This window comes from Sorex fumeus, unplaced genomic scaffold (genome assembly GCF_029834395.1).
Source record: "Sorex fumeus unplaced genomic scaffold, SorFum_2.1 ptg000029l, whole genome shotgun sequence".
Lineage (NCBI taxonomy): Eukaryota > Metazoa > Chordata > Mammalia > Eulipotyphla > Soricidae > Sorex > Sorex fumeus.
The window spans coordinates 16,364,344-16,432,486 of NW_026606086.1; the positions used below are offsets into that span (position 1 = coordinate 16,364,344).

The following is a 68,143-nucleotide window of genomic DNA, read 5'->3' on the forward strand; positions in this document are numbered from 1 at the left end:
GATTGAAGCCAGGGGCGAGGCGGGAGAAGGTGATCATTACCGCGGGGGGCGCGGCCGGTTCCCAGCTCCCCCGGACAGAAACAAAGGGAGACGCGGGGCGCCCGCAGCGCACACACCCGGCGACCTTCCTGGCCGGGAGTGCGGCGGGCGGGGGGTGGCGGGCGGGCCTTCCTGCAGCGCTGGGGACCCCGTGCGCGCGGGGGTGGGGGGGGTCCACCGAGCAGACCCCTCCCAGGCGGGGGGCGGCGGGCGGGCCTTCCTGCAGCGCTGGGGACCCCGTGCGCGCGGGGCTGGGGGTCCACCGAGCAGACCCCTCCCAACTGGGGGTGCACGCTGGTGAGGGCTGTGGCTCCCAGCAGCCACTGCCCTTCAGGTTTCTGGGGGCTCCGGGAGCCAGGCGTGCCCCCTGGCGCGGATCCCAGACCCCCCCCTCCCCCCCGCCCAGAGCACAATGCGGACCTGGCTAATCTGGGGTGCAGAGTGCCAGCTCCGCGCAGAACAATCCCGGGGCGTGCCTCGCCTGGCCAGGTGCTGTTACCAAAACACGGGGGTACAATGCAGACCAGGCCGGACCAGGTCGCCGAGCCCCTCCCCCTCCCCGGGCCGGTTCGGGGGGGGGGGGGGGCGGCAGGAGGGACTGGCCGGGCCTGACACTGGGGGCCAGCGAGGGTGGGTTCGGGGAGGCCGGGGCGTGTGCGCGCGCGCGGGATGTCTGTGGCTTTGCGCCCCCCGCTCCACAAACACCCGGCGTTGAAAATAGTTCAAAACATCCAAAGCATGAGCGGGGAGTGCCTCGCCGGCTCGGCTTAAAAGGGGCCGGCCCGTCCGCTGCGCAGAGCGGCGCGCGCGGACCCCCTGGCCCCCCGCTCGCGCGCGCTCAGGACTGGGGGCTGGGGCCCGGGACGAGCCGGGGGCCCCCTGCCCGCTCACCCGCCGGGCCCCCGGGAGCCCCGGGGCAGAAGGTCAGGGGCAGGAAGGCAGGGGGAGGGCGCAGGGGGCCCGCCCCCTGCCCAGCCTGGGGTCCCGCGGGGAGCGCTGGCGGGGTGCGGGCCGGCGGCCGCTCGCCGTCCTCCCTGGGGACTCCGGGAGCCCGAGGGGTCCCCTGGGCTCGGCGGCAGCCCCTGCCCGGGGTGGGGTGGGGGTGGGGGTGGGGAGGCGGCCCAAGTGCTGCGTCAGCGCCGCCCGGCCGGGCCGGCCCAGGGCGCGGGGTGGGTGGGGCCGCGGTGCCCCCTGGGCGGCGCGGCGGGCGGGCCGGGCGCGTGCGGGCGCCGAGCGCGGGAAGGCGGCGGCGGCGAACTTTGTTTGGCGGCGCCCGTGCGCCCCCGCGGCCCGCCCCGCGCCGGCCCCTCGTCCGCCCACATCTGGCGCGGCCGGGGGCGGGGCCGGCCGGCGGCGGCGGCGGCGGCGGCGGCGTCCCGGGGCCGGGCCGGGCCGTGCGGGAACCCGATCGCGGGCGCGGCGCCGCCTCCCCCATTCATTCGGCCGCGCCGGGGCCGAGGGGCGCGCGCGGGGCTGCGGCGGCGGGAGCGCGCGGGGCCCGGCCGGCGGGGGCGCGCCTCGCGGCCCACCCGCCACCATGTCCGACCCCGCGGTCAACGCGCAGCTGGACGGGATCATTTCGGACTTCGAAGGTGGGTGCGGGCGGCCGGGCCGCCCCCCGAGCCCCCGCCCGCCGCGGCCGCGACCCTCCCCGTCGGCGCGCGGCGCCCCCCGCCCGTCGCCCGGCCCGGCCGCGCGCGCGGGCCGCCCCCAGGCCCAGGGGCTCGGGCCCCCGCCGGCCTCCCGGGGCCGCGCGGGCGCGGGGCGGGGGCGTCGTGGCCCCCCGCCCGCCCGGGCGGCGCGTCCTGCGTGCGCCGAGGGGAAACGCACACAATGGTCGCGGCCGGGCGGGCCCGGGGGGCGGGCCGGGACGCAGCCCCCGCCCGGGCACACCGTCGGGGGCCGGGGAGCCCCAGGCCGCCCCAGAGACCCCAGGGGTGGGTCGACCCCGTCCGCGGGGCCGCCAGAGCCCCCGCCCGCCCCCGGCTGGGTGTGCGGGGCCGGGCGGGGCTAGCAGGAGCCCGGCTGGGTGGGGGGAGAGGTGGGGGCGCGGCCCGGGCCTGGGGGCTCCCCCAGGGGCGTTCCGGGAGGGCAGGCCCGTCTGGACCTCGGGGGGCTCCGTCTGCTAGGGTCGGGGCTGGCCCCCCGTGCCTCCGAGTGGCCGTCGAGGGAGGGAGGTGGGCGCCTGCCCCCTGCCGGCCGGTCGTCGTCCGCACCCCAGGCCCCCGGACTTGGGGGGAAGAACGGGGTGCGGGGAGGGGGCCGGATGGGGAGGCCGAGATTGGGGGTCACGTGGTGTCTCCGCCGCTGTCACTACTTTTGGTGGGGCCCCCGGCTCTTCCATCTCCTGGGGTGACGCTCTGAGCCTGGGGGTGCCCTCTGGCTCCCTGGGCTCTGCACAGCCTGGGCTATGCCCCGGAAATTTCCAGAGCTCCCTTGTTCCCGCGTGGGGCGACCCAGAGCAGGGTGGGGACCCGCAGTACCCGGGGAGTAAAGGGACGTCGGATGAGGGGTTGGCTTTGGGGGGTACCTAGCTGTGCCTGGTGCTTAGTTTTGTTTGGGGCGACAGGTCAGCTCCGTGCAAGGCAGACCCCTTCTCGGTCCCACTCAGGGCAGACTCTGGGCTCAGTGCTCAGGCATCACGCCCGTGGCGGGTGCTAGGGGGGATCTCCGTGTGGCTCCTGGGATGGAGCTGGAGTTGGCTGTGAGCGGGGTCAGCGCCTCCTCGGGCCCCGGAGGGGAGAGGAGCCTGCCCTGGTGACCGAGGTCACCCAGGCTGGCCCGTGGTCACAGGGAGGTCAGTGGCGCGGAGAAGGCCTTGAGCCGAGTTGCAATTTGGTTGCCACTGGAAGGGACGGCAGGGAGCTGGCTCTTGAGGGGCCGGGGGGTGAGGAGAGGCCAGCTCGCCGGAAGGTCAGCCGGGGCACCCGGAGGCTGGGCAGTGCTGACCTGTCTCTCTGCCACCTGGCTGGCGTCTCTGCGGGCACCCGAGGAGGGCGGCGCCTTGCCCGAGGCCTTTGGTGCCCATGGCCCGGGCTGGCAGTGGACTTAGACCGTCTCAGGCGCAGGTGGGCGAGTGCAGGGGTGACGGGGCTTGGACTCCGGCCCTGGGCCGAAGGCTATGGCAGTGCCCAGGTGCTGGGGGGACTGGTCTGTGGGTGGGGAGCGGGCTCGGGGTGGGGCCTGGGGACCCCCTCCCCACCAGGGTGGGGACCACCCTTCCTGCTCTTTTCAGTTCCTCAGTTTTGTTCTGGGGTGATTTTTCCCAGGGCGGAGGGCTGTGCCTGGCGGTGCTCAGAGCTTGCTCCTGGCTCTGTGCTCAGGGGTCACTCCTGGAAGGAACCTTGTGGGATGCCAGTTGGCCACTTGCAAGGCCAGAAGCCTCCCTGCTGTCCTGTGGCTCCAGCCCCTGTCCTGCCCTTTGGCACCCCGCCCTGACCCTGTGGGTCCTGCAGGAGTGGCCTCAAGGCTCTGAGGATCCTCGGGCAAGGAGCGCCTCACCCTGGTACTGGGGCTGCCCACGCCGGCCGGCCGCATCCCAGGCCTGTCTGACGCCGATCCTCCTGATGGGCAGCTGTCGGCTGACCCCCTTGTCTGTCGTGTCCTGGGGGAGGCCCACCCGATAGCGTCCCTTGCGGTCCCTGACGCCGAGCTTTGCGCCTGGGCGCTCCAGCGACCCGCCAGGACTCGGCTCTGCTGCCCCTCGCCGCCAGCCCACGGGGCAGCTCAGGCCTGGCTCTGGGGTCCCCACCAGGGGGGGCGGCACCCTGGGAAAGGGCACGGCTGTGGCCGAGTGCCCAGCTGGAGTGGCTGGGGCATCAGGCACCCGCGGGCAGCGCTGGCACGGACGGGCAGTTAGGGTGTCCGAGCCGCGGGGGCTCGGTCCCCCTCTGTTGTGGGACTCTAAACACCTTGCTTTCGGGTGTCGGAGCTGAGGGCAGGGGTCTGGGAGTCAGAAGGTGCTAGGAGCACAGGGGAGCCTCTCTGCCCCCTACCCGTGTTTGGGGGGCTCCCTGCTGGGCCCTGGGTGTCGAGGTGCTGACGGCTTCCCGGGTGCTGAGGGCACCCCCAGTCTGGCCAGGACTAGTCTGACTGGGGTGCTGGCCCCGAGCGAGGTGGGAGGGAGAGCCCTCGGCCCCGGGAGAGCGGGAGGATCGGGGGTACAGGGGGACCCCTGTGGCCCAGCAGGTGACGGGTCACCAGCCCAGGCCTTATTTGTGGGGGATCGGCCCTGGGGAGTCCCTGGCACATGTGCCCGTCCCAGCCGAGCCTCCCACCCTGGTGACCAGCCTCAGCCGTTCCGTTGGGCAGTGTCCAAGCGGGATGGTGACCCCCCTCCCCAATCTTCCGTGCCAGGGTCAGGGGGGCACATTCGATTAAAACAGTAGCACTGGGCCAGAGCGATAGGCCAGCAGGGTGGGCGCTTGCCTCGTATGTGGCCAAGCCGGGTTCGATCCCCGGCATCCCACAAGGTCCCCTGAGCACCACCAGGAGTGAGTCCTGAGTGCAGAGTCGGGAGTAACCCTGAGCATCTCTGGGTGTGGCCCAAAAAGCCAAAAAATAAAAAGAAAACAGCAGAACCGTCCCGCCCAGATGCCGGCATGCAGGATGCTGGAGCCGCACCCCCTCCCCGGGGACTCAGGGGCACAGACCCCGGACGTGGTGCCCTGGGCAGTCACAGGGGCCCGTTGGTGGTGGCGTCTTGGGCGTGCAGCCACAAGACCCATCCCGGTCAGCGGGTTCCTGCCGCAGCCTCTGGCCGTGCGGGCGGCGAGGACGGGCGTTGGCCCCCAGCTTTCTTGCAGCTTTTCCCAAATTTGGAGGCTCCGTGTCGCCCTGACAGTGGCTCTGGAACACGGCCCTGGAGTCTGCGGCCGGGTACGCCGCACACAGACTGACACGCCCCCCAGTCGCCCCTGACCCCCCGGGACGCCCCTGGCGCCTGGGCATTGGGGGTTCGGCTGTTTGGGCTGCATCAGCTCCCCCGGCTCGACCCCGATGCGCTAGAATTTTCCAGTTTGTTGTCAGTTTTGGAAGTGCCAGGGCTCAGGAATGCAGAGAAGGAGCAGGGGCAGACCACAGTCTCCTGGGATATAAACACCCCCAGGGCGGCCGGGCCACAGGGAGCACTGCTTGGCTCCTTCTCTGCCCCGGGGACCCCCCCCAGCCCCTTAGGGAGAGAGACGCCCCTGCCCCCCCCCCCCCACCTGCCAGAGCCCTGGGGAGCCTCTAGCTTCCCCTGGTCGAGAATCCGGAAAATCCAAGCCACGGGCCCGCCCCGCGCCCAGCGAGGTCGCCCTGGACCGCCCAGCACAGGAACGGGAACTCGTTTCTGGGTTTGAAGGGGCAGGACACCCCGGCTTACAGGACGTGGGGGGCTCCTGGCGTCCATCTCCCCTCCTCCCCCATGCTGCCCCCCCCAGCCCCAGGAGTCCGGGTGTGCTGCTGCCTCTGCAGTTGCTGTCCTCGGGGTGGGGTCTCCCAGGAATGAGGAACCCTGCGGACAGCACCCAGCACCGAGAGTTTGGGGGCTGACTGCTGGGGTCCTCCACGGTACGGGAGTTGCCGTGGTCTGCCCCCTGTCCAGTGCTCCCTGCGTGGATCTGCAGGAAGTCAGCCCTGGCGGGCAGCAGGCCTGGGGTCACCTCCCGCTGGCCAGGGGCTCGGCCTTCCTTCTTTCTCCGCCTCTGTGGCAGCTCACCGTGAGGGCTGGGGACCCCCAGGGCTGCCCCTGTGGGGGGCTTCAGGGTGCACCCTGGGCTGTGTGAGGGACCTGGTGTGCTGTCCTCCTGGACCCATGGGGAGGGTTGTGGGGGGCTGCCGGAGGGAGGCACTTGGTGCTCGAGTGTTTATTTAGCAGCTGTCTGTGGGAGCCAGCTAAGCTCTCTTTGGGGTCCAGGGGGTGGTATCCAGCCATAAGTCAAGGCAGCATCATTCCAGGAGGGCGCCCTGGAGGAAGGAGTACACAGGGTGGGAGTTTATTAGCTTCTCTTGCAGCTGTGCTGCTTTGTAGTTTATTGGAAGAGTGGGCGCCACGGCGGCTCCTGGCACCCAAGGGAGGTGAGGGGTCGGGAGGGCTTGCAGGTCACCTCCTGCCTCAAGGCGAAGGGGTGGGTGGGGTGGGGATGTGGGTGGCTGATCCAGGTGGGAGGGGCTTCAGGGGCATTTGGAGGATTGGGCCCTGGTCCCCAAGCCTGAGCTAAAGCACAGCTGACCTTGGCTGACCTTGGCCGACCTGCTGCATTGGGACGGGGTGGGGATGGGGTTAGGGCTTTGGGGCCTTTGAGATGAACGGGGGAGGGGGAGGGGGAGGCGGAGCTGGTGAGGGCCCCAGCCCGGCCCTGGCCTTCCCCTACTGCTGCGAAGAGCTGCAAGCCCCGCGCCCCGCCCCCAGCCCTCTCCCCGCCCCTCCCCGCCCCATCCCCCACCACCGCGCCCCGCCCCCAGCCCTCGCCCCGCCCCGCCCCTGTCCCCGCCAGCTGTTCCCGGCCTGCAGCTTCCTCTGGCCTTGCCCCTTGGTCCGCACAGCCGGTTCCCCGGGGGAGGGGCGCAGCTGTGTGGGGGGGGTGGCAGCGGCGGGCCCTGAGCCCCGGTGGTCTTGGCTGGAGGGAGCCCGGCCCCACTTCCCCGCCCCTCCTGCCCCCCAAGTCCTGGGTTGGCTGTGGGGGCCGCCGGCCGGTCCTGGGGGGGGGGAGGGAACTGCCAGCTGGGCCCCTGCCAGCAGCACCCACCCCAAGGGGCAGGGGGCGACCGTCTGGGCTGTGCTGGGGGGTGCGTCCAGCCCGCGGTCCTGCACTTGAGGGGTCTTGGTGATGGGGGGCGGAGAGGCCAGAGTCCCGCGTGGACACGCCGTGTGGAGGCCCGTGGGTGTACGGTGTGGGATGGAGCGTGGACGTGCCTGTGGTCTCCAGGGGGACCCTGGCGTAGACCCATGGCACGTGGACATGCAGAGGGCAGTTCCTGGGCCGGGTCCAGGGGCAGGTGGGCCCCCCCACGTCTGTCCTTGGTGTTCGCGGGCCTTCCCGGGAGCGGCCAGCAGGACCGGTACCCGGGGGAGGCACTGCCGAGGGGAGGGACCACCGGGGGGAGGGACCGCGTACAGGCTCGCCTGGCAGATGTCAGCCCTGGTTTGTGCCCTTGAGCATCTGGGGTAGTGCCTAGAACTGTGGGGTTCTGGAATGTTCTGGAAGGTCAGTGAATGCTGACCTCGTGGGTGCGGGGTGGGGAGGGGAGAGACCTTGGGGGTCACAGGCGTGGGAACTGGCACGTTCTTTACGGCCACCTCCGGAAACTGAGGCATGGGGAGCTAAGGACCCTGCTGGCCACTCCAGTGGCTCCTGCCAGCAGCGCCGGGACCCAGGGGGCCGCGGGGATCCCTTCCTCGCCCAGCACTCGGCTGGAACCCCTTCCAGAACCTTCCCGTGCCGGCTCTGCACCCTCCAGCAGAGCCTGCGCTGGGGCCAAGCCTGCGGATCACGTGGTTCTGAGGCCCCCGCCCCAGAGGTTGTGGAGCAGCTGGACTCGGGGGCGCTGCCCTCACTGGCTGACCTCTGCTGCCCACTCACTCTGCCCTGTAATTAGGCCGCAGCTCCTACCGGCCTGGGCCAAGCCTTCACCTGGGCCTGGAGCCCCGTGGCCCCGCCCCCTGCCCCCCTGTGATTGATGGGCGGCGCCACCGCCCCTCCCCCACGCTCTGCTTGCTGTTCTGACCTGCGCCCCCTGGCAGCCCTTGTGTGCGTGCGTGCCCTTGTGTGCGTGCGTGCCCGTGTGTGCATGCTCACATGCATTTGTGCACACACCTAGGTACACGTGAGTGCATGTGTGGCTTGCGTGTGAGTCATCATCACATGAGACGTGCGTGCTCGTGAGTGCCGGTGTTCACAGACGTGACATGTGGGGCCGACCAGTGCAGAGGCACATGACGAGTACAGGTGCGCATGAAGGTGGTATGCACGCACATACGTAACGAATATTGTGTGCACTTGGCGAGAGTACACATGCTCTGTGTAGCACGCACACGCATCTATGCATGTGTGCACATGTGTGTACTTGCGTCAGCCCTGAGGCTCTTCCGGAGAGGCAGCTCCCTGCTTGAGCCCCCCCACCCCACCAGGGCGCCCCTCTCTGCTGAGAGGGAAGTTGGTCCAGCTGGCCCGGATGAGGGGTACACGGCCCTGGGGCTGTGTGCCTGGAGGGCTCTAGGGCTCCTGGTAGGGCACATTAAAGGGTCCCTTGGCCTTGCTGCCAGTGATCGGGGAAACTTTGACCCCCAAGAGACCAGAAAGAGTGGCTGGCGTCCTTCCCCCCCCCCCCCCCCACAGGCAGGCCGGAAATTCTTGCCTTATCTCGGCATCTCCTGCTGGCCCTGCCCTCCCCTCTCCTCCTGGAGCCACAGCTGGCCTGGGGCTGGGCCCCCCACGTGTCCCCTCACCCTCCCACAAGAAGGGCTGGAGAGATGGTTCCGGGCATCCGTACCCCGGGAGCGATTCCTGAGTGAGGGCCAGGAGTCAGCCCATCTACTGCCAGGGGTGGCTCAAAAGCAAAGGGCAGAAAGGAGGTCAGTGGCTCAGGGTGCTGTGACCCCCCTGGGGTAGACGCTGCTGTCCCCGAGCACCCGAGCAGAGGTGCTGTGGCCTCCTGGCGGGGAACCCCTCCTCAGCACCCCAGAACCTCCTGTGAGTCACCCCGTGACGGGTTTGTCTGTGTGGCCCCTGTGAGCTTTGTCCAGTCCCATGTCCCCACTTCTGCTCAGACGCGAGCTGTGGAGGGGGGACCCCAAACCCAGAGGCATCTCACCTGCCCGCCCTCCATAGCTGCAGGGCCCTTTACTGGAATGAGGTGGGGAGACGGTGCAGACAGACACACAGACGCAGGGAGGGTGTCTCAGGTGGGACGGGGCGAGACCTGGAGTCCCCTGTTTTTGACCCACACCTGGTGGTGACATCAATCCTGGTGGGCTCAGGGACGATATGGGAACCAAGCCTGGCTCAGCTGTGTGCAAGGCAATTGCTCTACCCACTGTGCCATCTCTCTGGCCCAAACCCCCATCTCTGAGCCCCCCCCAATGCCTCCCCGGGGGGAAGGGCTCGTGCTGGGGCTCTGTTTGGGGTCACGCATGCTCACACCCAGCAGCACACCCCGAGGTGGCGCCCGCCCCACTGTCTGTCTTACAGACTCGGCCCTGGTGTGGACCCTGGCCAACAGCGCCCTCACCCTGCTGTGGCTTTGCCCCCATGCCGGGAGAGGGTCTCTGGGTGGGGGGGTCGGCGCCAAGGACCTCCAGGCAGCCAGCCGTGGACCCTGAGAAAGTGCTGGCGTCAGGGCTGCTCGTGGCTTAGGGCCTGGACCCGTTGCCCACGTGTGCCAGCCTTCACCCGCCGTCCGCGGAGGGCGGGAAGGATGGAGTTCCTAGGGCCCGCTGGGGGGCATGGTGTGGGGGCTGAGGGGCTGGAGCCGGGGGGTTGGTTTCCTGCCATCTTCAGAGCAGGGAGTTCTCAGCTGTGTGGAGACAGCGGGCTGGTGGCTGCCTGGGCGGGAGTGGGAGTGGCCAGTGTCCTCCAGGGCACCGGCTCTCCCTGGAACCGGGCCTTGGTGTTCTCCACGCTGTTGCCACGGGGCGCACACTGGGGTCTCCGGTTCCTGCTGTGTGCAGGGGGTGATGTGCCGAGCCACCAGAGCAATGGGGGGAGAGACAGGGGGAGACGGACAGAGCCCACACGCACTGTGGGGAGGGGGTCGGTCGCAGTGTCTCAGCAGGAAAGACCCCCCAGGTCCCTGCACCCGCCCCCACGGGCCTCCCCGGCCCCGGATGTGTGTCCCATGCACTGGCCCCTTGGCTCTCTGGGTGGTGAAGGTGCCTGTGTTCTGCCGGCCGCTGCTCACCCCTTTCCCTGTCTCTTGCAGCCCTGAAAAGGTCCTTCGAGGTGGAGGAGGCAGAGCCGCCCAGCGCCACGCCGCCCCGGCGCGTGCAGACCCCCCTGCTGCGGTCCACGGTCGCCAGCTCCACCCAGAAGTTCCAGGACCTGGGCGCGAAGGGCGGCGAGCTGGCCGGGCGCCACGCGGACCCCCTGAGCCAGCGCTCCCCCAAGGCCACCCTGCGCCGCGTGGAGCTGCCGGGGCCCCGGGCCGAGCCCGCGCCACGCCGCTCCGAGCTGTCCATCGACATCTCGTCCAAGCAGGTGGACGGCGCCGGGGCCGCACGCTTCGGCCTGAAGCGGACCGAGGTGCTGGGCCACCGGACGCCTGAGCCCGGCCCGCGCAGGACCGAGCTGACCCTCGTCAAGCCCCAGGAGACGCCGCACCGCAGGATGGAGACCCCTGCGGACGCGGCCCCCAAGAGGGTGGAGATCCAGGTGGCCAAGCCGGCGGAGGCGCCCCCCTCCCCCATCCCGCCCCACGGCCTGGAGGACCCGGAGCCCCCTGTCCTGCCCAAGGCGCAGCCCCCTCCGGAGGTGCCGGCAAGGAGCGTGGAAGGTGAGCGTGGAAGGACCCCGGTGGGGGGTGGGCACCCCAGGACCCCGGGGCTGGTGGTTTCGCTGTGCGGGCTGCGTTGCACAGAGCAGCAGCCGTGCTGGGCTGGGCCAGCAGTTGGATTTGTTTGGGGAAGGCAGGATGGTGACTGGCCCGGGGTGGGTCACTTTCCAGTGCTCGCTGGACTGAGGAGGGTTTACAGGGGTCCCTCAGCAGCCTCAAGGTATGCCCCAGCCTCCCTCCCCACCCCCCCAGGGAAGGAGCCCAGAAGCACAGCTCTGGGCCGTGTCCACGCCCCAAGGGGGTTGGCGAGAGGCAGGGCCAGCTGTGGGTGTCAGTGCAGGTGGAGGCAGCTGCTGGACTCCAGGGCGCATCACCGACGGCCCGTGGACTTGGCAGCAGAATGTTCTGGACTTTCCGTCTGCCTCGTAAGCGGTTTCACATTGAGTTGGGGCAGGATTGCCTCGTTCCAGCCGTTTCCTAGGGCGTACTTTGGGGCGCCGGCACCTGGCCCCGAACCCCTGCTCCCCCGCCATCGCCTCTGCTTCCTGCCCCTGTCCCCGCACGGCGGCCACCTCGCCTTGTCCCCACATCTGTGGTGTTCCTCGGCCTTGGCCTTAAGTCACTGCCGTGGAGACCCTGCCTGCATGTCTGTCCTTCCTTCCCGCCCATGGCATGGACAAGCCATCTCTGCACTTGTCCTCCGTGATGGACCCTGGGCACTGGCCCTGCCGGGACATCAGTGAATGCCCTGGGCTTCTCCGTCTGTCCCCACGCAGGCCGGGCTGTGCCCACACTGCCGTGTCCTTGGTCCTGCCCGCTCAGCTGTGCCAGGCAGGACTTGGCCGGGAGAGGGGGTCCTGGCTCTGAGGGCCTGTGGCGATGGTCACATAACCCTGGCCCTCCCGGTGCTACCCCGTGTGGGAGCCGTCCCGGCCCGCGCTCTCTCCCCTGCTGCAGCCGGGCCTGTGTGTCCACCGGGCTGCCCTGCAGCTGCGACGTGAACACCCTTCCCCCCGAGGGATAGTTGGCCATGGGAGAAGGCCTAGGGTCATTGCTGGACCAGACCCGGGACCACCCCTGGGCTGTGGCCTCCTGGGCAGGACACAGTCCCCAAGTCCCTGTGGAGCTGCCGGCACAGGGCGTTCCTCCCCCCAGGGTTCCCTCCCGCCCGCCAGCCTCTCTGTCTGGTCCGGTATTCCCGTGTTCCCCTGGTCACCTCGCCTCACCCTGACTGTGCTTTTTTTTCCTCTTTTTTTCTTTTTGGGTCACACCTGGCTCTGCACTCAGGAGTTACTCCTGGTGGTGCTCAGGGGACCATATGGGATGCTGGGAATCGAACCTGGGTCGTCCACGTGCAAGGCAAACGCCCTACCCTCTGTGCTATCTCTCCAGCCCCCTGCTCTTTAGTCACAGCACTAGTTTAGCTCCGATGCATCCTCCAAAGCCCCACTCTGCAGAACCTCTTCCATGCAGCCCTCCCTGAGTGGCAGGCTGTTATCTGATTCCCATGCTTTTTTTTTTTTTTTGCTCCTGGCCATGGGTTGTGGGGATCAACCCCAGGTCTGCTGTGTGTTAGGCAAACGCCTTCCCACCGTGCTGTTGCTTCTATTTTGCTTTTTTTCTTGTGTGTACTATTTTGTGTTTGGCTTGAGACCAGTCATCGGTGTGTGATTCTTCTCTTCCTCTTTTCCTTGTTTTTTTAATGGGAAATTCTCTTTTCAGCATCTTTTTTTTTTCTTTATGAAAATGGGGCCCGGGGCGGGAGGGGAGCCCCATTTCCGGGAGCTCGAGGCCCCAAGTTCGAGCCCTGCTTGGCGTGTCGCAGCTTCTTCAGTCCTGCCAGGAGGGGCACCCAGCCCCAGAAGCGCCTTATTCCAGGGCCAGTCGTCGTGTGGCCCATGCCTGGCGTTTTGAGGGGCAACTCAGTGCCCTCCCTGCGGCTCAGATCCTCCCTCCTCCCAGCAGGCTCCCAGGCACCACGAAACTTCCCCCCACCCCCCGTCGTGCGGTCACTGTGGGGGCTCGTCCACGTCAGCTGGAGACTTTTTTTTTCTGTTGTCGGGGATGGGGGGTTACTCCTGGCTCTGCGCTCCTGAGGGTACTCGGGCAACACAGGGGAGGCCGGGATCAAACCCAGGTGGGCTGCATGCAAGACGGGTGCCCTCCCCGGGGGACTATGGCTCCGGCCCTGATGCTTTGTTTTTGGGCTTGCCAGTGTACCCAGGACCTCACGCGTGTCATGACTTTGTTTGAAGCCCGTGACTGGGCCTGGGGGTGCTCCCTGGCGCTCGGGCAGGACCCACCAGGCGGTACCAGGAACTTCCCCGAGTCCGCGGGCCTGTGGGGCTGTGGGGTCATCCTGGTGATGCTGGAGCATCTTCAGGCTGGGGTAAAAGGCCACGGAGGGGACAGCCTGCCCTGCTCTGGCCACTGGACCCTGAGACCCTAGCCCCAACCACACCCGGACCCCGACCCTGCCCTCCCCCACCCCAGCCCCCCTCACCCGGCCCCCAGCCCCGACCTCACCCTCACCTGACCCCGGCCCCGACCATACCCGGACCCCAGCCCCTACCTCACCCGACCCCAGCCCCAACCACACCCGAACCCCAGCCCTGACCACCCCAAGCCCCCTGACTGGTCCCCCCAACCTCTGCTCCTAGGCTGTGAGTGACTGTACCCCCTCTCTTCCCCTGCCTGGGTGTTGAGCACGGCGGGTCCAGGACCCACAGACACAGGGGGTGGATGCGGGCTCAGCCTAGCGCCCTCCCTCCCCTGCTGCCTCTGGCCGGGCTGTCCTGAGGGGTCCGGGGCTGGGGGTCTGGGGCTGCGCAGCAGAGGTGAGTAGCTGGCCCGGGGAACCATGTTCCAAGGCATCAGCCCCTCCCTGGCCTCCATGTCCTCACACCAGGAGCCATGGGGGGCTGCTGGCCAGGGTGGACGGTCTGAGCTTTCCGGGTGCAGCCGCACATGTCTGACCCGACCCTGCCTCTCCCCCCCCAGTCCGTGGGGCTCCCAGGTCACGTGGCCGAGAGGGGGACAGTGAGTGTCTCAGAAACCCTCTAGAGTGTCCCTGGCCATGGGGGCACGGGGATGGGCCTGGACGTGGTTGGGTGTGGGGTTGCTGCCAGCTCAGGGACCCGGGGGACCAGGCTGGGGTAGGGGCTCAGGCACCCCATCTCACGGGGCGCCCCCTCCCTTCTGAGCCAGCCCCGGCCATATACAGCCTGAGGGTCGGACCCGCCTGCTCTGCTGAAGGCCAAGTGGACGGGATGGGGTGGGGTGCGCGGGTAACCTCCCACCTCACTCTGCCCCGACCCTCAGCCTGTAGGATCGTCTTCCGGAGGGGGTGACTGCTTTATTCCTGGGGAACAGGCCTGCCCGCTGCAGGACGCATTCGGGAAGGCCTCTCAGCGCCAGGCTGTCCCCTTGGTGGGGCTGGGGTGTCCTGCTCTTCCCCGGCCTCCGGGGCAGACGTCCCCTCCCTAGAGGGGGACGCGGGGGGACAGCAGGCTGGTCCCTGGCCCGTCTCCTGCCCAGCTGTCGGCGGCCCAGACTGCTTGGGTTTGGTGCACCCGGAAATGCCGGGGGCAGCTGCGGCACCTTAAATAGAGCTGGGCACAGCTGTCGGGGGCACCCAGGCGGGCCCAGGGGCTCAGGGCGAGATCTCGGGCACCACCCACCAGATGGGAGCCGCTGAGGAGCCGCCTGTGGTCAGGCCCGGGACAGCTGCCGGGAAGCCTCGGCCACACAATGGGGCTCTGTCCCGGGGCACCGGGCCGCCCCACCCCCATAGGCCCCGGGGTGCCACGTGGGACCCCGCGAGCAGGCTGTGGGGCTGGCAACTCGCTGCCCCGCTGACTTTATGGTCTTCCTGGCCGGACCCTCCCGTGGCCTCCTGGGACCTTCTGTGGGTATTTCGGCGTACCCTGGGCTTCGGGGTGCTCAGAGCCCCGGTCTGGGCCTGAGGTGTGGCCAGCAGGTGTGGCCACGGGGCCTGGCTCCAGCCTCTGGGTCTGTCCAGGGAGGCTGCACCGGGCCGTCCTGGCGGAAGAGACTCAGTGTTTATTTACTGTGTGTTGGTTTGGGGGCCACAACTGGCAGGGCCAGGACTCCTCGGATCGAACCCAGCTGGTCGTGTGCCAGCCAGATGCCCTCCCCGCCGTACTGTTACTCCTGGCTCTGCACTCAGGAATTACTCCTGGCGGTGCTCAGGGAACCCTATGGGATGCCGGGAATCGAACCCGGGTCAACCACGTGCAAGGTTAACGCCCTCCCCGCTGTGCTATTGCTCCAGCCCCAACTTTGCTCTTTTAAAACATCGAGTTTAGCTTCTCCTTCCTCGGCTGTTGGCTGTGGTGCTTCGTGCTCACGTGGGGGCAGCATCCGACTCTCGCCAGAGGCCCTCAGACCCGGGGGGCGCAGGTGAGGGTCAGCTCTGGCTGCTGCCTGAGGTGGGCTCCGAGTCTGTTCAGCCCCCGGGGAGCGATGGCTCCGTTCCCGCTGCGGCCTCTGCAGGAAACTTTCCCGCGGCCGCCGGCCTCCGCTATTCGCTCCCGGCCCTTCTTCCTGCCCACGGCTGCAGCCTGTAACCTCAGCCTGTAACCTAGGCTGGCCTTGGAAGTGGACGTGACCCATTCTCAGTTTTGGGGGTCCCTGCCGGGAGGCCGCCGAATACTCTGTGTACGCTCAGCCGGGTGCCGGGCCCCCCGCCCACCCACCTCTTGCTGTCCGCCCGGCCTTGGCTGCTGCCCCCGGGCCCCCGCCCCTCAGTTTTGGTTCTTGTTTTTTTGGAGTCTCTGGATACCTCCACGGCAGCTGGTGCAAGACACGTCCCCAGCTTTTGCATTTATTTATAGCGTGTCTTCGCGGGCAGAGATTGAGCCCAGCTGCCAGGCTTATTCTGCTGCCTTCTCCCTGGGGGTCTCCGCGCGGCCGGAACCCCGGGACACGCAGCCTGCTTGCTGCTCGTGCCCTGGACGTGGCACGTGGGGGGCTGAGGCACGGTGCGCAGGGTGTGATGGGGGCACCTCGGGGTGGGGGGCTGACGGAGCTATTTCCGTCCTCTCTGGTGCCACTGTGGGGCGTCTTCAAGAAAGGAATCCGGCTGTGTTTCTTCTCCAGAGCTTCAGACAGCAGCATCTGCCAAAGCCTTTTGTGTTTAGGGGGACACCCAGGGTCCTGGGTGCTGCTCCTACCTCTGCTCGGAGGCTCTCCCGGCTGGGCGGGGAGTGGGGGGAAGCCTTCTGTTGGCGGCCTGGTGACACTCAGAGTTTACTCCTGACTCTGTGCTCAGAGTCACCCCTAGCAGGGCTTGGGGGACCTTACGGGGTATCGGAGAATCGAACCTAAGTTGGCCTTGTGCAAGGAAGAGCCCTCCACTGTACTGTTGCTCAGACCCCTGTTCGCGCTCCCTCTCCTCCCTCCCTCCCTCCTTTCCATCCTTCCTTTCTCCCTCCCTCTCTCTGCCTCTCTCTGCTCGTCCCTGGGGCCCGCCTTTTGCTGGCGTCCTTGGGGCTTGGCTCGAGCACCCTGACCTCTAACTTCTCTCTGTCCATCTTCTCTTTTCACTGGCACGTCTCGGAGAAGCCACAATCCTCGCCTCTCCCTCAGCTTTTTCTTGAGATAGAAAGTGAAAGAGAAACCCCAGTAAGGGCCAAGGAGAGATGCCATCCCCAGCAGTGCAGAAATGACCTCTGGGGAGGTCAGCGCCTGCGGGGCACCTCCTTCCTCCCCTGGACAGACGCTGTCCTCCCCCTCCAACCCCCGCCGGCCTCCCACTCCATCAGGGGGACGGCAGGAAACGGCCGAGCTGGGCTTTGGGGTCCCTTCTTGGCCAAGGGGAACTGAGCACCCCGTGGTGTGTGGGCTCCGGGCTGGCCGGTGATCCCCAAGCTGTCCCAGGAATGGCCAGTGACCCCCAGCTGTCCAGGGGAGAGGATCCACATCCGCCGGCCTCCGGTGCACAGCCGGGCTCAGCAGCACGGCTGTGGGGGACGGTGAGAAGTCAACCCCAGGGGCCCCAACAGGGGTGAGTGCGGCAGGGGTGGGCAGCCCACCGCCCTCCTCCAGCTGGACGGGCCCCAGAAAGGAGAGTAAGGGAGTGAGGAAGGAAGGCGAGCAGTCACCCCATCTAGGCGGGCAGCAGTGGGCATGAGTGGCCGTGTGCTGAGCCTGGTGCCCGGGGGCGGGGGGGCGGGGGTGGCCCGTTGCCGCAGGGACACCTGGGGGCCAGCCCTGGCTCTGTGCGCAGCCACTGGGTGCCAGGAACATTCGTTCCCCTTCCCGGCCTGGTGGGAGGCCCGTGTCCCCACCCTCCTTCCTTGGGCGCTGCCTTATATGGTGACGGAAACTTCTGGGCTACCCGTGCGGCCAGTGCTTTGCTCCCAGGATTACTCTGTAGTGGTCTGTGTGCTACGGACAGTGAGCCTCAGGGAGCGCTCCCTGGAAAGTGCTCCACAGATAATGCTCCTGGGGAGTACTCCCTGAGCAGTGGTCCCCAGGCTGTTCCTTGGACTCTTCCGTTAGACAGTGCTCCCCAGGCAGTGCTCCATGGGCTGTGCTTCAGCTGTGAAGGGCCCGAGGCAGAGTGGTCGACCCACTGTTCGGCTGGAGTGGACCAGCTCCCTGATGGCGCAGCCCAGTGGGGGATGGGGCCGGGCCATGCCCCACGTCCAGGGCCTCATCTGGAGCTGCAGACCCGGAGAGTCTGGCCTGTGCGGGCCAGAAGCTTCCAGAAGCCTCCGCCCTGCGTCCCACACACTCGGCCCTCTGCTGTGGGTCAGCGCAGAGGGCAGGAGAACAGGGCAGGGCCTTTCCCAGGAGAGAAGCTGACTCAGCTCTGCAGTGTCCAGCTGGGCCTCCGTTCCCCCCGCGGTCACCTTGCCTGCCCCTGCGCGCCCCCCACTGCCTGCAGCGGGCACTACGCAGCCGCCCCTGCGCCCGTGAGTGATGCCCGAGTGTGTGCCCTGGACAGCCTAGAGAGGTTCTGGAAGGAGGTGGGACAGGCCTTCCCCAGCCGGCTTCGGCCCAGCACCCCCCGCAGTGCTCAGGGCTGACTCCTGACTCTGTGCTCAGGGATCACTCCTGGTGGGGGTCAAACAGCCCAGGTTGGTTCCATCAAGGCAAATGCCCAACCAAAGCCCTCCCCCACCCTCCCAGAGGAGGGTTCAGGGCTTAGCTCACTCGGGCAGGTGACGTGTCGGGGCGGGCACTGAGCCAGGAGGTGGGAGGTGTCACCCAGCTGGAGCAGCCTGGGAATGCTTCCTGGAGGAAGTGCCGCCTGGTGGGTGGGTGGGAAGCATCAGTGCTGATGGGGGGGTAAGTGGGGGGGGTGTGAGTCCGCCTGCTAAAGGGCTGGTCGTGGGAAATGGGAGCTAGAAGAGCCCCAGGCGGGACCCCCAGGGCACAGGGCAGCCGGGTTGAGGTGCTAGGTGCTTGCTGGGCTCCCGGTCGGTGGGGGCAGGCCCCGCCCTGCTCTGGGCCTCCTGCCGCCTGGACCCTGGCTCAGGAGGTTCCCGGGCGCAGGGCCTGGCCAGCTCGACCTCTGAGCCCCTCGCTTCCAGGGCCCCCGGGGGACACGCAGGAGGTGGCGGGTGGGGGGGGGGTCCCCATGCCAGGTGCATGCAGGATGTCCTCTGGGAGGACGGGCAGGCACTGACGAGGGTGGGGCTCTGCTCTCACCAGTCGGCCGGTGACCTTGGCACCTTCCGGAACCTTCTGGCTTCCCTCTCCAGCAGCAAGGGGAAGCAACAGCCTGACCCCGGGAGGCGGGTGGGGCTACACAGGTGCTGTCAGGGGAAGTGTCCTGCCCTGTCACCAGGCCACCAGCCTTCGACCTTGGGAAGTGGGCAGGGCTTGCAGCCCGAGAGGTGGACCTGGGCCCTGGGTGCAGGGGGCGGGGTCTGGAGCATTTCTCAGCAGCTTCGATTTCTTTGGCGGTGGGGGCTGGCGCACACGCTCCCCTTGTGCTCATTGTCTCCTCCTGGCTCTGAACATCAGGGGTCCCGGGGATGGAACCCGGGTGGGTGCATGAGGCGAGCGCCCTCCCCGCTGCGCTGCCCCCCAGCCCCCCTGAGCAGCTTCCCTGCTGCTGCTTCTGCGCTGGAGGACTGGAAGGGAAGAGGCGGGACCCCCCCCCCAAGGCCACAGTCTCCCCTCCCACTGGTCTTACTGGTGACTGGGGCAGCAGTGGGGTCTCTGCGGGCGAGAGTGAGTTCCTCATCCTGCTTAGTGGGGTTGGGGGGTCTAGGAGAGCTAGGGTTTGGTCTCCTGGGCAGCCGGGCAGCCGGTGTGGGCCCGGAGTCAGCCCTGCCAACTCGTCCTCCCCGGCTGTCCACCCTGTCCCTCACCCTCCTTGGGGAATGGACTGAGGTGCCCACAACTACTTGTGCCCCTGTCCCCGCCCGTGAGCTGGCCTTGGTGGCACGGGGTCCCCAGCGCGACCGCCTCCTCCCAGATCCGTGGCTTCCTGGAGGCAGCCAGGGGAAGGAGTGGGACCCCCAGGGCCCCGACTGGGGTGGAGCCCACCCTCATTGCAGCTGCCACCCGGGGCAGCGGGAGGGGGCACCAGTCCTGGAGACGACGGGGGCGGTCCAGGCATCCAGGACCCGTCCCCAGAGGTGGGCGCTGCAGCCTCTGTCCCTGGGCTGTCAGGCAGGGCAGGGCTGGACGGACCCACATGCCCACAGCTCCCAGGGGGCTTCCAGAGGGGCCCTGGGGCTTGCTCGAAGACAGTACCTAGTGCTCACCCAGTACTGTCCAGTACTTGCTCAGCATCTGTCCAGTACTCAGTGCCTGCCCAGTACCCGCCCAGTGCCCCACTGGCAGCAGCCTGGAGGGCTCCATTCACTGGTGGGCAGGTGTTGGATCTATAGGGGAAGAGTTGTGTGCTTGTGTTTGTGTGTGTGCACTCAGGTGTATATGGATGAGAATCGTGACACGGGACCAGGGTTTATTTGTTCTGTTTCTGCGGGGTGGGCCACACCCCCAGGACTTGGGGCTGACTCCTGGCTCTGTGCTCAGGGATCCCTCCTGGTAGGGCCCCAGGCCCAGGGGAAGTGGGGGGACCCGGGTCCTCTGTGTGTGTGGCCAGTGCCCACAGCGGTCCAGCCCTAACTTTGTCCTCTGAAGCACATCCGGCCTCCTGTGTGTGGGGGGGCGTCCCTCCTGGTGTCGGGTACCGTGTGGCGCCGGGTCGGACCCCCGCTCTGCCCTCGAGTCTCAAGACCCAGGTTTGTCTGTAGCTCGAGAAATATAGAGAAAATGACGAGTCGGAGTTTTGTTCTACAGAAACAAGACCAGGACGATGGCACCGCTCCGCTGGTGCCCTCTACCCCGTGCCCGCCTCTCCCCCTGCCCGCTGCATCCCTTGCCAGGGCACTGGGGCGTCACTGTGGTGGGCGTGAGGAGGCGGAGGCCAGTGGGGCTGCCAGCCTCAGACCCCGGGAGGCTCTGCCTCCTTATCTCCCACGGGGCTGGGTGCGGGGCGAGAAGGCACGGACCCCCTTGTGTTGGGGAGATGAAGCCCCCCTCCCCGGCTGAGGTCTCATTTAAGGACAGAGCAGGGGGGGCAGAGGGTGGCCCTGTTGGCCCCCGCTGGGCTGACCCGTCCCCCCATCCAGGACTCTGCTCCTCTGTGCCTGCCCCATGGGGGCTCCAGGGTCCCCCCCATCGGTGGCTCCGGGCTCCCATGGGTGCTCCCTGGCAGGCCCCCTGCTGTGCTCCCCGCATCACAACACCCCTCCTCAAGCCCCCCAGTCTCTGCACAGGCTCACTGGGGGGCCGGCACAGCTGTCCTGGCATGGGGGGGGCAGCCCTGAGTCGCCATCCCCCAGCGCTGACCACAGTGCTGACCCTGGCCCTGACCCGGCCCCTCTGCGCTGAGCAGGACTCTCAGCGGCAGCTGCGCCCCCTCCCTGGCCCCTCGCCTTCCCGTGCTCCCTGCCCCACCCCTCCCCCACTGGGCTCCGGGCCATGTGGTGCTAATTAAGTCCTTCCTGCTGGACAGTGAGGGGCGTGGGGGAAGGGCGCCCGCACGGAGCCCCCCCCCCCATTCCCATTCCCCGCCCCTCACTGCCACTGCCACCAGGGAGGGTCTAGGTGCAGCTTTGCCCTGGTCAGTGCCCTGGGCAGCTGGGGGTCCCTTCTGCCCTGTGGGGCCTTCTGTCCACCAAACCCCCCCCCACGAGAGGCCCGTCCCTGCATCCCTGCGCCGCATCCGGCCACCTCCTCTTTGACCTGCTTTTCTAGAAAGTTCCTTGGAGCAGGGCTGAGCAGTGAATGGTGTGTGTGTGTGTGTGTGTGTGTGTGTGTGTGCGCGCGCGTGCGCATGGGAGGCGGGGGGGGGGGGCGGAAGACAGGCACAGTCCCCGTGGGCTCCAGCTTTTGCCCCTGAGTGGTCTCATGCTGCCAGGCTGGACAGAGGCAGGGTGGGCGTGGGGTGACAGGCAGGGCCAGCCCCTTAAGCAGCAGAGGCCTGGGGTTGTCCCAGCAGCCTCAGAGCCCGGCCTGTCGCTCCATGTAGCCTTGTCACTTTGGTGAGGCCTGAGGAGACGGGTCCCCCTGCTTGGATCTGACCCGGTGGGGCCTGGGCCACTGTGAGTACCAGCGGAGCCCAGAGAGACTGGGTCACCTGCCCAGGGCCACACAGCACACAGTAGCTAGTGGGGGCGAACGGGGGGAGGGGGGCCGAGACTGGGACCAAGGTCTTGGGGTCTCCCGTCGTGTCCCGGGAAGACCCTCTGGTGGTGGGGGTGGGGGAGGTGACCGCCTCGGGGGTCCGGGACCTCTGGTTTGGGGGTGCAGCTGCCTCAGCTTCTTCCCCAGGCCCCTTGCTCTGCAGTCTGCGTGCTGGCTGGGGTCTGAGGGGCAGGGGGCCCCTCACCCAGCTGCTGCAGCCCAGAGGGAGGTGCTGGGATTCATTACAAGCCACCTCCCCATCCTCCTTCCGGAGGCCTGAGGGCTGCCCTCCCCTCCCCCACCCGCGTTTCCTGGGGGGAGGGGCACTTGCGCGGGAGGAGTGTGTCCATCCTCAGCCCTCCCCCTCCACCCCTGTCCTCTGTCCCCGTGGCCATGGAGAAGGTCCTGATGGGAGGTCAGTGGGGACGCGGGGCCCAGAGCAGAGTGTGGCTGACTTTGGGTACAGGCTCGGGGTCCCTCTGCGCCCCTGGCTTTCTCCCCTATAATTGTTGCCCAGAGGGGGCGAGTGACTCCCCAGAGGCTGCACAGCACTGCAGGCCTGCACCTTCCTCCTGGGACCCTGGGGTGGGGGGGGTCCCAGGCTCCGGTTGGGTTCAGAAAAGAGCACCCTGGGAGAGGAGTGGAGGGAGGCCCACAGCTGCCAGGAAAGTGTCTCCCCACCCCAACCCCCAGCCTCTCTCCTGACTCCCTGCCTAGCCTCTCAAAGGGCCCTTGGGTGAGGTGGGGCTGGGGTCAGCAGCTGCCCGGGCCCCTGCTACCCCAGTGGTCCCGAGACCCCAAGTGACCGAGGCCAGAGCCCCAGGCTGGACCTCTCTGCTCCGGCCCAGCCTGTCAGGGCTGTTTTCCATTGTCCCCTGTCTACTTCCTGGGGGCAGCCCGGCTTCTCCGGAAGCAGCTCCCTGGCCCTGCCCTGCCCTGCGTCCAGGACCCCTGGACCCCCTGGCCAGCTGGTGACGCATGGGTCCGTCCTGCAGTAGGTGGCTGCCCCTTTCACTTCTGCTGACACATTCGGGCCTGGCTGTTAGAGGTGGGAACCTTGGGCAGTCCTGGAGGGCAGCCTGTAGGTGATGGCTCTGGCCTTTAAACCAAAAGGAACGGAGGGTTTGAGGGCTGCTGGGCCTCAAAGTTGGGATTCGAGATGCCAACAAGAGGGGTCAGACAGTGCAAGAGTCTTCATGCAGCTGGTCACGTTGCAATGCCAGTTCCCCGTAGGGTCCCTGAGCGCTGCCAGGCACCTCTTCCGCAAATACTGGGGAGAGTCTAGGGCCTAAGGAATTTGCCCTTGCTGGGGCGTCCCAGCACCGCCAACCCCCCCCCCCCCCCCACGCCCCTAAAGACACAGGACCTCAGCCGCGAAGCCTGGGAGAAACACTCCACCCGCTGGGGCTGGCTTTGAAGCCGCGGGCGGGCGGAGTCGCCAGCCCAGGAATGCAGAAGCCTCTAGAAGCTGGTTGGGGCAGGGGAGGGATTCTCTAAGCCTCTAGAGGGCGCGGCAGGCGCCCCTGCTCTGGACTCAGGCCTCTGTGATCAGCACGTCACAGGGCTTCCGGCAGGGTCTGGGAGGGGGGGTGGCGGCCCTGCACGTCCTCTCTGGGGCACCCGGGGCAGGCCGGGAGGAAACTGAGGCCCAGGGAAGGGAAGCCAGCAGCCGGCAGCTTCCTGCGCCCGGGAGGGGAAGTGGGTATCAGAGGCGGTGGGTCCCCCAGGCCCTCCTGTCGGGCAGCTGAGTTTTCTCAGGTGCTGCCCAGAGACCCTGGCTGGGGGCTGAGCCCCCCTCCTGACTGCTGGGACCCTTGGGTGCCCCCAGGAGTGGGCCCCTGGGGGACGCTTGGCTTTGAGGACCCCTGGTGCTGCCCAAAAGAACGCAGGTCAGGTCCGTCCTTGGCTCCGGCCAGACTCTCCCCCGGGCTCGAGGCCGCAGCATCTGGCCTGGGCTCCCTCCACACTTGACAGGAGGGTAAACTGAGGCTCGAGCAGGGGTGACTGTGCAGGCTTCTGCACCCTGACCACAGCACTGTCCTGGGCACAGGCGGGCCGGTCCCCTTCCAGGCGGGCTGGTACCTAAACTAAGCATCTTTCTCTGACCTTCCTGTCACGCGTGGCCCTGTCCACTGCTGCCCCCTGGAAGGCCACAGAGCACGGGTGCTAAGGTGGGCCGCATGCCCGCCTGGCCCCACACCCTCTGCCAGGGAAGTGGGGGTTGCTCGCAATTTTATTTATGTTTTTTTGTGGATTTGGGGCCACACCCGGTGTTGCTGAGAGCTTGCTTCTGGCCCTGCGCCCCAGGATCACTCCTGGAGGGTCAGGGGAACCTGGGGGGGGGGGGGGGACCGGGGACGGAACCCGGACCAGCCTGTGCAAGGCAGGAGTCTCCCTGCAGTGCTCGCTCCCCGGCTTCTCACTGTTCGTCCTTAGCAAACGAGACGGCTAGGGTTTGGATGCCATCTTTATTCGCTGCTAGTTTGTGGGTGCTCGGGGCTTGCTCCCGGCTCTGAGCTGCCTGCCCGGTGTCTGCAGAGCTGGGTTTGCTCCGAGTCCTGCAGCAGACGCGGCCCGAACAGCCCTGCCCAATTGCTCTTCTGTCCAGGGCGTTTGTGAAACCGTTCGGGATCATTCGCGAGGCCGAGGCGCTCCCCGCGGGGCTCAGGTGCCCGGATTCCGGACACTTCAGCCCTGGTTTGTGTCTGCAGCCGCCTGGGCGGGCGGGTGGGCGCTGCTTCCCCCGGCATTTGTCCTGGGTGGTGGTCTGCATGCACACGGGACAGATCCAGAGAAACGGGGTCTGCATGGTGTCTGGGGGGTGTTGGGGGGCAGGGTGCGAGACCCTACCGTGAGAGCGGCCTCTTCGGGGGTTCCGGTTCCCAAGCAGTGAAAGGCGACCCATGAGCCCCCACGGCAATTCCCGGCCAGCCCTGCTGCCCGTTTAATGAACGCTCTGGGGACCCCGGGCCCAGCGTGCCCCAGGATCTGCGGTGGGCGAGGCACATGCCCAGGAGGGTCTTTTGCGGATTCTGGAAAGGGCTTTCCTCTGCCCCAGACCCCCGGGGGCTGGGATGGTGTCGGAGCCCAGACGGGCCTTGGGAGTGTCTTGGGGGGCTTTCCCGGGAGAGCATGGGGGACAGTCGATTTCCAGGGACCCAACTGGAGCTTTCTGGAACGCGCGTCTTGTGCCTGGAAAGTCCTTTCCGTGGGGTGGCTGTGGGCCCACACTGACCACACGCTTCCGCCAGCGTCTGAGCCCAGCTCAGCTGCCGCAGACCCCGCCCCTTCCAAGGCACAGGGCCTGCTGGGATGGTGGGCACCCCCAGACCCAGGCGTGCCCCTCTTCAACCCTCCCGGGTCCCCCAGCCCTGCCTCCGTAGGGGAGCCCTGACCCCACCCCCCCCCGGAGGTCCCAGCCTTGAGCACCCCTGCCTGGTGGCCAGCTTAGGGCCACACCCCCCTCGGGTGGGCGCTGGGCTCCCAGGAGACTCCCCAGGGCCTGGGAGGTGCCCGGGTTTTGGTGGCACCTGCATGTGCTGTCACCCTAAGGAGCAACACTTGTGGGGTCCACATCAGCCACATTTGTGGGGTCCAGCTTGTTTTTTTCTTTTTTTGCCATTTCGTTTATTTCTGTTTGCCAGTTTACCCCTTACACCTGATGTAAACACTGGTGTAGAAAGCCCGTGGTGATGGGGCTGGAACAATAGCACAGTGGGGAGGGAGTTTGCCTTGCACGCGGCCAACCGGCCAACCCGGGTCGATTCCCAGCATCCCATGTGGTCCCCTGAGCACCGCCAGGAGTAACTCCTGAGTGCAGAGCCAGGAGTAACCCCTGTGCATCGCCAAGTGTGACCCAAAAAACAGAAAAAAGAAAGCCGTGGTGATGATTTGTTGCAGGCTCTGGGGTTCCAGCCCAGCCCACCACCATGGTGCCCTTCCTCCACTGCCAGCCCCTCATCCTGCCCCTTAGCAGGCCCTCTGTGTTTATTTAATATTCCTGTTATCAATAATTTGCTTCTGGCCTCTAACATCACCTGGTTATTGTCTGGGGGCCACACCCAGTTTGCTGGGGGCTGACTCCTGGCTCTGCTCAGGGATCCCTCCCGGCAGGGCGTGGGGAACCCTGTGGGTGCCAGAGATGGGACCAGGGCGGGCCGTGCACAAGGCCAGCGTCCTCCCCGCCATGCGGCCTCTCCAGCCCCCAAACGTCGTTGGCTCTGAGCGGATGTTGCTGTCAGAGCCTTTCAGGAGGAAAGGCCATGTGTGTTGAAGGCCCTGAGATTTGACATGCGGTGGGGGGAGGGCTGCTTCTTAGAAAGGAGGAAACGGGCCCTTCCTGCCTGATTCCACAGAGGTTGATGAGTCAGTCCGGGCTGGTGCTCCAGAAACACAGAATGGAGTGGCGATCCCCAGGAGGGCTTCCTGGAGGTGGCGCCTCTTTTAGAGGAGTTTATGTTTTGGGCCACACCCTGCAGCACTCAGGGGCTACTCTGGGTTCTGTGCTTGAGGGGAGGGGTCACCTCTGGTGGGGCTTAGGGGTCTGTGCAATGCTGGGGATTGAACCTGGGTCTCCCAGACGCAAAGCATGCATTCCGGCCCTTCTTGCTGCGTCTCTGGCCCTGTGACTGGGCGGGCGGGCGGGCAGGACTGGAGTGTGGCCCCTAGGGAGCTCAGCAGCTGGGGGGAGGGGTGGTCCTGAGCCTGGGAGGGGCTGCGGGGAGGAGCCTGCGGGAGGGGGCGGGGCCTATGCCGGCGGAAGAGCCGTGATTGGCTGCCGGGCTTGTTGCTCTGCCACGCCCCACCTCCCGGAAGTGACATGGGCTGGTTTCAGGATGCTCCGGGCTGGTGGTCCCGGTCTCTGGGGGTGTGTTCTTGAAGAGGCTGGCAGGGCTGACTCACCCCCCTGCACCGTTTTATTCCAGCTGTGGGCACGGAGGGCAGTGGGGATGCTTGCTGGTGAGGTCAGGTGCAGCCGGGGCAGATGGGGTCAGGAACTGCAAGAGAGAGAGATGTTGACTTGTGGGCCTAGACTGGCAGCTGGGGGGGCAAACGTGCCCACCTGCATTGCTGAGCGGCTGTTCTGAGGCTGGGCCGCCCCCACGGTACCGTGGGCAGGGGCTGCTGGCGCGCTCTCACCTCCCAAGGGAGCCCATTGGGGTGAAGGACAGAGCAGGGACCCTCCTCTGCGGGTGCCTGGGGTCCAGGAGAGCACTGTGGGCTGCCGGGGTTGGGGGTCTGGGCTACGCTGTGAGCTCCTGCCTCATCTCGGTGGAGGCGGGCGTGGGGCAGTGCCCGTGTCCCCGGTGGCTGAGACCTCGGGCGGGTGACGCCAGCCTCGGGGTGCAGGGCTCAATGTCTGGGGTGCAGGGTGGTGGGTGCTTCTGGAAGCCCCATCCCTCTGCCCCCATCCCCCTCACCTGCGTGTGTCCCTCTCAGACCTGGGGACCCGTCATGGTGGGGGACACTGTCTCCCCGGCCTCCTGACTGGGGCTAGGTCTGAAACAACAAGCCAGTTCCCGGGACCCTAAGTCGTCTCCTCTTTACAAGACACCTTGTATGGTGGTGATTGAGGAGAAACATGTTTCTCTCCTCTTGGCTGCGCCAGTCACTCGCCTCGTGTGGCCTCGAGTTCCAGAAAGTTCTTATCACCCCAGAAGGAAGTCCTGCGTCCGCCGACACTTGCTTCAGCCCCCCCCCCCACCTCATGTCTGTCACAGACGTGGGGGCTTGGACTAATGCGCCCCACATCCGGCCAGGCCTGTGGGTGAGGCAGTGGCTGGGGGCTGGGCCTGGGGGGCCGCGGTCTGTGGGGTCAGCTGTGTGGACACACACCGCCTGCTCTCACTGTGCCCTCTGCCCGGGGCTTTGCCTGCCGTGACATCATCCCCTACTCTTGCCCCTTGCAGACAAGCCCCGAGCGCTTCCTGGTCTCTCCTGGCCTGCCCGGACCTTCCTTCCAAGACCACCCCATTCCCCGATCCACCCATGCACCCAGGGGCCACAGGGCCAGCTCATACCACCGAGCCCGCAGCCCCGTGACTCAGGGTCACATGCAGGCTGGCAGGAGGGGTGCGGGGAGGAGGTTGGCCAGGAGGACCCCCAGCGTGTGGGGAATGGAGTCTGCCTCCCACTTTGGAGCTGGGGAGTGTGGACTTGGGCGTGGCCATCCCCAGGGGCCACTGCAGGAAAAGACATCCTGCCCAGTGCCAGAGCCTCACGCGGGATGGGGGCATCTGGATATGGGAGGAGACAGCGCATCCTGGCATGGACTGTGCCTTCAGAGACCCAGGACAGGCTGATAGAGGGCTGAGACAAGCAGGTGTCGGAGCAGGATCCCCATGCCTTTGTTGAGGGGACTCTGGGGGGGGTGTCTCTGCCCTGTGGCTTGGCTTGGGGCAGACTCAGGTTCCCAGAGTCCCACCGTAGCCTCCCTGGGGGTTTTCATGTGTTTTTTTTGTTTTTTTTGAGCCACACCCGGTGATGCTCAGGGATTACTCTCCTGGCTCTGCACTCAGGAATCACTCCTGGTGGTGCTCGCGAACCATATGGGATGCTGGGAATCAAACCCAGTTTGGCTGTGTGCAAGGCAAATGCCCTCCCCGCAGTACTATCGCTCCAGCCCCTCATGTGTTTTGTTTTGTTTTGTTTTGTTTTCACATTGCCCAGGGTTACTCCTGGCTCTGTGCTCAGGGATCACTCCTGCAGTGCTCGGGGGAACCATATGGGATTCCGGGGATCCAACCCGGGTGGGTCCTGTGCAAGGCCAGCGCCTCCCGGCTGTGCTATGGCTCCTGCCCCTCCTCCTGGCACTTAGAGCAGGGTCATGGGGGCACACGGGAAGGGGGCGGGGGGCGGCTTCCTTGTGTGCTCTCAGACCCTCCCCAGTGCCAACCCAGGGCTGGTCCAGCAGAGGCCAGAGGTGTGGGGGCGGGGTGGGGCACTGCCGCTGGGTGGGGGAAGGAGGTGGACGGAGGGAGGAGGAGCACAGGCCTGGTAGGGCCCTTCCAGAAGCCCACCGGGCCGCGCCAATCCCCCAGATGCCGGGTGGGCACCCCCAGCCAGCCCCCAGCCCGGGAGCTCCGGTGTGGGAGTCAGTCCGCCCGCCCCCCCCAGTGACGCACCAGGTCAGAGGTCGTGGCACAGGATGGGTCTGGCGGATCCCAGTGTCCAAGCCCGGCCCAGCTCCCTCCTCTGGGGACCCCCGCGCCCATCCCCCCGGTTCAGAGTGCTCCCAGGGGGCCGGGCGCAGGGCGGGGGAGGAGACAGCGGCTCTGGCCGGCGGATCCCTCGGCTCCCAGGAAGCAGCGCTGGTGAGCGGCCGCCCGTCCCTCCTGTCCCGTCCTCTCTGCTGCCTCCTCCGTCCCCCTGGTGCAGGGCAGGCCGGGAGGCCGGGAAGCCAGGTGACCCGCCTTCCCGCCTTCCCTCGGCCCTCCTACCTCTGCGCCCCTGCGCCCAGGAGGCTCCTTGTTCCGCGGCCACAAAGCCCCTTTGATCGCCGCTGGGCGCGGGGCCATGTGACCCGGGGGGCGGGCCGCGCTCCCGCCGCCAGTGCCGCGCTCTGCTCCGCGAGTCCTCCCGTGAGTGCTCCCCGCTTTGTCCCTCCAGCCGCGGGGGGAGGGGGTAGAGGGCTGCAGGTGTCCAGCCGCCGAGTGGGGGGGGTCCCCTGGCCCGAGGGGGGCAGGGCAGGGCGCGGGCAGCTGGTTCTTCTCCCTGGGAACATGGACCAGCCCGTAGGGGAGGGGGACGCAGGGCCTGGAGGACCCCGGTGTCCAGGCGGGGCCCAGATTCTCGTCCTCCGAGCGAAGAAAAGGGCTTTGTGCGGCCACAGCTGCCCTCTGTCAATATTTGGCCGGCCCGAGGGTGCTTCCTCCCGCAGGACTCTGCCGGGAGCTGCTCCTCATTCTCAGGGGTGTCCCTGACTTCCGGGAGGGTGCTGGCGTCCATGTGGCCTCCAACCGCGGGTGGCGCAGGCCATGGAGCCCCCTCGGAGTCGCTGAGAGCCAGAGCCGCCACCAGCAGGGTGGTGGGGGTGAGGGGGCGCTGCTGGAGTTGTGGAGGTGGGCTGCATCCCTGCCCCGACCCCCACCCTGGGATCAGGGGCAAGTCTGGGCTTTTTTGGGGGTGTGCGCCGCCCCACGGGGGGGGGGGGCCCTGGCTCGGTTCTGGGGTTGGGTCCGAGTGGAGGGGGAGGGAGGGCAGGGCAGGGCGCCCTCGGGGCCCAGGGTGCAGGTGTTTGGGGCTGGGAGTGGGAGCCAGACCCCGGAGCAGACCCCGTGAGGAGAGGCAACCCCCTCCCAGCGTCCCCGTTCCCCTCGTCCCCCTCGGTGGGCGCCTTCTGCCCCCACCATGAGGCGAGGCTGGACAGGCCGGGCGCCTCCTCTTGACGTGGGTCCTCACAGGTGTGCTCCCGCCCACCCCCGCCCTGGGCTGTGTTTTCACACATGAGGGGCCTTGGCATACTTGCACCCCCACACCCACACCCACACCCCTGTCCCGCCCTAGCCTAGGTGCAGTGGAGAGGCTGCGGGGCCCTGTGCCCCCTCCCCCGCCCGTGGGCCCGGGAGCCCGGCTGAGCCGCCTCCTGGGCCTGGGACAGGCTGGGGCCTGTCTGCACTCGGGAGCCAAACTCTCGGACCCTCCACAGAGAAGCCTCTGGGAGCACAGGGACGCCACAAAGGTGAAGCCCTGATTAGACGGTGGGTGGGACAGGGGCTGTGGAGGGGTGCGTGGAGCACAGACCCCTCTCTCTTCCTGTCTCCTGCAGATTCCCCACTCACTACCCGCCCCCCACTCTTGACTGGGGTCTGCTTCACCCAGCGGGGAGCCTGGGCCTCCCTTGTGTGGTAAAGCAGTGGAAAGAAAACAAAAGCGTTGGTGGACGCCCTCCCGCCTGTCCACAACCTGCTGCTAGCCGAAAGGCCCTGTGAAGATGTGGGTTCAGACCCTCCCCCACTCACTGCCTCCCATTTCCTGTGGCTGCTGTCTCTGTAGATGTGGGGGGTGGGGGGCGCCCTGTGCCGGCTTTCCCACACCCCAGCACCCACTGAGCTGCCCAGAAACCCCAGCCTGGGTGTCCCTGACTCCCGGGGGGGGGGGGTGTGTGTGTGACTGGATTGCAGCTGATGCTGCCACATACCAGCATCCAGCCCTGTGGTGTCCTGGGCACTCTCCCTGGCCCTGCTCCCCGCGACGTCACTGCTGGTGTTCCCCAGGAATGTGCCCCCCAGATGCCCATCTTATCTTATCTCCCAGGCTGCTTTGCAGGCGCCTGTCAGCAGCCCTAGAGGGACAGGAGATAAGATTGTCCTGGATGCCCAGGCCCAGAGGAAGCAGGGGTTTGGGCCACGGGGCCTGTCCCTGCACCTGACCCCTTTATCTTTGCTGGGTGGGCAGCGACAGAGACCACGTGGGCACAGTGTTCACTCAGGAGCGAGCACCCCAGATGCTGACAGTGACCTCACTGTGACCCCCACCTACTCCAGCCATGCAAGGGAGCCCTGTCCACTGGTCCCCTGCTACGGGGTCATCCTGCAGGTGGAGGACATCTTGCTGACCACAGACGAGGGAGGAGGGAAGAGGCGAACCCTGCGGGGCAGGGGCAGTGGGGACCCCTTGGGAGGCAAGGCCAGGTTCCTGCTCGGCTGCTGATTGGCTGCGTTTTGCTGCCACGCCCCCTGGGGCATATGTTCGGATTGGCTGTTCTGCTGCCACGCCCCTCGGAGCGGGAGGTGTGCAGAGGTTCCTTATTTGAAAGGGTCAGTTCCCGGGTGGTCGTGAGGCTCCAGCAGGACTCTGGGGGACTTGGAGTCAGTCTTTCCAAGCAGGGTGGGTGAGCGGTCACCGGCCTGGGGACCCAGCACCCCCACGGGGCTGCGGGTTGCACCTGGGGACTCCCGGCTGCACAGGGCTGGAGCGCAGGAGTCCTGGCTCGGCCCGGGGGCCACCGACGTCCCTGTGGGCAGTAGGAGCTGCCGGTGTGACTCACGCGCCCTCACCCACCGGGTTCCTGGGAAGGTCGCAGCGTCGCCCCTCCGCCTGCTGGGCTCTCCCTTCGCTGTTGCGGACGTTTCATAGACGTGGGTGACTAGGTGGCCCCCGTGTTGGGGACACACGTGGCCGGAGTGGGCGGCTCTGCACTGAGCCCGGCGCCCGGGTGTGTGTGTGGACGGCGGTGGGTGGGAAGCAGACGCCGCCGCCCCCCAGAAGCGAGATCTCTGCCCCCTGCCACCCTCAGGATGGGTCACACCACACCCCACCCTGGCCTGGGAGGGGGGGCCGCGCTCTGCGGGGGTCCCCGCTGGGTGTTGTGGGTAGTTCTGGCCGGTTTGGTTCTGCTGGGGCCTCGTGCCAGTCTGCTATCTCCGCTGCCTGCAGTGTCCAGGACCGGGCCGAAGGAGACGCGGAAGGGCTAGTCGCGCCCAGGAGCCCGGGACACGGTGGGCCCGGGAGAGAGGAAGACCCTGGGGTGGGAAGCCCACTTTGATGACCCCCCCCTTTGCCCCCCCACCCATATCTTCCCCTGGGCGGGGGCGGGGGCGGGGGCGGGGGCGAGTGCAGGGGGAGGCGCTGTTTGAACAGTGAAAGTGTGTGCTCAGGGCTTTGGCCGCGGCTGCCCCGCCCCGCCCATGTCCACGCCCCCGCGGGTTCCAGGCAGGAATTACCATATGAATGTGGCTCTTTCCCGGAGAGCTGCGGGTGCAGGGCCGAGTGGCAGGGCCGGGAGGGGAAGGGGACTTCTGGGCCCAGGGCCGCCTCCGGGGTCTCCCTCCAGAGTCCGTGCTTCTCCGGCTGTGGGGGACCCCTGCCCGCGCGCCCCGCCTCAGCTTGGGCGTCCTGAGGGGCGTGTCCCGTGGGGCGTGTCGGGGCCTGTGCTGGGGGTACCGGGCCCCCTGCAGGTGCGTGGGGCTCGTCGTGGGAAGAGGCCCAGCCAGGCCCCTGCAGAGGTGAGTCCTTTGTGCGGCTCCGCACGACCCGGGACCCTGTTTGCCCGAGTTTTCCCTGCCAGGGGCCCTGGCACGCCCAGATTCTGTGTGTGGCCTTTGGACCTCTGGGCGCAGACTCAGAGACTGATACCAAGTGGGTCGCTGACTTTCACTGGAGTTGGGACTCGGGCTGGGGACCCTGGTGACCCCAGACTGTGCCTCGCTCACGAGATCCCTGACCCTGGGCCCAGCACTGCTGCTCGGTGGTGGGGGGGGGTGGTCGGGGAGGGATTCCAAGCCCCCATCATCCCTCCCCATTTCTGGAGCCAGATTTCCTGAATGGGCAGGAACTGCGCACGGAAGTCCATCTGTCTTTCCGTGGGTGCTCGTGGCCCAGGAGGACAAGGAGCCGGGCTACTCACTTCCGTCACGGACTGCCCACACCACCCCTGGGAAGCCTGCCGTGAAGGCTGCAGACTGCCCTCCTGAACCCCACGGAAGCCCGCCTGGATTGACGGGTAGCACTGGGCACCCTCGATGGGCAGCAGGAAAGGGCAGTGAGCTGACCGTTCATGTGCCCACCCCTCCACCTCTACATCCCCTCGCCCACGTGCCCTCCGCCACCCACCCACCCATTCACCCATATGCCCACCTATCGGTCCATCCGACAGGCATCCACTCTCGACCCACCTCTTCAGCGCTAGCTCGACTCACCTGTGCACACGCCATCAGTCCACCCACTCACATGTCCGTCTTCCCACCTCCCTGCCAGTCCACCCCCATCTGTGCGTCCCTCCCTTCCTCCACCTCCTTCCTGCTGCTCCAGGGAAATAGACCCATGGAACTCGCCCCCCCTCCCCAGGGGGAGGCTGGTTTTCGCCAGAAGGAGATGTAGCCTGGGGTTCTCAGCAGTGAGAAGGAACAGAAGGTTCTGGAGTAGGCCGGCAGCCCCCCCCCCCAACCCCGGGGGGAGTTCCTGGGAGCGGCCCCCAGAGTTCTGGCTGTTCTGCACACAGACAGCTGGGCCTGGCTGGTGCTTGATGATGCCCCCGCAGTCCCTGGGCCTTGGGACTGTTTCCTTCCACCCCCGGCGGCCGGGAGCAGTGACAAGCGGAGCCTGCGGACTCCCAGCAGTAGGTTTCCGGGGCTCAGGTGGGGTTGGTGCTTGGGCAGAGCGTCCCCGGCCTGCAGGTGTGTTGGGCTGTGGAGACGAAGGGGCTTGGGACCAGCAGGGTGGCACTGGTGTGGCTCTGGATAGAGTGGTACCTGATGCCCGGGGCACCAGGCCCAGTCTCAGGGAGTGTCCAGCGGGGAACGGGCTGGTTTGGTAGGTGGAACCCCCTGGGCTCCGGCGGGTAGGGACTGGGGTGGGGACTGGCAGAGGCCAGGAGCGCTGGGGACAAAAGGAAGGACTGACCAGGGGACCTGGGGTCGGTGCCAGGGGGTGGGACGCTCGTCAGGAGCTTCTCCACGTGCTCAGCCCAATCTGCGCGTTCTCCAACGTCTCCCGCACGCTCTGCCTCTCTCTGCGCCCCTGGGAGGCCCCCGGGGAGAGCCGGTCTTGGGGGGCCCCGGGGAAGGGGGCCCCCAGGGTTGGCAGCTAGCGGGAAGGACCCGGGGTGGTGAGAAAGTCCTGGGCAAGCCGGGGCTGGAGCGGGTCACGTGGCTGTGACCGCGGATGGCCAGAGCACCGGCCCCGCCCACCGCCTCCGCGGACACCCCGCCCTCCCCTCCCGTCCCCTCCTGGGACCCCCGCCCACCGCCTGCCTGCAGGATCCAGGCCTGGTGGGGCTGGGGGTGCGGGCTCTGCACCAGCCCCGGAGGACGCTGTATGGGCTGGGCCTGGGGGGCTCTTCCACGCCCCCTCTGCGCAGTTTTTGTTCTTCCACACTGTTCACGGAGTGGGGGATGCGGGGCGGCCCCTCCTGGGGTCCCTGCAGCGCTTCTGCTTATCGTCCAGGCCTGGAGGCCTGTCGCCCCCCCCCCCCCCCTCCGAGGGGACAGCCCCTGATAAGAGGAAATTCCAGATTCCACCCCGTGACAAATGGCCAGTCCCGCCCTCAGTGGGGGCGCAGCCGCGCTCCTGGGGGGGAGGGGGCTGCTTTGGCCTCGTGGGTGGGCGAGGGTGGGGGCGGGGCTCGGAGCCCACGCCCCGCCTGGAGGCGGAGGGGGCGGGGCGGCAGGTTGGAGCCTGTCCCCTGCGGTCTGCGGGCCTCTGGGGCCCTCTGGGGCGGAGGCTGGCCAGCGGCCAGGGGGCCACTCAGCGGAGGAGAGCGTGCGGTGCTTCCTGCACCGTGGAGGGAGGTTTGCTTGCCAGGGCTTGGGGAGAAGCTTCGCTGGGCGGGGAAGTGGGGACTCCCCTCCCCCCCACCTGCAGTGAAGGACTTGAGGCGGGAACAGTGCAGTGACCACCGGCTCGCGGGTCTCCGCTGGGCGGGGGACAGCCCGTGCCCCGGCGGTGGGAAGTTCTGTCCACGCGGGCTCGGCGGGTATGTGCTGGGCGCCCGGTGCAGGCTGGCCCGTGCTGAGAGCTCAGTGCTAGGAGCCTGGTGCTGGGCACCGTTGCAGGCTGGCCGGTGCTGGCTGGACCCGGGCAGACAGAGAACAGAGTCTCCGGTTTCTGACCTCCTGGTGCCCGCGGAGACACTTCCTGCCCGACAAAGTGTGAAGTGTGATGTGGTTTGGAAATACTTAGGAATTAGATGCGCCCCAAGCGTGTTTAAATATTAAGCCCCTTGTGGGGGGGGGTAGGAAGTCGGGGGCGGTGTCTCTGACTAGTCTGTAGTGGCCAGTGGGAGAAGCAGGGCCTGAGGTGCTCCCTATCCCCCCCACCCCCCTCTGGCGGGTCCTCTCCCTGCGCCCCCTCCCTTGGCTCAGCCAGGATGGGGGTCACCTCCGTTTCTTCCAGATGCTCCCTGGGCCTCCTCTGGCCGGATACTCGCCAGCTGCTGACAGGGGGACTGTGTCCAACCCGAATCAGTGACTTTTGGGTTGTTTGGGGCCCACACCTGGCCTTGCGGTCACTCCTGCGCTGCCCGGGCCAGAACCCGGGCTTGCCGCACGGGAGCCAGTGGGAGCCAGTGGTCAGCCCTTGGAGCCCCCTCCCGATCAGGTGCTGGCTTTCCCTCTGCACCCGCGTGCCAAGGATGCTGAGACCCCCGCCGTCCCCAGTGGGCTGGCAGCGGGGTTTGTGGGACCACTCTCTGAGGTGACCAGGCGTCCCATAGGCCTCAGCATCCCCTAGGGCCACTTGGGACCCTGTCACGGCTGTATAACGTGCAGGGCACTGGAGAGGCAGTTGAATGGACTGGGCTTGGGGCCACTCTGACGGTGCTCAGGGCTGACTCTGGGCTCTGTGCTCGGGCTCCGTCTGAAAGGGCTCGGGGACCCAAGGGTGGCAGGGAAAGATCTCAGGTTGGCTGCATTCAGGGCAGGTGCCCTGGCCACTGTGCACTCCCTGGCCTCCGTTGGCTAAAATTTTAGGGTTGCTAGCGTGGGGCTCCCCTTGGCACCTGCCCCTCTACCCCTGATCACACCCCCCACCCTACCCCTCTGGAGAGCTCCCTACGGCAGCTGCCCCCCCCAGTGACGCCCCCTCCCTCAGCGCCCCTCTGCGTCCTGGGGGCAGGCCACTGAGCACTGTGGGGAGTGACTGTCACTCATCATTCCTGATGCGCCGTTGAGCGTGCCTGGGCTCAGTTGTAGGGGCAAGGCCCCGCCGTGGACCCTAGAGTGCCTGGTGGCAGTCACTGCCGACCTCGGCCTTCTGAGAACCAGTGGGGTTCGAGGGTGGAGGGTCCCCAAGGACTTGGGCTCCAGGGCTGGGAGGACCCGTGCACCCGCTTGCGAGGTCCTCAGTCACGCACACCCTCATTGGCTGTCACAGAGTGAGGGTAATGAGGGGAATGGGGCCGCTGTTAGCTGATGCTTGGGTGGAGTTAGGGGCTTCTGCTGGGTGGGGGCTCCCCGAGGGGTGCGCCTAGAGCAGCCCAGCATCCCTCTGGGGTCGCTGGGCTCGGCCTGGCCTGGGCCTTCCGGCGGGGAAGTGAGCCCCAGTCCTCCAACTTGTACAGAAGCGGCTGCCCCGCCCCCTCCGGCTTCCCCTGTGAATGTGGAACCATTTATTTTTGGGGGAAGAACTACCCTTTTCTATTAATAGCTTTTGATGAAGTTTGTGTGTGAAGCGAAAATGCAAAAAAAAATCCAGCCTTGCTGGCGAGAGGGCCCCGGGCGTGCAGGCGGTGGGGGGAGGGGTTTGACCGCGTTTCAAAAGCCCCCACATGTGGCCGGCATGTTAGGCCTAGAATGTTCCGGAGAAGAAAGACACGCTGCTGGCCGGGGTGGACAGGGCAGGGGTCGCCCGCGGTTCCTTCTCAGGCTCCCCGCACCCCCAGACCACTGAGGCCCCACTTCCTGCGGCGGAAGTGACCCGAGCCCAGGGCGGCCGTCCCCGAGGCTGGGAGGGGTGTGGGGTGGGCGCGGGGGGCCACGGCAGCTGGAAGCAATTTTCGGTCACGTGGGCGGCCCGAGCGCCTCCAGGAAGCGCCCCTCCCCCCTGTGCGGCTGGGGTGTGGGAGCCGCGGGGAGCGCGGGCGAGGGGTCCCAGCGGTGCTGGCGAGGAAGGGGGCAGCCCTGTCGGTGCAGACCCCCCTGAGGCCTGCAGGAGGTGGGGAGTCCCAGCAGGGCCCCTCGCTCTGTGGGAGCGGGTGGAGGGGTGCGGTGGGCTGGGCAGGGGTGAGGCCGTGCTGAGCCCTGTTCCAGGGAGCCACTTGGAGCCAGGGTTGGGGCTGTGACCTCACTTGACATTGGTGCCTGGCTTTGGCTCTGGGTTGGGGGGGGGTCCCCGGGGGCCCTGTGCCTCAGTTTCCCCTCCCCAGGGTTGGAGGCCGGGGGCTGCTGGCATCGCCCCTCACGCCCCTGCTCTGTCCCCTGCAGCCACAGAGGCGGCCCCCAGCAGCGCGGGTGACATGGCGGACACCCCCCGAGACGTGGGGCCCAAGCAGGCACCCGCCCCGCGTGGCGAGAAGGTGCCCGCGGACTTCGGCTACGTGGGCATCGACTCGATCCTGGAGCAGATGCGCCGGAAGGCCATGAAGCAGGGTTTCGAGTTCAACATCATGGTCGTGGGTGAGTGGCCGTGCCTGCCGGGTAGGGCCCCCTGTGCGCAAGGCCCTCCCGTCACTGCCCTGGTCATCTGGGTCAGCAGCAGCCCAACGCCCGCGACTGTCACTCTGGCCCTGGCGGGGAGAGGGGCAACTGGTCCCCAATGACAGGAACCTGGAGAGTGGACACTGGAACCTGCTCCTCCCCCTGGAATGTCCCCACCTGTAGGGCATGGCTGGGGAGGTCCACAGTGCACCCAGGGCTCTGGGTGCTCCCTGGAAGGGCTCAAGGGGGCTGCGGGGGGTGGGGTGCAGCTGTGATCCGGGAATCCAGGAAGGCTGGAGGCAGCCGGGCTATGCCCGGAGCAGTACACGCCCTGCTGATGGACTGATGTTCCTAGCCGATGGACCCATGTGCCGGTACCAGCGGCTGGGAGGGGCCCCCAGTGTTACCCCGGGGGTACTCAGGTCCCAAGGAGCAGTTCCAGGGTACAGAGCTTGCAACCCAGTGCCCGAATGACCCCCCCAGCCCCTCTTGTGCTGATTTTTTGTTTGTTGTTGTTTGTGTTTTTGTTTCATTTTTGGGCCCCCTGGTGAGGATCAGGGCTGACTCCTGACTCTGTGCTCAGGGATCACTCCTGGTGGTGCTTGGGGAAACCGGTGGGGTGTTGGGGATGGACCCCAGGCACCCTCTGCTGTGCCCTGCGCTGTCTCGTGCTGATTTTTAGCGCGTTGGTTCAGGCAGCACAGAGCAGGGTGTGACCTGGGGTCAGGGTTGAGACAGAGATGCCTCCCCGCCCCCGTGTGGCCTGGGTTCACGCGGACACCAGCAGCCTCACTGAGGAAGGCCTCTGAGGTGTGTGCGGGCTTGAGCACATGCTCCATTCCCTCAGCAGACCCCGTGTCAGAGAGTCCAGCCCGCCCATTACACACCCTCACAAATTGACGTTTTTTGTGGGGGCACACCCAGTGGTGCTCAGGGGCCACTCCTAGCTCTCCGCTCAGGCGTCATGCCTGGTAGTGCTCAGAGCATACCACAGGGTGCCAAGGATCGAACCCTGGTCGGCCGCGTGCAAGGCAGACCCCTGCGCTGTTGTATTGCTCTGGCCGCTTCCTTCTTTTTGTCCTTTGGGCCACACCTGGAGGTGCTGGTGCTGGAACCAGGGCTCCTGCCTGCTGAGCTGTGCTGAGCCCTCAGCGCTGTCTCTCACCCAGACACTTCGTCTCGGCTTGAGCACATCAGGGGCTGCCAGCCGCCCCCAGCACCGCACGCAGCACTCAGAGCTGGGGGCCCTTCCCGGTGCCCCCCGCTGGACGTGGGGTCCTCCGCCCCTCGCTGGGCCTTGTCTTCCTGGGAGTGACAGCCGGGCGCCCCAGGATCCGGGTGCCTGCTGCAGGCTGTGAACCCCGGAGGGGGGCTCCCGGGGGGACCATTAGCTGGGACCTCAGTGGCTGTAGACCCGGGCCCCGTGGGGGCACGTTGGAACACTCGGGCACCCAGCCGGCCCCCAACCAGCACGCTGCCTCCCCAGGACAGAGCGGCCTGGGCAAGTCCACCCTGATCAACACCCTCTTCAAGTCCAAGATCAGCCGCAAGTCGGTGCAGCCGCCGGCACCCTCAGAAGAGCGGATCCCCAAGACCATCGAGATCAAGTCCATCACCCATGGTGGGTGTGCACCTGGGTGCACATTGGGGTCGGAGAGGAGGAGGCAGGGTCCCCGGGGCTGGCGATATCAGGGGCACATCGGGGTCGGAGGGTGGGGGCGGGGTCCCCAGGCATGTCAGGGTCGGAGGGGAGGACCCCTGTGTGCCCACTTGGACAGAGATCCCCAGAGACGTCTCTGCTACCCACTGAGAGTTGGGGGGCTGGGGCTGACCTTGCTCGTGGCTCACATGGTCCCCTGAGCACCGCCAGGAGTAAAAGTCATGGGGGTGGCCGAGTGAGGGAGCACGCGAGGGCGCCTCTGGGGCAGGGAGGGTGCACCGGCCCTCCCTGAGCACGGGGCGCGGGTATCCGCAGACATCGAGGAGAAGGGCGTCCGCATGAAACTCACCGTCATCGACACACCAGGCTTCGGGGACCACATCAACAACGAGAACTGGTGAGGAGGGCTTCCTCGGGAGGGACAGCTGTCAGGGTGGCCCTCCCAGCCTCGCGGGTTTCTGCTGGGTCCGTGGGCGGGGCAGGGGTGGGGCCTGGGTCTGCGGGGCCCCGCGCTCACCTCGGCCCTCGGCAGCTGGCAGCCCATCATGAAGTTCATCAACGAGCAGTACGAGAAGTACCTGCAGGAGGAAGTGAACATCAACCGCAAGAAGCGCATCCCCGACACGCGCGTGCACTGCTGCCTCTACTTCATCCCCGCCACCGGCCACTCGTAATTACGTCTCCAGGCCTGCCTGGCCCCTGGCTCCAGCTCCAGCTCCGGCTCGGGCTCGGGCTCGGGCTCGGGCTCGGTGCCCAGCCCATGCCACGCCCCTTCCCTGCAAGCCCCGCCCACATCCCCCACCCACCGTAGCCCCGCCCCTCCAGTAAGCCCCGCCCACCTCAGCCCGCCCCTCCCGGTCAAACTCCACCCACCCGGCTTTGTTTCCTGGGTCTCCTTGACTTTCACTGCCCACCCAAGTCTGCGGGACATAGGCATCAGGGCTGCTGGACTCCCACGCCCTGTCGGACCCCCTCCTGGCTCTGTGGGATGGGATGGTGCCCCCACTTAACAGACCTTGTCAGGCCCCTCCCCTCCCCACCATTCACTGGGCATCTGCAGAGGGGGTGAGTTGGGGTCCCCCATTGCTGCTCCCAGCACACTCCTGTCCGCCTGTCCATTCCAGGCTCCGGCCCCTGGACATAGAGTTTATGAAGCGGCTGAGCAAAGTCGTCAACATCGTCCCGGTCATTGCCAAGGCTGACACGCTGACCCTGGAGGAGAGGGTCTACTTCAAGCAGCGGGTAGGCGCCCCCACTGGCCCCCTGGGGACCTCACTCCCAACAGGGACCCTGGTCCCGGAGGGGCAGGCTCCCTCTCCCCTCAGAGCTTGCCCTAGACCCCCCTCACTGCCTGGGGCCAGTTACCTTGTGGGGGTCGTGGTGGTGGCCGGTCAGCTGCAGCCTGCGGGTCCCCTCTCTCCCTCCCGCCCCCAGATCACCGCTGACCTGCTGTCCAATGGCATCGATGTGTACCCCCAGAAGGAGTTCGACGAGGACTCTGAGGACCGGCTGGTGAATGAGAAGTTCCGGGTCAGTGTGTCACTGTCCCAAAGATCGTCCCTTTTTTCATCACCTGCCCCTTCTAGTGGCCCAGGGTTAATAGCTTGGCAGCCCTGTCACGTGAAATGTTAGGACTGGGAGGGTTTGGAGCCTGTGTGCCCACACCGGCCTCCACGGGCCCGGGCTGGGGGCACAGCCACCTCTCAGGTTCCCGGACGCGCCCTCCGGTGCATGCAGGGACCAACGCCGCTGCCCTCCCTCCCCAGGAAATGATCCCATTCGCAGTGGTGGGCAGTGACCACGAGTACCAGGTGAACGGGAAGAGGATCCTTGGGAGGAAGACCAAGTGGGGCACCATTGAAGGTAAGGCCCAGTGGTGTCACTAAGGTGCTCCGGGGGCCTCATTCCGTCACCTCCAGCCCTGGAGGTGTAAGTGGCATGGGGCAGGATCCCCATGTGTGTTGGCGCCAGGACAGTCACCCTGCGGCCTCGGGAAGAGCCTGCCCAGAGCTCCAGGCTGGGGTCATCTAACCAGTTGGCACTGCCAGGGGCTGTCGGCCACTGGGGAGGGCAGGGAGGGACACTGCTGCTAGCCCTGATGTCCTGGGGTGAAGCCTCCCCCATGAGTCCATCCCTCCCACAGGGACAGTCCCTGAGCCCCTCCTGGAGACTGAGCCTTAAGGTCACCTACCTAGGCTTCCCCAGGCAGGTGCCCTAGGCAGCTGCCCGGAGGCTGGACCCGCACTGACCACCTGTTCTCTCCCTGCTTTGAGGCGGTGGCGGTGGGGACAGCTGTCCACAGAGGGCCTGCAGCAAAGACCAAATGCCCTGCACAGACCTAGCGCCCACTGCCCCGGCCCCGACATGCCCCTGGACCAGGAGATTCCAGTTCCTCCCCGCTCCTTGGTGCCTTCGGGCCCACCCAGAGTTGGGTGCAGCGCCCAGTTCCTGCTCCTGCACTCAGCTGCCTCTGTAGACATGCCCTTTGCCAGGGTCAAGGTCATCTCAGGGGCTTGTGGGCTGTCCCCTCCTCACACCCAGCCTTTCCCAGACCTGGCGCGGGGAACCTTGGTGAAAAGGGACCTGGCAGCGCAGCTTAGAGGGGCAAAGTGGGTGGCAGTGGCAGCTGCTGCCCCCTGGTGGCCAGTTCTCCTCACGGCCGCAAGCGTCACGGAGGGGGAAGGACGGGCAGCCGTCCTTGACTTTTGCAGGATGGACGGCCGGCTGTGGGAGTGCCTCGGTGCCCAGCCCCCCGCTTTGCTTCCTTCCCGCCTCTCTGACACCCGCATCCCTGCCCTTCCCGCGGGCCCACCATGAATTTAGTTCCCCCGAGAGTTTGGGGGTGTCACATGTGCCCCCCTGTTGGAGATGAGGAGACTGAGGGTCAGGGTGCTCCAGAAGCAGCAGTGACACGCAGGCCAGAGGGAAACCTGGGTCCTGCCTGCTGACCACGGGGCCCTCAGGAAGGCCGAGTCCCTGGGGATGGGCCCTGTGGCGTGGGATAGTGGGGTGGGGGTTGTGCCCCCCCCCCAGTACTGAGTGGGAGTAGACGGGCTGTAGCCCCCACACTGCAGGAAATGGGCCCACAGTGGGGTACCACGGGGGCAGGGGTTGCTGCCTTGTATTTCCTCTACCATCTCACCGATGGACTGTGCCAGAAGCTTCCAGAAGCTTCCATCCTTGGCAGCCATCTGTGGTGCTGGGTACCATCGAGGGACTTGGGACCCCCTTCTCTCCCGCTGCACCAGGCCTGGGGGCAGCAGGGGGAGCAGACGTCCCCGGGGGCTACTGACCTTCTCTCCCCCTGCAGTTGAGAACACCATGCACTGCGAGTTCGCCTACCTGCGAGACCTCCTTATCAGGTGAGCGGCGGGAGAGGCCCCGTGGCACCCCGTGCCTGCTGGGGAGTGTGGGAGAACGACTCTGCAGACTGTTTGGGGTGGTGGGTTCGGCTGGAGCATCTTGGACTCGGGGTCCCCAGTCACCATCCCAGCATCTTCTGGCACAGCCCAGGCAGGGACCAGGCCAGCAGGGCCCTCGCCATGTCCCAGCCAGCAGGCAGAGGAGAAATGGGGCCCCAAGACAGATGCCCCCCCCAGTCGGGACTCTGCTGAGCATGGGTCAGACCTGAGAAACAGTCTCGGGCTCTGAGGGTGGGGGCACCCGTGCCTGCCGCGTGCCCCACTGTGTCTGCATGGGGGCACCTGTGCCCCCTGTGAGCCCCACGATGCCCAGCATGGGGGCACCCGTGCCCACCACGCTCCCCCTTGTCTCCGCAGGACGCACATGCAGAGCATCAAGGACATCACCAGCACCATCCACTTCGAGGCTTACCGGGTCAAGCGGCTGCACGAGGGCCGCGGCGGGCTGGCCAATGGCGTGGAGGAACCGGGCCTGGGAGCCCAGGAGATGTAGCCACCCGCCCGGTCCCCGCCCCCTCGCCTTCGCCGCCCCAGACCTGCCCACGCCCCCTTCCTTTCCTCCACCGGTCCGCCTGTGCACCGTCCCTTCGACAGGCTCCGAGCACCAAGAGGCCGGATGCTGCGCCCCCACCCCACCCCCGTTTCTCATAGGCCTGCTGGCACAGGGGGCTGTGGTTGGGTGGGACCCCCATCCCTGAGGTCTGCCGGAGGCTGAACCAGGCCTGCAGAATTTCCCCCCCACTCGGTTGGCACCAGCAGGGGGAGCCCTGGAGCCCTTTCCGTCCCGTTCTCCCCTAACCGGGACCTGCGCTAGGCCCCGCCCCCAGTGATTTGGGCCCCGCCCCGCCTTCCACGTGGTGCGGGCGGAGCTGAAGGCCCCGCACCGGTGATGTGCGCGTCAGCCCGGCCCTGGGTGTGGGCGGAGCTTCGAGCCCGTCCTCCTGTGGGCGGGGTCTTAGGCCCCGCCCCTCGCTGTGTGGGCGGTGCCTCCCCCCCCCCCCCCCCCCCCCCATGTAGCCAGACCGGCTGCTGCTTGGATACAGCGGGGCTGCGGGCTGGCTTCTTGCCGGGCCCCACGCAGTCCTGGGTTAGAAAGTGCCTTTTGCCCCCCCCTTCCCCCCCTGCGCTGTGCATGCCGCAGCAGCCCCAGCTGTTCCTGCGCCAGGCTGGGGGGCCGGTGAGACGGGGAAGCCCCTCCCGGTTTCCCTCTGCCTTGTGCCCAGTCCCCCATCCCCTTGCAGGGGTTTGATTGGAAAGTATAAAGGAAGGTGGTCCCCTCTCGCCCCCACGGACAGAGCGAGGGAGGGGAAGGGAGGGGTGCGCGCCTGGCCCGTGCTCCCGCTCCCTGAAGGGGGCGCCTGCTCTGCCCCCTGCCCAGCCCCCTGAACCTTGCCCTCAGCACCCGGGGAAACCCTCAGCAGGAGAGGTCCAGATGCAGGTCTGTGTGTGCGGCCTGCACACTTGTGTTGCAGCCGGGACCCCCCCACAGCCCAACGTGGACCGTGGCCCCCCGCCCCACTCCTGGGAGGGGGGAATCTGACCCCTCTGACGGACTTAGGTAGGGAGCGCGCCCCGCAGTGAGCCAAGGGGTCAGATGTGCCCCTGCAGCCGGTCACCCACTCGCCCTGTGTGCCAAAGGAGTGGGGGGCCAGCGGGGCCGCCCCTGGCCCCGGGTCCGGCCCAGCCCGAGCCTTTGCTTCCTCTCCTTGTAGACAGATTTGGGGGAACGTCCGACTTGCCGGGCCTGTTCTGCGGTGGCCTTTTCGCTGTGTGCCTCCCCAAAACTCCTCTTTTTTGTATAAATAAAAGTTGAAAATGTATTTCCTGAAATAAATGTTACAAACGCAGGGCCCAAGGCTGTGGTGTGAGCTTGCTGTGTTCTCACACCCCCTCCCGCTCCCTCACTACCCCCCCCACATACACACACACGGGAAGGGGGGGCAGGCACTGGGCGTGTCTGGCCCCAAACTGGGGAGTCCCTGAGGCGGGCTTGGGGGGTCCTGGGTCCTGGGAAGTGAGGCTTCCCCTGAGAGGGTGCAGTCAGCTCAGGCCTGGCCCAGCGCCGATGGGGCACTTGGCTTGGTGAAGACCTGTCTGTGGCCTTGTGGGGTACCAAAGAGGCTGGGGGTGTCTGGGGCGGGAGCCCTGGCTGCCCGGCCCCATCCCCTCTCCTTGGAGCCTGAGGACCAGCCCACATGGGTGCTGCAGGGGTGGGGAGGGGCCCGCAGGGGGCACCCGGTGCCTCATGGGGCTGTGGCTGGGATGCCAGCTTGTGTGCGTCACTGTTGGGGACACAGGATGGTTCCTCAGTACAACTCATTCACCTCATTCATGTCCAGGGGTGCTGAGGCTTCCCTGGCTGCAAAGGGTGGGTGGGAGTGGGGGGCCCTTCTCCCTCCCCAAGGGGCTCAGGCCTGTGACTGCAAGGGCTGGAGTCCAGGACCTTTGACCCTCTTCCTGTCTGGCAGCTGCAGCCACCACCCCCTACCCCCAGGTCACACCCCCTGGAGGTCATGCCTCTTGGCCACATTTTGAGGTTTCTGCCAAGAGGCAGGGGGGAGGGGCTGGGAGGGAGGCCAGTGTCGGCCCACAGGACAGTGGGTCAGCGGCCACCAGCAGAGGCTGCAAGGCCCCCCACACCCACAACGTGCCCACACCCAGCAGGGGGCCACAAGTGGGATGGGGGTTTGAGGGACCCACCCTCGGGACTGCCGTGGCCACTGACTGCAGCGCCTCCGAGAAGGTGACCCGGTGTCCCTGGAGGTGACAGGAGGTGGCTGTGGTCACTGGAGGGGACACTGCCGCCCCAGGCCGAAACGTGGCCTGGGCCAGACCAGCTGTCACTCCGGCTCTGAGGTATCTCCCGGTGGTGTCCCCGAGGCCCAAAGACGGCCACCAGGCGAGTCCAGCGCTGTCAGGGGCCGGAGGAGCCCTGGGGACCTGGCTGGACGGCCTCAGACTGGCACCCCGGCCAGCCCAGCCGTGCCACACTGTCCCCACGAAGGGACCAGCCTCTGCCCAGGCCCTATCCCTGGGTCCCGGCCTCGCGGGTCGGCGCCCCGCCAAGTCCCGGCACGCTGCAGCCCTGAGCCCGCTGAGGGGCGGGTGTCTAATCGCATCCACGCTGTAATTTAGCAATTATGTAACCCACACTCGTAATTTAGGGGGTTTCTCATAATTCCGCTTCGCACTTGCTCCTTTTGAAAAATATGCAACATTGATGCTTTCCCCTTAACGCTCCACGCACAGGTGTTTCCCGGCCTTCCCCAACCTCCTCCCGCCACACACACACACCCTGCTCACAGGGCCCAGGGCTGCCTTGAGGGATCCCAAAGACAAATGTCATTGGCCCAGGGAAGGGCTGGCCGCCCCTTGCAACAGCTGAGGTCAGAGCTCCGAGCTGTGACCTGCCCTTGCACCCCAGCTCTGGGCGCTCCCTGGGGCTGGGCCCAGCACTCCTGTCTTGGGGCCACATCACCCGCCTGTTCTCGCTGAATGTTTCCCGGGACCCTGTGGCTCCCCAAGGAACGGAGGGCAGGGGACAGGGCCCCTCTCTGCTCAGCTGAGGGTGACAGGTCAGACAGCCCGTTGGTGGTTGGCGGCTGGGAGCCACCGGTCAGTGAGGCCCTAACGCTTCCCCAGGGCTGACTCCTGGCTCAGTGCTCAGGAATCGCTCCTGAACCACACAGGTTGCCGGGGATCGAGGCCAGTGAGTCCCGTCGCTCTGGCCCTGAGCCTTTTTGTGTCTGTGCAGAGGCCAACGGGTTCCCTGGCCACAGGGCGCAGGAGGACGTGGGCTGGGGCCGCCGCTGCCCTCAGCTCCCGCTCGGGACTCCGCCCCCACATCTGGGCAGCATTCTGAGGGCACTGACGAGGCCCCGTTGGTCGCGTCCTTGGGAGCCCTGACCATCAGCAGCATGGGAGGAACAGGATGTCCTGTATTCAAAAATAGGCTGCGTCGTCGCAGGGAGGAAGCCCGGCCTTGTCGCCGTCACCACACGCACGGCTGTGGTGAGAGACGCCTCGAGCGGGACCCACGCGGACTTGTGAGCAAGTGTCCTCCTGGCCTCCTGCCCAGGGGCCCCCGGGTTGGCACTAGGAAAGAAAGTTTGGAAAAGCCCCGCGGTTAGCCGGCGGCCGTGGACAGAGGCTGCGGTCACCCATCTGCCATCATCTGTCTCTCATGGGTCGTGATCCCTGGTGCGTGTCTACACCGCTACCCACCAATAGCATCCGGGAGCTGTCACTGGCCGTCCCGCATGTCGGCTGTCACCTGTGTGTCGGTTTTCTGTTGCTAGGAAACCAGTCACTGGGGGTCAGCTGGGAGACTGAGGCTCAGGGTCTGTGAAGGGACCCCCCCCTCCCGCTGTGCCGGCCAGCCCTACTTCCTGGACGTCAGGGGTGACGGGCTGGCCGTCTCAGATAGCACAGTCATACACGGCCACTGTGCCAGGGTCCTTCTGCGTTCACCACTAAGAACGTTCAAGTCGGTAGCTTTTATTTTTGTTGTTGGATCTTGGGCCCCACCCAGCAGTGCTCTGGGCTTACTCCAGGCTCTGTGCTCAGCGGTCACTCCTGTGTGGGCTCAAGGGACTATATGGGGTTCCAGGGATCAAACCTGGGTCAGCTGCGTGCAAAGCAAGTGCCCTGTCTGCTGCGCTCTCTCCTGGGCCCCTCAAGTCAGTATATATACATTTTTTTTTGCTTTTTGGGTCACACCCGGCGATGCACAGGGGTTACTCCTGGCTCTGCACTCAGGAATTACTCCTGGCTGTGCTCAGGGGACCATATGGGATGCTGGGAATCGAACCCGGGTCGGCCACGTGCAAGGCAAACGCCCTACCCACTGTGCTATCACTCCATCCCCAAGTCAGTATATTTTAAAGTTTTTTTTTAATTACACAGATGTCAGTATATCGTGCGAATAGCAAATGATCGAATACTAAAAAGGCAAGTGTCCTGCAAAGGACATTTTTGCTCCCCAGCCCCTTCACCAAACTCCTGTGATGACAACCTAACCCAAGATGTGGGAGATGGGATGGGAGGCGAAGGAAGACAGGTGGGAGGTGAGGTAAGGTGAGGTCAGGTGAGGTGAGGTCCAGGTGAGGTGAGGTGAGGGGGAGACGAAGTGAAGTGAGGTGAAGTGAGGTGAGGTGGAGGTGAGGGGAGGTGAGGTGGGAGATAGATAAGGTGAGGTGAGGTGAAGTGAAATAAGGTGAGGTGAGGTGAGATGAGGTGAAGTGAGATGAGGGGAGGGGAGGGGAGGGGAGGGGAGGTGGGAGATGAGGTGAAGTGAGGTGAGGTGAAGTGAGATGAGGTGAGGTGAGATGAGGTGAAGTGAGATGAGGTGAGGGGAGGGGAGGGAGGAGGTGGGAGATGAGGTGAAGTGAGATGAGGTGGAGGTGAGGGGAGGTGAGGTGGGAGATGAGGTGAGGTGAGATGAGGTGGAGGTGAGGGGAGGGGAGGTGGGAGATGAGGTGAGGTGAGGTGAAGTGAGATGAGGTGAGGTGAGATGAGGTGAAGTGAGATGAGGTGAGGGGAGGGGAGGGAGGAGGTGGGAGATGAGGTGAAGTGAGATGAGGTGGAGGTGAGGGGAGGTGAGGTGGGAGATGAGGTGAGGTGAGGTGAAGTGAGATGAGGTGAGGTGAGATGAGGTGAAGTGAGATAAAGTGAGGTGAGGTGAGGTGAGGTGAGGTGAGGTGAGATGAGGTGAGGGGAGGGGAGGGAGGAGGTGGGAGATGAGGTGAAGTGAGATGAGGTGGAGGTGAGGGGAGGTGAGGTGGGAGATGAGGTGAGGTGAGGTGAAGTGAGATGAGGTGAGGTGAGATGAGGTGAAGTGAGATAAAGTGAGGTGAGGTGAGGTGAGGTGAGGTGAGGTGAGGTGAGGTGAGGTGAGGTGGGAGATGAGGTGAAGTGAGGTGAGGTGAGGTGAGGTGAAGTGAGGTGAAGTGAGGTGAGGTAAGGTAAGGTGAGAGTGATTGGTCAGGGCTGTGTCTGCGTCCCCTGCTGCCCTCCCTCTTGGAGTTCACGGCACCCAGAGATCCCTCTTCTGAGGTCCCATTTCCACTGCAGGGTCAGAGGCTCAGGTAGACACCTCTCGAGAGTGTAGCTGCCCTGTGGCGGGTGTAGATGCTGTGCTGCAGATGTAGACTTCGGACCATGAATGGTATCGCTGTGGGCACGGGCCTCAGGGAAGGGTGGGGACCTGCAGGCCAGGTGACTTATGTGGCCTCCAGGGGCCTCACTGGCTTGCAGGTGCAGAGGCTGGAGCGATAGCTCAGCGGGGAGGGCGTTTGCCTTGCATGCAGCCAACCCAGGTTCAATTCCCAGCATCCCATAGGGTCCCCCAAGCACCACCAGGAGTGATTCCTGAGCGCAGAGCCAGGAGTAACCCCTGTGCATCGCCAGGTGTGACCCAAAAAGCAAAAAATAAAGTAAAAACACGCTAAAACAGCAACAACAACAACAGCAGAAGAACCAGCTGGAGAAGGCCAAGTGCATTGGCCCGTCTGCGCCTTCCCAGCCTGCGGCCCTCCCTGGCTCTGAGTTCTCCGGATTATTTGCCTAAATTGTTGCCGTCAAACAGGTTTGCTGGTGAGCTGTAGCATCTCGATTTCATTCTTGCTGTCTCAGTTTGAGTTTTCATTCTCGTTTTCTCAGTTTGGGGACCTGCCCGCTGGTGCTCAGGCTCCGCCTCCATCTGGCACTTGGGTATCACCTGGAGGGGCTGAGGGGCAGGGATCGAGCCTGGGCGCCCACCTCAAAACAGGAGCTGCAGCCCTCTGAACAGCAGCCCCTGTCCTCAAGCGCAGCTTTGAAGGGAATTTTCTCTTTTGGGGGGGATGGGGTGGGGACCACACACACCTGGCAGTACTCAGGGCTGACTCCTAGCTCTGTGCTCAGGGATTACTCCTGGCAAAGCTCAGGTCCCTGTGCAGTGCCGGGATCCAACTGGGATCGGCTTGTGGGCACGGCCAGTGCCCTCCCCGCGATGCCGTCTCTCCTCCCCATCTTTTTTATTTATTTATTTTTTTCTAACCTGGCGATGCACAGGAGTTACTCCTGGTTCATGCACTCAGGAATCACTCCTGGCGGTGCTCAGGGGACCCTGTGGAATGCTGGGAATCGAACCTGGGTCGGCTGCGTGCAAGGCAAATGCCTTCCCCGCTGTGCTATTTGCTCCAGACCCTCTCCTCCCCGTCTTAAACGTGGCGGTTTGCTTGAGTGAGGGCGCCTGCTCACTCAGGACAGGATTTTTGTTTGGTTTGGCTTGGGGCCACATCCGGTGGTGCTCTGGGCTCACGCCTGGCAGTGCTCGGGGCTGACTCCTGGCTCTGTGCTCGGGACTGACTCGTAGCAGTGCTCAGGGCTGACTCCTGGCTCTGTGCTCCTGACTCCTGGCTCTGCACTCGAGGCTGACTCCTGGTGATGCTCAGACTTGGGGATCTGAGTGCAGAGCCAGGAGTAACCCCTGTGCGGTACTCAGGGATCACTCCTGGTGGTGCTCAGGGACCCTCTGTGGTGGGGGGCCTGGACCCGGGGTTAGCCGCCCGTAGGGAAAGTGCCTGCATGCCTCTCTGTCTGTCGGGCCGGGTTTCGGCTCTGCCCTTCATCAGGACGTTCTGTTTGAGCCTGGTCCATTGTGTCTTTATTCCTAAAGGCTGACCCCGCTTTTGGGTCCGGTTTCGGCTCAGACTTGCTGCCACGAGCGTCCGTGGACCCTGCAGCCGCGCAGCAGAGCAAGTCTGGTCCCCATGTCAGAGGCAGCTGGGGTGGGGTGGGTTCGGAAGATAGAAAGTCGGGGCGGGGGCTGGAGCCATAGCACAGCAGGTAGGGCGTTTGCCTTGCACCCGGCCGACCCGGGTTTGATTCCCAGCATCCTATATGGTCCCCCGAGCACCACCAGGAGTGATTCCTGAGTGAGAGCCAGGAGTAACCCCTGTGCATCGCCGGGTGTGGCCCAAAAAGAAAAAAAAAAGTCAGGGTCAAGAACAGGACAGGCCGCAAAGGCGGGCGGAGCCTCCTAGCTGCAGGGGCCGCTCAGCGGGCTCCGAGCCCCCTCGTGAGCTGGGTTATGGCATCAGAGCGATGCAAAGCTCAGGAGACTGAGGTTACTGAGTCCTCTTTGGGGGGGTGTGTGGATGGATATGCGGGGGTTGGGGGGAATGTTCAGTGGTGCTCAGGGGCTATTCCTGGCTCTATGCTCAGGAGTGACCTCTAGTGGGACTGGCGATTTTATTTTAATTTATTTTTTAATTTATTTTGCTTTTTGGGTCACACCCGGCGATGCACAGGTGTTCCTCCTGGCTCTGCACTCAGGAGTTATTCCTGGTGGTGCTCAGGGGACCATATGGGATGCTGGGAATCGAACCCGGGTCGGCCGCGTGCAAGGCAAACGCCCTACCCACTGTGCTATCTCTCCAGCCCCGGGACTGGGGATTTTAGAACTGCGCTGGAGGACATAAGGTGGATGCTCTGGCCTTACTGTGCCTATTTGAACAAGAAACATTAGGACCAAAGAGACAGCACAGCGGGGTGGGTGTTTGCTCTGCATTCGGCTGACCCGGGTTCGATCCTGACATCCCATCGTATCTCCTAAGTACTGCCAGGAGTGATCCCTGAGTGTAGAGCCAGGAAGAACACCTGAGCACTGCTGAGGTTGTGGCCAAAAAAAAAAAAAAAAAAAAAGGAAGCAAAACTAGAAACATTGTTGAATTACTTTGCAGCACCAGCAGTGATACTTAATGTCTCAGAGTCTCAGAGTCCGGGAACTAAAACAGACAAATGGTGACTTTGGCAGTTGATTTTGTGGCGGGATATTCCCTTTCCTAGTCAGCTTTGCTGACAGCAGACCCTCCCAGCGCTGTGGGCATCCTGCCAAGTGTTTGAATAAGCCCCAACATCAGAGCAAGAGCCGCAGCGCCGGGCCCGGCCCCGGGTCTGTTCATGGCCACCTCAGATGGCCTCCAGGTACCAAGTGACCTCCCCCACACATAGCTGGGCTGGCCCGGGTAGCCCCTGAGCACCGCTGGGCACACAGGGAGCAGCTGCGGCTGGACTGGCTCCGGGCCCCCTGAGCACTGCCTGGGAGTCTCTGCTCACAAAAGGAAAGAAAAAAAGAAAATAACTTCCTTATCCTGGGTGGGAAGTGGGGGGAGAAGCTCCATGCTGCAAATCTGTGTGTTCTCTTTTGGGTAGTCCACACCAGGCTATGCTCAAAACTTACTGGGCTCTGTGCTCAGGGCTGACTCCTGGCCCTGTGCTCAGGGCAGACTCCCAGCTCTGTGCTCAGGGCTGACTCCTGGCCCTGTGCTCAGGGCAGACTCCCAGCTCTGTGCTCAGGGCTGACTCCTGGCCCTGTGCTCAGGGCTCACTCCCAGCTCTGTGCTCAGGGCTGACTCCTGGCCCTGTGCTCAGGGCTCACTCCCGGCGGGGATTAGGGGAGTCTATTTGGTGCCTGGAGCTTTAACTGGGGTCAGTAGGATGCAATGGAAGCGCCTTAAATCTCTTGGTGCCCCCAACTCCAGTTTTGAAGGCAAAAGTGCTCTTGTCTTTGGCCTTGGGAGACAGGAGGTCAGGCCTGAGTGGATGGTACCACTTCAGGCCCCGGCTCTAAGAGGATGGCCCCATTCTGGCCCCTGGCTCTGAGTGGATGGTCCTGTTCTGGTCCCTGGCTTTGAGTGGACAGTGGGCACTTGAAGACTTTGGACCCAGCATCCATGTTCCACAGGCTCCCTGTTCTCTGCTGAGGGACACTGCTCCTCCTGTTCCAGCAGGCAGTGCAGTCAACTCCTATGGCCGCTCCCGTGATCAGCTCCTGTGGTCAGCCCCGTGGTCAGCTCCTGCAGTCAGCTGTTGTGATCAGCTCACTCAATCAGCTCCTGTGGTCAGCTCTCGTGCTCCTGCAGTTAGCTCATGTGGTCAGCTCCTGTGGCTAGCTTCCATGGTCAGCACCTGTGGTCAGCTTCCATATCGTCTCTTGTGGTCAGATGCGGTGGTCAGCTGCTGTGGTCAGCTTCTGTGGTCACCTTCTGCACCCAGCAAGCTTCCTTTGCTCCTGAACTCTTTCTCCCCTTACTTGGCCGCAGCCTGGGGTCTGCCATCCCCCCTGCCCCCCACTCCCTCCCAAGGTGGCAGCTGCCTTGGGTAGGGGCCCTCACAGTAGGTGGGATTCCTTGCATGGCATCTGTTTGTCCCCAAGAGTCAGACATGTTTCCAGGGTCCCTCATGGTTCTCGCTTTGGGGTCTGCTCCAAAGGACAACCCCACCCCTGCTGGGCTGGGGGACACAGGGGCTCAGAGAGAGGACACTCAGGTCTGGGGATCTGAGGATGAGAAACAGCATCCCTGAGCTGGTGGGGGGGAAAATGGGCTGTTTTCAGGGCAAAATCCCTCCACACGGCCCCCCGAGACCATTCCAGAAGGGCTGCCCCACCCCCCATCACGTGAAAAGGCAAAAGACGGGGCCACAGTACCTCAGGTGGGGCAGTCGCGTGCACGTGGCCAAGCCGGGTTTGATCCTCGGGACCCCACAAGGTCTTCTGAGCCTCACCAGAAGTGATCCCTGAGCACAGAGCCAGGAGCAAGCCTTGAGCACTACTGGATGTGGGTTCAAAATTAACGAAACAGGCAAAAGAGGGTCCAGAGAGATGAACCCCAGGGCTGAGCATATGCTCAGCAATGCAGGAAGACCAGGTAATTCTCAGTACCACATGGTCCCTGAGCACTGATTCGAAATTGCCGAGTACTGCTGGGTGGGGCTCCCAAACAACAACAACAACATAATAATAATAACCCAATAAGATAGAGAACAAAAGGGAATGCCCTGCTACAGAGGCAGGGTGGGATTGGGGGGCTGGGGGGTGGGAGGGATACTGGGATCTGTGGTGGTGGGAAACGGGCACTGGTGGAGGGATGGGTATTTGATCATTGTATAATTGAAACCCAAGCACAAACATTTGTAAGTCTACAACTGTACCTCATGGTGTTTTACTAATAAAAATTAAAAAATAAAAAATAAATAAAAAAATAGTAATAGTAAGGCAAATCCCAGGAGGTGCTGGGGATTGAACCAGAATAAGCACTGTGAGGTGAGCATCCTTCCACCATCTCCCCAGCCCAGGGTTTAGAACTTCTAATGGGGAAATCACAGCAGCCAAAATGCCGGGCTCTGAAGGCAGCATCTCTGTAGCGAGGAAACCAAGATGGGGCCAATTGGTGCCACTGGACTCCGCGCCAGGCTGTTTCACTCAGGGCGCCCCAGAGGGAGGTGGGTGAGAGTGCTCCCCGCCCCAAGGGACCCAGCCCCTGCAGTGAAAACCTCCAGAACCAAACCGCCACCACACTCAAGACCGTTTCCCCACATGCTTGGTCTGAGCCTCAAGTGTATTCCTAGACTGCGCGGCCGACACATCCCAAGACGGATTTCCATAACAGACAATACAAAATATATTATTTCGGTTGTGCTTTGAGACAGGGATTGGGTGGGAAGGTGTCATGGTGGTGGGATTGGCGTTTGAATATTAACTGTAATCAAATACTGTGACCCACCTTCACTGTCACTATCACTGTCCTCCCGTTGTTCATGGATTTGCTCGAGCGGGCCCAGTAACATTGTGAGACTTGTTACTGTGTTTGGCATATCAAATACTTCACAGGTAGCTTTTTGCCATGTGGGCGAGATACTCTCGGTAGCTTGCTGGGCTTTCCGAGAGGGGCGGAGGAATCGAACCCGGGTTGGCCGTGTCGGCCGCATGCAAGGCAAACTCCCTACCCGCTGTGCTATCGCTCCAGCCTGTGAGCTACCTTATAAAATAAAAAAAATTAAAAACAAAAGAATTAATGTCTATTATTCTTATAAAGGAGTTCAATTCCTCTGCCCCTCTCGGAGAGCTCGGCAAACTACTGAGAGTATCCCACCCGCACAGCAAAACTTGGCAAGCTACCTGTGACATATTCGATACGCCAAACACAGTAACAACAAGTCTCACAATGGTGACGTTACTGGGCCCGCTCGATCAAATCCATGAACAACGGGAGGACAGTGCTACAGTGCATTCTTATATCCTGCAAAATGTATCATATCCTGCAAAAAAAAAAAAAAAAAGTGGGGGCAATTTCACAGCATGGCCACAGGGTGGCGGTGTAGACCTGACTCCCCGAGCCTGCCGGCGCTCTACAGCCAGCCGTCCGGGACTGGACGGGTGTGGAAGGGGGCGCTGGGAGTCGGGGTGAGACCCCCAGTGTCCCTCCCTCATAACACTGACCTGGACGTGGAGCCGCGGCCCTTTCCACTGCGCAGTTTTCCTTGCTCATTCGCCTGGCTGGGAAGACGCTGATAAAAAGTCCGTTTCTATTTGCCATGGCTCAGTAATTGGGCGGACACGGAAGCAATTAAATATTGAAACATACAAACAAATAACCAAGTCTCTGTAATTAGCCAAAGTTTGATCACTGTCCTATTTATTTAAGAAGAGGTGATGTGTCTCAGCAGGTGACATTTTAAACACCCGGGGCCGCGGGTGTTGTCTTGGGAGAAGGCTGAATAACGTGTGGAGAATTTAATTAAACCCTGTTATAAGTCAGCGCTGATGACAGGGAATGACAGCCACATGTTGGAATGAGAATTAGTCCGCGGCGAGGGATATTAATTAACTCTGCTTCTGGGGCGTTTGGCGGCACGGCTGGGAGAAGGGCGGGAAGAAGCCAGCGGAGCCGGGCCCGGGGGCCTTGTCATCTGCTGATGTCTGGGGCAAGTCGGGGACCCCGCCCCGGGAGAAGCGGTTCCTTTCATCAGGGGCTCAGGGCCCCATCCTGCCTGGCGATAAGCCCAGGGAGCGAGGTTCAGGGAGAGGATTCTGGGGTTCCAGGGCAGGGTGGGCTGTGCGGTACCAGTCCTTGACCAGTGGGGTCCCCACTCCCTGCCACCCACCCCACTCTACAATTCATGGTGTATAGACAAAAGAGTGTGTGTGTGTGTGTGTGTGTGTGTGTGTGCACTTGCGTGTGAGGTGTGGTGGGGCGTGATGTGTGTGAGGTGTGGTATGTTGTATGTGTGCGATGAGTGTGGCCCATGTGTGTGGTGTGAAGCGTGTGGTGTGTTGGAGTATGGTGAGTGTATTATGTGTGATGTGTGTGGTGTTTGCGTGCGGTTTTGTGATGTGGTATGTGTGTGATAGGTGTGTGTGGTGTGTGATGTGTAGGTGGTATGTGTGCTGTGATAGATGAGCTATGTGGTATGTGACAGATGCAGTGTGTGGCATGTAATGTGCGTGGTGTGCATGCAATATGTGTGGTGTGTGTAGAATGTATGGTGTATGTGTTGTAGGTGACAGTGCAGTGTATGGTGTGTGATGTATAATATGTGTGATGTGTGTGTTGTGTGTGGCATGTATGTGTGTAACATGTATGTGACATGTGGTGAGGTGTGCTGTGTGATGTGTGTGTGTGTGCGTGTGATGTGTGTGGTGTGTGGGAGGTGCCGCTGGGGATTTGGGCTGTGGCTTTGGTGCTGACAGTTGCTGCTGGGGGGGAACGACAGAGCTGGGTACCAGCATCCAGGGCCTCGTGCCCCGCGACAGGATTCCTTCAGGAGCTGAGAGGTGGCAGGGGGGAGCCTGTACACTGGGGTGGGGGGCGGGCAGTGTGGTCCGTGAAGCCCACAGGCTCTGGCAGTGCTCACCTCCAGGAATGGGGCGCCGAGCCCAGGTGCACAGCAGGGAGAAGATGGGGAGCCGGGGCCCCCGACACCCCCAGCCCTGCTGTGGCAGGAAGCCACGTCCTGGTCATGGCTGCAGACGCAGGCCAAGGTGCTTCCACAATGAGGCGATGCTGGTGTGACCAGGACCCCTCGCTTTAAGGGTCTTTCTCTTTCCCTCTGGATGGTTCATGGCACACGTGAGCGGGCCCTGGGGAAGACGGCCCGAGCCAGGGTACCAAGTGCCCCCATCCTGTGAGGCAGGCCCCCCACACCGTGCTGAGGAGGCTTTGGGGTGGGACTGACGTTCCGCCTGTTCCCACTTCCTGGAGTGGTGGCTGGAGGCCCATCTTGCTCCTGCCTTGGGGGCAGAGTCTGTCCAGCATCAGTTCAGTGGCTTCTGCCTCTACAAACCCCACCTGCTTCCTCTTGGGAGCCCAGCGCCTCCTGCAGGGCAGGAAGCTGTCCCTGAACCCAGGCAGGAAGCTGTCTCTGACCCAGAGCAGCTGTCCCTGACCTTGAGCAGGCACAGGGAGGAGGTACGAAGGACAGACTGCCCTTTTCTCAGTGCTGTGGTTTTTGGGGTGCAGGCCTGGGAGGGTCTCTGCTCAGCCACTGTCCTGGATGCAGATTCCGGGGCCTCCATGCTGTTCCCTTCAGCTCCGAGTGCTCCACCTGTGTTTCTGGGGCTCCTGTCTGAATTTAGGGTTCACACCCTTTGGCAGGTGCCCTCTGGCCACCCTGTATTGCAGAGTCACGTGAGCAAGCAGAACGCAGAGCCAGGGCCGACTCGCTCTTCTCTGAGTGTCCCCCAAGCAGCACCCTCATTCGGGAGCGTTCCCTGGTGGCTGATTTTGCGTGGCGCTCAGAAGGCGCGTCCTGACAGTAAGTGCAGAAAGTGGGGCTCTGCTGGCCCCGGGGTCCACTCTGCACTGGAACTCCGTGGCCCGTGCTCTCTGCGCCCCCCCACCCAATGCAGCAAGCAGCAGGGGTGGGGGGTAGGGAGGCGTCCCTTGTGGACCCCCAGAAGCTGAGGCCAGCAGGCTCGCTAAGGGGCTCCCGGCTGGGAGGGAGGGGCAGTGTCCGGGCTGGCCACTGGCCATCACACGCGTGTGCACGTGTCCTCCAGCCCGGGCTCGGTCTCTGCGGGCGCCGCGCCGCGCCGGCATCCCAGGAGCGGCCTTTCTGGGTCACCTCCAGCTAGAAAGGGGCTCTTTGTTCCCGCATCCCTCCCGGGGCCGCGGGCGCTCCCGCTGATTGGCTCGCGTGTCCCCGCTCCGGACCAATCCGGGCGATCGGGGGCGGCGCCCCATCCTGATTGGTTCAGGCGCGGCCCCGCTTTCTCCCTGGACCAGGATGGAGCCGGGGCCCCGCGGCAGGGCCGAGGCGGGGCGGGCAGGGAGGATGTTGCGGTCCGGTGGCTCAGGGGCCAACCCCAGCTTACAGCGGCTCGTGGGGTGCGGAGGCGAGCCGGCTCAGGGGGTCCCGGGGCCTCCGCTCCCCGGCTGCCCCCACAGCCCTGCCCAGAATCTCTCCCTCCGCTGAGCGGCCCACGAGGAACCAGCGGGGGCCCCACCCAGGGGAGAGCCGCCACGACGGGAGACCCACCTCCTTGGGGCTCCCCCTCCCCCACACAAGATGGGCCGCCCTGTTGACCACGGAGCCTGGCCTGTGACTGGACACGCCCCATCTCCTCGCTACGACGAGCAAACGTCTGTTCGAGGGTTCACGGGCCGGTTCCCACCTGTGAATGTGTGGGTGGGACAGAGGGACCCTCACAGGCGAGCGCCCCAGAGGACCCCCGCCCCCACCTCCTCTGCTCCCTCAAACCCCCAGAAGTGCCACCACCACAGACCTTCCAGTTCAGGTTCCAGAGTGTGAGCTCCTGTCTGGGTCCAGAGCCTGCCCCCTGGGGTCCCTTTTGTTGGGCCTGGCCCCTGCCCACCTCACTGCCCACCCCCCCTTCTAGCGCCACTGCCACTGGGACTCAGGACCCAACCAGCACATCAGTGGGACCATGATTCAGACACAGCCTCGGGAGCAGAAGGATGCTAAGGGGTGATGGGAGGGGGAGAGGACGAGGACAGGGAGGAGGGGACTGGAGGAGAGAAACGCAGAGAGGAAGGGGAGGGGAGAGAGAGAGCAGAGAGAGGGAGAGAGGAGGGAGGAGGGGCAGGAAAGGCTGAGGGCGAAGGGCAGAGGGCAGAGGGCAGACCCGTGCAGAAGCCCCCACCCCCACCCCGGGGTGTCCCTGGCGCAGTTAAAACAGTTAAAAATAGAAGCGGCTTCTTAGAGCTGCCCAGTGCCACCCGCCAAGTGCCCATTAACTCATCAAAGTGGTGATTCCAAATTGATTATTCTGCGTGTAAGACATAATAACATGTTCATCGTGGAAAATAATTAGCGGTGAAGTGGGCCCACAGCAGCCTGCAGGAGGGAGGGGGTGTTGGAGTCCCGGGGGAGCCACGGGGCCCATTTCTGCAGCTCCCCAGCACCCCCCTCATCCCACAGGCCCAGCCAGACCCCCCAGGGAGCTTCTAGGAGGGCTTTGTTTTTTTTGTTTTGTTTTGTTTTTTTGCTTTTTGGGTCACACCTGGCGATGTATAGGAGTTATTCCTAGCTTGTGCACTGAAGAGTTACCCCTGGTGGTGCTCAGGGGACCCTATGGGATGCTGGGAATCAAACTCAGGTCGGCTGAGTGCAAGGCAAACGCCCTACACTCTGCTATTGCTCCAGTCCCTGGGGTGGGGGGCTTTGGAGCCCTCCCCTAGGTGACCCCAGCGCTGGGCAGAGCCAACTGGGGCCCTGGGGGTGAGGCTGCCCACATACCTCCCGCTACCCCTGAGGCTGTGGGCCCAGAGTGACCCAGGCTGGCCGGCTCCATCCCCAGGACCCCAGACTCCGCCACGTGGGGGCCGTGGGAACGCCGCTGTGGGGTGACCGGGAGCTGGGGCTGTCCTGCCCACGGCCCGTGTGGACTGGGGTGTCGCTGACTGCTGTGCTGTGACCCAGACCCACCCGGGCCCAGTGCTGGGGGCGCAGGAGTGGCCACTTCCCCTCGCTCCCTGTGTCCTCGAGCCCCCCGGGACACGAGCATCCTCTCCTCTCACCCCTCCCTGTCCTGGTCCCTGACCATGACCCTCTGCAGTCCCTGAGGCTGGGCACCCGTCCCTCACCCCCATGGCAGGGCGGCTTGAGCCCCGGGTCAGCAGAGACAAAAAGAACCACCCGGAGCAACCTGGAGGCGGCGGGCAGGTGCCTGGCAGCCAGGCCGCAGGGGAGTGGGGTGGGGGGCGCGGGCAGGGGCTGCTCTGTCCAGGAAAGGAGTGAGCAGGGGAGAGGGGTGAGGAGGAGGGTGGGGTGGAGGAAGGAGCAGAGTCTTGTGGGGAACGTGGTGGGGGGCAGCACCTTGCCCTGTGCTGCACTCACTACCCTGCGCCCTGCACCCCTGCAGTGTGGGTCCCGGAGGCGTTTCTTAACTTGCCAACTGAGGGGGCCCCCTCCAACTCAGGGGCGTGTGGGAGGCCGGACCCAACCCAGCTGCTGCCCCCCAAGCCGCGGGTCCCCAGGGCACCCTCCGAGGGCAGGGGTTCCACCTCCTCCCTCCCAAGCTTCCCACCCCTTCCCGTCCCCTCCCCCTCCTCGGCCCAGCTTTTGTCCCAGGAAGTTTGGGGACCTGATTGTGAGACAGAGCTCTAGGGTTTCTCAAGCCCCCCTAATCCTGGGGTGCAGGACACATGGGGGTCCCCGGAAGCCCCAGGGCACTGGGGAGTGCAGAGGGCCCCCCCAGGCCTGGGCCCCTTGTCACCCCTATCCTTCGGTTCTATTTTAGCTGTCTGTGAATGAGGAGCTGCTCGGGGCTGGTCTGGGGTGCGGGGGTCGGTGCGCGGGGAGGGCGGGCTGGTGGTTCAGGGCAGCGCTATGAGCAGGGACACCCGTTTGCTGACATCAGCTGCGTTCCTTACCGCTGTGCAGGCAGCTCCTTCCGAGCCATAATTTCCTTATCTCGGGCGCGTTTCCAATTACGGGAACAGCAGAGGAGGCACTGGCTTCCAGAAGGTCCCGGAGATACGGGGCCACCGGGGAGGGCGGCGGAGGCCACCGGCGCGTGTGAATAGGAAAGAGTCTGATGCACAAGTCTGACCAGAAACATGAGAGAGACTGAGGTGGCAGGTGGGGGGGGGGGGTCGGGCACAGGAAAGGGCCCCATGGGGCCGGGTGGCATCCACAGAGGATTCAACATGGGGCGGAGCACCGAGTCCTGAGGGCACCTCAAGAGTGATGGGTTGGGCTGGAGCGACAGCGCAGCGGGTTGAGTGTTGGCCTTGCACGTGGCCGACCCATGTTCGATCCCTGGCATCCCATATGGTCCCCCGAGCACAGCCAGGAGAGATTCCTGAGTGCAGAGCCAGGGGGAAACCCCGAGCATCGCCAGGTGTGACCCAAAAGGCCAAAATAAATAAGTAAATAAATAAAAGAGTGACCGAGCACCTCCTTCTGAGCCAGAGAGGCCTGAGACTCTCCAAAGCTGGTGCGGCCCCACACGGCGTCTCTCCAGTCCGGGCTACAGGGTCTCAGCTGGGACCCTCTGCCTCCCGGGATTGGAGACTCCGCATGGTGCTCAGAGGCGGTCTGCAGGCCGGCAGGGGAATTGGGGACCCAGCGGGCCGTTCCCAGCACCCCGAGCCCCCCCGAGGCTCAGCTGGCCCTGCGTCTGCACTCCTGCCCGGGGCCCGAGAACGGGGGTGTCCTATGGGCCTCCTGCACCACAGCCACAAAGACAGTCGGAAGGAAGCTCCTCTCGCCAGCCCGCCTCCCATATCCCTTCCCTGCTGGCCGCCCCTCCCTGTCCCGTGCCTGCTACAGAGAAAAGGGACCCCCCCCCAGATGGCTGCCTTCCTTGCTTTCCCCCTGCAGTGTTCCCGTTGTCCCCTGTTTTTTGTGGGAGCCCCAAGATGTCCCACACAGCCTCTGCAGGTGGTCCCCACCAGGCCTGAAGCCACCCCATCAGGCCAGGGTCCCCCACCAGGCCTGCCTCCCCCGCTAACCCCCCCCCGCCCCCCGCTGCCTCCACCAGCAGGCCCTGTGCCGTCCCTGTGGTTCCCGCCGGGCTGGAACCAGGCTGGACAGCCACCCGTCTCTGTGGCCACCTGTGGTGGGGTCCTGAGGCTAGGGTCCCTGCCGTGCCTTAGCGGTCAGTACTGTTAGGGATGTGGCCGCTGAGGTCTGGGGTACCCAGAGCCTTCAGGTGCCCCTTCCCCTATCCCTCTCCTGACCTGAAGGCATGGCCGTGGCCCCCAGCCAGAGCCTGTGACCACTCCTCTGATGGTCAGGGATGGCCCAGCCCCAGGACAATGGCTGCTGTATGAGGGTCTGAAGCACGGGAGCATGGGGAGCGGGGTCCTCTCTCCCGAGTGTGGCCGCTGGACTCAGACCTCAACCCAGGCCAGCAGGGAGCGGCCGAAGGCCTTGGCTCACACGAAGCCCAATGCAGTTTGATCCCAGGCACCACCCGGGGTCCCCTGAGTGCCAGGAGTGACCAAGCTCTGCCAGGTGTGGCCTCAGGGCCAAGCACACACACTTCTGCCCAGATCACGCAGTCTGGTCACACCCAGAGTTTGCTGTGGACTACTCTCTAGGGACCCCGAGTCCCGGGCTCTGTGGGGGGAGTGACCTGAGCAGCTGCATGCCAGGCGAGTGTCCAGCTACAGCTCACTTGCATGACAGACTCGTGAAGCTCCTCAGTCCAGGGAAGCTCCCCCTGCGCCCTCAACACCACCCCAAAGCATCTGCAGGGTGCTTTCCGGGAGGGAGTGCACAGCGGGGACCCTGGATAGTGGACAGCCTGGCAAGGTACTGTCCAAAGCTGGCCGCTGACTCACTGCACAGAGTACAGAACGAGTGGCCAGTCTCCCAACCAGCAGCTATGGAACCTTCCAGAACCTGCGGGCCTGCAGGAAGCCTCTGGTGTGTCAGATGTGAACTCAGTGGGCAGGGAGCCTCTGAGGACCCCATGCACACGTTCCCTGCCCCAGCCAGGCTGCTAGGAAGGGCTATGAGGCTTCCCGGAGCACCCACAGGAGAGGGGTGAGGGGTGGACACTGCTGCTCTTTCCTGAGCCCCCCAGCCAGAGGGCAGAGGCTTCGGGACAGCAAGTCCCCAGGCAGGGCTGCACCTGTGGAAGACAGTCCCCACAGCTGCACCGCCAACCCTGACTCCACTGTCTGTGTGCGCCCAGATTCGGGCTACACCCTCCGACCCCCAGTGCACAGGGCTCACTCCTGGTTCTGCACCAGGGGTCACTCCTGCAGGCTTGGGGACCATCTGGGGCGCCGGGGTGGGTTGTGTGACTGGGTTGTGTGACCATCTTCCCTGCTGAACTGCCTCCTGCCAAACCCAGGCTGGTCGGGCGCCCCTCTTGGAGAAACTCTGAAGAACGGGGGGACTGCCCTGCTCCTCACCTGAGCCTCCAGAGGTCACCTAGGATGACCACACCACCACATCTCCCCTGGAGGGTAGGCAGCCTTTCTCTCTCCAGTTGGAACCCAGGGGAGCCCCCAGCGTCCTCCCCGTTGGAATCCAGGCGGGTTGTAAACAGGGCTGGAGAGAGCACAGCACGTAGGGTTTTTGCCTTGCATGCGGCCAACCCCAGCGACCCGGGTTCGATTCCTTCGCGCCTCTCAGCAATACTGGGCCAGCTCCATGCTCCATCCAGCAAATCGATGAACAACGGAAGGACAGTGCTACAGTGTAAACAGGCGGGCTGAGTTTTCACGCGGGCTGAGTTTTCACGGAGGTGGGGGCTGAGGCCGGGGATTGGGGGGGATCCGGCTCTGGGAATTGATCAAAGTTAAGTGAGCGGGGCAGGAGGGTGGGCGCGGGAAGGGGCTCCGCGGGATACTGAGTTACTCACAGGCTCCTCCCCAGAGCCTCTGCGCGCTCCCCCCTCCGCGCAGCAAGAGCGGAAACGGGCCCCGTCGGGGTCCAGAGACGAGGCCTCTCCCTCTGCCCAAACTCGGGGCCTCAGCGCGTCCCCCCACCGCCCGCAGGAGGGGGCAGGACCCGCCCAACCAACAGCAAAGCGGGTTTGCATCCTCGCCAAATCCGCTGCCCCAAAATAACCCAGCGTTGCCCTGGCAACCGGCGCTCGCCGCCTCCAGCGCCCGGCCGCGGCCCGGGGACGCTTATCGCCCGCGCGCGCAGCTGCACCGCGCGATAGCGCCGCGCGCGCGATTCCACGCGGCTGCGGGGGCGGATGGACCGCGCGCCCTGGGGGCCCGGGCCCGAGTCACACCCCCCCCCACCGCTCACCCTTTCCTGCCCGCCCAGACAATGCGCGCAGAGTCCATTAGAACGGGAAGGATCCCGCCCCCGGCAGGAGTTATTCCCCGCATCCTCCTCCTCCTCCTCCCTGCTCCCTCCTCCTCCTCCTCCTCCTCCGTGCTCCCTCCTCCTCCTCCGTGCTCCCTCCTCCTCCTCCGTGCTCCCTCCTCCTCCTCTTCCTCCTCCCCCTTCTCCTCCTCCTCCTCCTCCTCCCTGGCTCCTCTCAGGCGCAGGGCAGGGATGGTCCTCCTAAATCCAGTGTCCTTCCCTGCAGATCAGCCTCTGCCTGGAGGGCAGAGGGGGCGGGAGGAAGGTCCCCAGCCTCCAGGGGGGCCTCTCCCGGTTGGTTAGATTCTCGTGACCATGGGCCCCAGGGCCCGACCAGCGACCAGCGTCTGTCTTGCTCCTAGAGGCCGCAGGGGGGTGGTCCCGGAGCCCCCTCTGTGTTTGAGCGGCTGTGCTGACAGGCCCAGCAGCAGGAGATGTTCACACAGGGGCAAGTGGGGACCCACAGCCTTCTGGGGGCTGTGGGGATGGGGGCAGGGGTGGCGGCAGCTGTTTCCTTATGTTATGACTGTCCTGCCAGCACCCTGCAAAGAACCCCGCCCCCGGCCTTTGTGGGGGCCCCACAACATCCATACCCACCTGCTCCTCAGTCAGGCTCCCCAGTCAGGAAGAAGATGCAGAGGGGTGACCCCCGAGAGAGAGCTGCAGGCGGGAAGGTGTGGGGAGCAGAGGGCTCAGAGCGGAGAGGGAGGTTCCGTCCCTTGTCCCCTGTAAGCAGCTTCCGGGGAGAGAGGCAGATATGGGGTGTCTCTCCCCCAGGCCGAGACCCAGGGCCACACAGCTGTGCTGGCCCCTGCTGGGTAGTCTGGCGGGAGAGGGCGGGATGTGGGGGGCTGTCGGTTGGGTCCCCTGGGATCTCGGCTATTCTCAGGATTCTCCCAAAGGGAGTTTCTCCCCTCCCTTCTGCTGCTGGGACAGACCAGGTGCAGGCAACACAGCAGGAAGCGGATTGATCTTCCTCATCCCGGGGTCACCCTGACACCCCCACCCCCACCCCACCAGATTCTCTGGGCCTGAAATGTTGGTAGAGGTTCTTGAGACAAGATTCACGTCATGAAAATGGGCCGTTTACAAGAGGCAACAGTCCTCTGGGCTGTGGGCCGTGCAACACTCTGGGTGCCACCACCGCCAGGGCTGCAGCTCAGGACACGGGGCCCACAGATGCTGAATACCAGCAGCCACCCCAGTCACCCCCATCCCGGTCACCCCAGCCCGGTCACCCGCACCCCAGTCACCTCCAGCCGGGCCAGCACCAATCATTGGTCTCTCGATTTCCCAGAGGGGCTGGGACAGCTCTTGGATGCCCAGCCATGTGACGGCGGTCACTCTCGCTGTCCTGCTTCTGTGCTTGACCCGCGCGTGGTCACCGGCAGAGCTTCTCTCCTTCTCTCAGTGGGGCTGATACAGCCAGGACGCGAACAGGAGCCTCGTGCCCTTGTGGACGTGCCTGAGCCAGCGGGGGCTTCGTCCCAGAGTGGGGCTGCCGCATAGACGTGACTCAAGTGGGGGAATCTTCTAGAAGCCCCCCACGTGCCTGGGACAGCATCCGCATCTCAGTGGGTGCGGGTGTGATTCCCCAGCACGCAGCTCGCCACCCAAACAGCCTCCCTCACCCGCGTCCTGCCAGAGAGCAGGACCTGGACAGGTCAGGCTGATACTCCTGGTCTGGCCTGAGCCCACGGTGCTAGAGTCATCGAGGCAGGGGTGAATTCCCATGCCGTGGTTACCTACTGGCATGTGTGCATATTTGCAAAAACTATTATTTTTTAAATTTTTAATTATTTTAAATTATTATTAAAATAATTTAAATTATTTTAAATTTTTTTTGGTCAGACCCAGCAATGCTCACGGGTTCTGCCTGGCTCTGCACTCAGGAATTACTCCTGGCAATGCACAGGCAGACTCCTATGAATGCTGGGGATCGAACCCGGGTTGGCCGCATGCACAGCAAATGCCCTACCCGCTTTGCTATCATTCTAGCCCCAACTTTATTTATTTTGGGGGGGGAGTGACAGTCCAGCAGGAAGGGTGCTCACCTTGCATGCTGCTGACCCAGGTTCAATCCCTGGTATCCCATGTGGTCCCCCAAGCAGAAGCAGGAGTAAGTCCTGGGCATCTCTGGGTGTGGCCCAAAAACAAGAAACATTTTATTTATTTTAATTAAGACACCTCTAAGTTGTTAATAGTAGAGTTGTTTCAGGCATACAGTGCTCCGGCACCAATAATTCCACCGCCAGTGTGACCTGCCCTCCACCGATAGCAAATAGTACATTTACTTAATATTGCTTGTTCCAACAAAACTGAAATGAATGGCAAATGAAATTATCGGTCATGGTCACGGTCCTCCCGTTGTTCATCGATTTGCTCAAGCGGGCCCAGTAACGTCTCCATTGTGACACTTGTTACTGTGTTTGGCATATCGAATACTCTGTAGCTTGCCGGGCTCTCCGAGAGGGGCGGAGGAATCGAACTTGGGTTGGCCATGTTGGCTGCGTGCAAGGCAGACGCCCTACCACTGTGCTATCGCTCCAGCCCCGTGCTATCGCTCCAGCCCACGAAATTATCAACAAGTAATAAGAGTCCATTTGTGATGTTTGATTGCTGTATGAATTTCAGATCACTGATCACTGTCCTCCCGTTGTTCATCGATTTGCTCGAGCGGGCCCAGTAACATCTCCATTGGAGACTTTGTTGTTACTGTGTTTGGCATATCGAATACATCACGGGTAGCTTGCCAGGCTCTGCCGTGCGGGCGAGATACTCTCGGTAGCTTGCCGGGCTCTCCCAGAGGGGCGGAGGAATCAAACTCGGATTGGCCATATTGGCTGCGTGCAAGGCAAACGCCCTACCACTGTGCTATCGCTCTAGCCCATGAAATTATCAACAAGTAATAAAAGTCCATTTGTGATGTTTGATTGCTGTATGAATTTAACCTACATAAATAAAGAAATTAAAATAATAGAATATAATACCTATTCTCATTTACATAAGTTTTCAGAGTTTCAACTCTGGCGTCTAAATATATTACATTAAAATTTATTTATTTATTTGTTTTTTGCTTTTTGGGTCACACCTGGCGATGCACAGGGGTTACTCCTGGTTCTGCACTCAGAAATTACCCCTGGCGGTGCTCAGGGGACCATATGGGATGCTGGGAATCGAACCCAGGTCGGCCGCGTGCAAGGCAATCACCCTACCCGCTGTGCTCTCTCCAGCCCCTTAAATTTTACTTTGTACTTGGATTTTATTTTTGCTTTTTAGGTCACACCCGGCGATGTTCAGGGGTCACTCCTGGCTCTGCACTCAGGAATTACTCCTGGTGGTGCTTGGGGGACCATATGGGATGCTAGGGATCGAACCCAGGTCGGCCGTGTGCAAGGCAAACGCCCTCCCCGCTGTGCTATGGCTCCAGGTCCTGTACTTGGATCTTATTAGGGTAATTATCATGACTTGTCTGTCATAAGACAGAGAGACAGAGACAGAGACACAGAGACACAGAGATAGGCAGGGAGAGACAGAGAAGCAGAGAGAGACAGAGCAGAGAAGTGTTTGTCGTAGAGGCAGGCTGGGGGTGGGGGGTGACTGGAGAGAAACTGGGGACATTGGTGGCGGGAAATGTGCACTGGTGGAGGGACGGGAGTTGGAACATTGTATGACCAAAACCCAACCATTAACAGCTTGGTAACTGTATCTCACAGTGGTTCAATTTAAAAAAAAAGAAAAAAGAAACTTTACTATTCAAATTGAAAAAAAAAATTGAAAAAAAAGTCTGTTTTCAAGGCTCTGAGTTCCCTAAGCTGTGACCTCTGCACATTGTTCCTTCAAATCTGAATGATAATCTAGTTGAAATTTTGTTTGTTGGGTTTTATTTTTTGTTCTCACCCAGCGATGCTTAGGGGTTGCTCCTGGCGGTCTGGGGGGGACATATGGGGTGCTTGGAATGGAACCTGGGTCAGCCGCGCCCAAGGCAAGTGCGCCACACACTGCACTATCTCTCTGGCCCCAGCATAGAGTACTCTTGGCACAGTGCTCTTTTTTTTTTTTTCCCCTTCACGCCTCCATGCCCTCCCGTTGGTAGCGCCTCACTAGACCAGTGGCGAGTGTCTGGCTTCTCGCTACGTGTAGGCGCCTCCCTTGGCCTCTCTGCTGTCATGATCCACCTTGACTTCAATCTCGGCCACCTGAGCGAGTGTCTCGGCTGACCCGAGCCTGCCTGTCCTTGGCTGCGCGCATCCCGCAGCTCTGGGCGCTTCTTCACCCAGATGGTTTCAGGACTGGCTTCAGGTTCTCCTTCCTGCCCTTCAGGGACAGTGGCGACTCCCCATTTTCCTCCCAAGCTCACCCCAATGTTCAGGCAGTGCGTTTTCTTTCACACTCCTCCGGTTCCTGTTATTTCCTTGGGGTCTCTCCACCTGGCGCTGGAGCTCCCGGTCTGGTCCTCACTGCTGGGTCTCGGGGCTCCCTCCCCGCTCCCGGCCCTTGTCCCCTCTGTTCCCTGCTCTGCTCTCCTGCTTCCTGACGCCCCTGAAGTCTCCTCCTGAGTGTCTGTGCCGTGGCAGGCTTCCCTGTGTCTCCCCACTGGTTCTTAGGGTTCCTGCTATGGGGCGATTCTGCCACTGGACCCCCCAGAAGATGCTGGGGGTGCAGCAGGGCTGCCCATCCTCACTGAGGGACAGGAAGAACGACTGCGACGTGTCACTCAGGAGCTGCGCCTG

At 64.4% G+C, this 68,143-nt stretch overlaps 1 protein-coding gene across 1 annotated transcript; it reads left to right on the forward strand.

Moving 5' to 3' along the window:
* Positions 1-1,471: 1,471 nt before the first annotated feature.
* Positions 1,472-43,197, forward strand: SEPTIN9 (septin 9). Its single transcript, XM_056115423.1, has 11 exons — positions 1,472-1,631; positions 9,943-10,512; positions 37,050-37,241; positions 38,749-38,883; positions 39,238-39,319; positions 39,455-39,592; positions 40,047-40,164; positions 40,357-40,452; positions 40,689-40,785; positions 42,233-42,284; positions 42,702-43,197. The coding sequence occupies exons 1-11, from the start codon at positions 1,577-1,579 to the stop codon at positions 42,835-42,837; spliced, it is 1,671 nt and encodes a 556-aa protein (XP_055971398.1). The 5' UTR covers positions 1,472-1,576; the 3' UTR covers positions 42,838-43,197.
* Positions 43,198-68,143: the final 24,946 nt, after the last annotated feature.

Coding starts and splice junctions, on each gene's coding strand:
- SEPTIN9 (XM_056115423.1), top strand. CDS start 1,577: ATGTCCGACCCCGCGGTCAACGCGCAGCTGGACGGGATCATTTCGGAC. Junction 38,884..39,237: donor GATCAAGTCCATCACCCATG/GTGGGTGTGCAC, acceptor GGGTATCCGCAG/ACATCGAGGAGAAGGGCGTC. Junction 40,165..40,356: donor GGGTCTACTTCAAGCAGCGG/GTAGGCGCCCCC, acceptor TCCCGCCCCCAG/ATCACCGCTGACCTGCTGTC.